Raw genomic sequence first — 62,871 nt, forward strand, 5'->3', positions numbered from 1 at the left:
TGAAATGATGTTTAGTGATTTAGATTCATTAAATCTGCACTGGAATCAGCCAAATTAAATACCCATCATGTGTAATCTTGCAGTTGTAGAATGCAACACACACACACACAAACACACACACACACACGACTACAGTGTCCGAAATAGTAACAACGACCCTGAAAAAAAGAGGGGTGACCACGTGGCCGAGTGGTTAATTGCATGTAATAGCAATATCACCAGCGTGATTCTGGCTGGGACCCCTGTTGCACATCCTGCTGACCAATCGGGTTCAACCTCCTAACTGTGTCACTTCAGTGCAGTAACTTAAAGGGTCATGAAATGAAACATAAAGTGATTTGAGTGATCTGATGCTATTTCTGCTATCTGGTTTTATGTCTGTTAATCTTATCCTTGTGGACTGCAGCAGACAGTACTAGTAACTCACAGTAGAATATAGATACTGCACTCAGAGCTAGTGCACTGATAGTGATGACTATATATGGTCCAAACTAAAAGTAAGGATTGGGACAAAAGGGGCTGTTGAAAGGCGCAATGGCAGACATGGGGTAGCAGCAGGGGTGGTTTTAGTGATTTGGAGGCCCCAGGCAAAGACCATTTTGGCTAACACAACCATAGCTGGTGAATAAAAATAATTTGGAAATAAATCTTGTCAGTTAACAAAGTCACTGCACTGAAGAACAGACTCAAATTAGAATTGAAGGTGTTCCAACTGAAAAACTCCAAATGACCTTCATTAATGAACAGTGGTCAGCTTAAGGACAATTTTATACCTCACACACACCCACTGGTGCAACAAAAAGCAACACCAGACTTGGCTGCTTTCACAGTCCTATAGCAGTTCACACTGCTCTCCGATTAGCGATTTACACAAACATGGGAGCGCTGAACAAGTAAAAACTAGAATCAAAGATTTAGGTCACTGGCAGCAGCTAGTGTCTGTGGGCAGGCATTTAATGAACTTCTTAATTTCTTCCCTGCAGCGTTGTTTGAGGTTTTGGTTTAGGTTGATGACTCTTTGCATGTCACCTAGCTCAACTCACTGACAGGTGTATGAAAAGTATATCATAATAATGATACTCCTCCTCTGCCCGGGTTTCTCGTCAACATCTTCACTGCAGTGCAAACTGTCAAATCATTCAAAATTAGTAGTAATAAGAAGGCCAATAGTCCAAGTATATTTCCAAAACTATGAAGAATTCCAAAACTATGGAGCCTCATCATCTCAGCTGTGCCTTAATTATGTACTTGAAAATATTTCACATACTTCATATATATTTGTTAAGACCAGAAATTCACTCAGTTCATTCAGAACTTTCCAACGAGTGCAGCTCCTTCTTTACTAGAGGTATAAGCATCAGTGTTACACATCCAGCAGTTTGTGCTACATACAGCTGAGCGTTTTCTTTGAGAGGGATTTTAATAGGCTCAGTTTTCAGCAGGCCACTAGTTCTGAACACAGTGCTGACATGCCCCCCTCGCTCCACTTCACCCATTTTACCTGCTTCTGAGAAAACTGCTGCTGTTTCCTTTAATCGCATGCATGGGAAGTGTGTAGTCTTTGACTCTGTAGACAATGTTAGCTCTGAACCAGGACCCAGGCTTTCTTTTCACTTATCACAGTCACATCTGGTCCTGTATCTGTCTTAGAGGTTAGGGGCGCATTTCTAAGATATTCTTCTTCTATTTAACTTCTCCCAGAAACTGTCCCATACTCTCTGTCTGTTTTGGGTGTGAGTATTTCGGAAGGACACACTCATGCCCAACATCATCGCTTAAGGCACATTTTAAATGTCCTCTTCAAAGCCGGGCATTTCTTTTTATAATAGTTGTGGGTGCCACACCTACCACACGTTTCCTTTCCTGTGTTGCTCGCCTCACTGCCTAATTGATCTTATTTATTCAACCTGGTGCTCTTTCTGGATAACATGCTGGAGTCAAGTCTGCAGTGAGTTGGAACTTCTGAGACGACAGTCTGTCTGTAAGCATCTGCATCTTTTCACTGCTTTGAAAATACAGAAAGCAGACTGACTGCCAGCGTCTCACTATTTGATTTGTATTTGCTGATTGCTGCATTTTTCTTCCATTTTAAGTACTAAAATCACTCCATAACTAATTTCACAATTCATGACAATTGTATGGTGAGCAGGATTTTTATATAACTTACTTGTTTAAATTCAACAAAGACTTAAAGTTATGCATAATTATGGGCATGGCCACTTTGAGTGACTGCTAGCTGCTAGGCTTTGACAACCATGAAGCATTCATCTGTCATTATCTGTTACCGTCAGTGGTCATCTGTCAATTGCTCATCATCAGAAATGTTTAAAGTATGCATGAAAGAGAAATGCTCATTTAAAGAGACACTCTCACAGGCAAAGCAGCAGTATATGACAAAACTGACCTTGATAGGCTTAGGGTTAGCTAATGCTATTGGAACTGAATGCTAATAAGCCTCTCGGATGCGACCCAGTCACCAGTGAGCCCTGTGTGTGTGCTACTAGCAAAAAGCATGCGCTGCACACTTTGTAATATCCTCAACAAAGCATCGTGCAGTGCCAGAGTTACAGAGTGTCACCCGATGCAGTCCCACCATGGAGAGGAAGCACTGCGTTGACACGGCCCGGCCTCGTATAGGGTCAAGCTGTTGACGTACAGAAAACGAAAGCGTCTCACATTAAATAAAATTACCATCCAGACACATGACACACAGTAGTTGCCTCGCACTTACTAAAGCCTGACCAAGCCAGCTAAAGGTCGACCTCAAATGCCAATACAGTGGGTACAGAGACAGGGGGCTGGTGGGAGGGGATTGATTTTTCATTTCGCACACACACAGACATAGGCTTTATATATCTTATTGTGTGAAGCACTACAAATGTTTATATGAGAAATATACAAATAGTGACATATATCCACAAAAATGATTTGTTGGATATTCAAAAGGAGTGCTGCTCCCACCACAGGTGTAGAAAAGACCTGCAAAGCATATACCTGTGCATCCTCACTCATTGCCCCTCTGCCATTCCAATTCCATAATCTGATAAACTATCAATTAACAGATTTGAATCAAGCATAGAGGCTGTGCTGTGCTTGTAATTTTCTTGCCAGCCATAGTGCAGACCACGTTCTCAGGCAAGATCTAGCTAGATCTATCAAATAATAATCTTTTAAGAAGTGCAGCCCCCTGTTGTCCACTGAACTTTAGTCTTTTGCTTCTAATGTAGCAATAATGTGAAATAATGCTTTTGGAAACATGGAATCTAAGAAATGAGTCATGATGTTCGTCGGAACAGCAGCGGGTGTGCCTCCTTCTCTGTACTTGGGTTTGTTTAGCTTGAAGATTGAGATTGCATAAGTAGTGTTGTTTTCGTGTCACTTGGAATCTGATCTGCTTTGGCCTAAAGGCAGTGAGGTGTTACTGCTCACACTGCAGTGTCACGCACGCCACATACACTTCCATTAATTTCAGACACATTAAAAAAAAACACACTGGCAAGAGTTGCCACTTAAACACTTAAAGCTGTGGGAACTCCAGTTCTAATGTTCATGCCAATGTGTTTTTAAAGCATCTGTGATCTACTTTATTTCCATCAATGCGTGACAAATGTAGTGTGAGGGCAATTCCCCTGTTAAAGCTGTGACTTTAAATCACAGAATATAACACACAGTCACGCACCTCATCACTAAATCACCTAGATATGACTACATGCAGTCACATAAAGAGAGTCCACTTTCACCTGCACAAATGCATGAACTGCATGAATTAGGCGTCTTATAGGAATCATATTTGCTGAAAGTAAACTGCACAAAATATTACCTTTTTCTTTTGCAGCCTTTCAGTGGCTCATGTCTCTGTGTGTGTTAGCTCTGAAGTTTAACCTGAGTCCATTTCAGTTCCAAGAACAGCTGAGGTTCAGTCAAAACCAGGTCCTTCACCCCTGACCACAACTAGCATCACTGGGTGAAGTCAGTGTGCTCTGTTGAACCTGTAACCACACCAAACAGTGATGTCACAGGGTGAGAGTCCACCTGTACATCTGTGCAGCCAGGCTATCTCCTTATCTCCTTATCACAGAATCTGAAAACCCTTGTTAATATATACAGCACATATATATCATGTTTTTGATCTTTTTATTAATATTTTCAGACTTGGACTCTTTCTTTGAACTGGTTCAGGTATGTGGGTGACACCTGGCTGACAACCAAGAGCCATGAAAGAGCCTCTTTTACGGCTCACATTAACTCAGTGGGTAAAAACGTGAAGTTCACTATAGAGGAGACGAGTGGGAGCCAACTTTCATTTTTGGACTGGGCTCTAAAGGTGTGGAAAGAGAGAAACCTACGAGTGGAAGTACACAGAAAGCCCGCCCACGACCAATATCTCATGTTTGACTTTCATCATCCACTGGAACAGAAACTGCTGATCCATACCTCACAACATCGGGCTGAGACTGTATTCTCATGTTCTGAGGCTAGAGAAGGAACATAATCATATTAAACAAGCATCAATATGTAGTGGTAATCCACAGCGGACTGTTCATCAAAACACACACAAAACACAAGAAGATATCTACCCTGTGTATTTTAAACCTGTGAACGCTCTAAGACAGTGTTTAGGCTGTCCAAAGACCAGACTACCAAACAGTCAAGTGCAGCAGGGAGTGTCAGGACCTACAGTATATGTAGGGGAAGCTGCACAGCTGCTCGTGCGACAGGTCTAAACACAGGTGAGCGATCCCCTCGAGACAGAGCTCAGCGGGTTTCACAAATTTACGACAAAAAGGGCGTTTGGATGTTTAAACACTGAAACGTTTTACCATGAGTTACAGGGAAGACAGGTGGGCTGAAAGAGGAGTAAGGAGGTCATTTATGATAATGTGGAGTGGCCCTCACCAGACAGAGGACGGAGTTTGAGACACCACCTGTCCTCAGCTTATAATGCTGCACTACAATTCAGTGACCCTTTATAACAGCTGACAATGCAAAGGTTTAAAGGCCCAGTTTCTTAAAGGTTTCTTAAAAGTCATGGCAGATTACACTCCTCTGAGGCTGAATTTTACACCTCTGTAAAGTGAATGACAGCAGTAAGACTGTGACTCCATCTGAATACTGCAAGTAAAGTTTGCACAGTATGCCCTGCAAGGTATTCTAGCTGGTATGTACTCTGTAATGTTTGCAGATGACATCTCAGTGCATCGAGGGACACGCAGAGCCAGAACAAACTCTTTCAAACAAATGAGTAAACCCCCCCCCCCCCCCCCAAAAAAAAAAAAAACTGAATCAGTAAACTGATTCTTCCTATCTTATACAAATGGTCCCCAAGGTCACAGTTCATGTAATGTGGGTGATGTAGGAGCCAGTGCACCCAGTTCCTGAGCTTGTTCCACCACCCTCTGGTGGAAGGATTCAAGTACATATGATTGAAAAGCCAAAGCTGTGTCCCATTTACAAACTATATAACAGTGTGCAGCAGTGGTGGAAAGTAAGTTGACTCATGCACTGTGCTTAGGTACAGTTTACTCGAGTATTTCTCTTTTCTGTTACCGTAAATATTATATATATATATAAAGTTTTTTTTATTTTTGAAATTATTGGTCAAAGGATCCAATATTTGATAATACATGGCAGATTAGAAAGCAGTCCAACGACTGGAAACAGATGTCTGCATCAGAACTTAGCTTTTTCCTCTTTACATCAGCCCCTCAGATTTATCTGGCTCAGCCCCTCAGGCCGGGAACCGCTGGACTACAGTAGCTCCACCTCAAGGAGCTACAACAACAAAATGTTGCTTACACACTGACGTATTGGCATTAACAACCCAATAATGTCACATATAATCATCTATCAGTCACAGGGATGAAACCAGAACTTTTACTGCTCGACTTTAAGTGCAGATGTACTTTTACTTCAGTGAGATTTTGAATAAAGGACTTTTACTTCAGTAGTTAGGGTCTGAATACTTCCTCCAGCACTGCTATACAGTATGCACTACACTAATTGTCACAGTATAGTGGGTTTGCGCATAGTATATGAGAAATCAATATACTTTACTATTTAGTAACAGGAAATGATGCAGAAAATAACAATCGGACCATCAGCTTACTGCCAATTACACTCCAAAAAGAAAATGTGAAATGTTTTCAACCAAGCTTAATTAAAAACCAAAGGGACATGGTTTTCTTCAGGATTCAGGATTTCTTCTGGATCATCTTTGACCTTTACCACCATCATTTTATTAACTTATCTGAGCTTTTTGCTAATATGAGCAGTTCCATAACTTCTTTTGTGCACTGCATTGTTGGATAATAGTGTCCTGTGATATCTGAATGGACCCTGTGGATGCTTCTGTCCGGTCAGTAAAATGTCTCTAGTCCAGGTGAGAGGACTGGCTGCTGAAGCATCTATACTGGTGTGGTCCAAAGCTGATTTAGTGCGAGTTACTCATTGTCCAGGTATTGACGTGGTGGTGGTGAGGGGAGGGGCTGGGGGGGACAGCTGATGTTATAAGAGGTCTGAGACTGTGGAGGCCACGTGTGAACACCGGTGAATCAGTCTGTCCATCCATCCGCCGACCATGCTGCTTCAACCACTGCACTGTCTGCTTCTAGCCTCAGCCGTGCTGCTCTGCAACGCCGCCCCCACCCCCACGGTCAGTTCAATAATGCGTCAGTATGAGCTTGTGATTCTAAATTTGTGTTGTTAAGGTACATACTGTATATTTGGTCTGTAGCTACAGGTTTTGAATATTTGTTACCATTTGAAGTCGACAAAATTCTACCAGCACACTTAAAATAACAGAAACTATGATACATGCCAAGTGTGAGGTTCAAGAAAAATGAAATTATTATCCTCCAACAATATGTAAGTAGAACTGAATTCATTTAATCTGAAGTTTTAATCAGATATTCTCAGACCATTTAAATCCTGATTCGACATGAGGGCAGAGGGTCACTGTAAAGCCATGATCCTTTAGGCTTGACCATCATAACTCATGGTCCACTAATACTAGAACTTGATTACAGGTTTTGTTACTATTCAGTGTTTCCCACCAGTATATTTCTCAGCTCTACCTGCTTATTTTAAAGATGAGATTGGACCCAGAGTTTCCCCCCGGATTACTGTGCAACAGATGAATGTTTAGGTAAATGTGATGTGCTGGAACACACCACGGTTAACAAATGACTGCTCTGCACCAACAGCGGCTTCCATGAACACACCGCACAGGCCAATATCCCCATCGATTTGTGCAGCAGAAACCAGTTCAGTGACCTGCCTGGGGCGGTTCACTCTCATTATGTACATACTGCTCTGCTCATGTTATGCCATGCTTCCACTGTGCTGAAAACACAAGAGATAACAGCTCTGTGTAGGTGGCAGCACAAATAATTGAGCTGATTAAGCAACGCTGAATAAATTCAATGGAATTTAAATGTACAACCTGAAGCTGAATGATTGTGGCTTGAGATTGAATGCGAGTATTAATGGACCAAAGAGCTGCTCCTCTAGGCTGGGGGAACATTAAGTGGTCACCTCAGTGCAATGCCTGCTTTGTTGTGTTACTTTGAAGACCAAAACCCAATGCCACCGGAGCTGTCATCCAGTATTACTACTACTACTAATAATAATAATAATGAAGAGCATTGTGTAAAAATGGGTGCTGTATATGTTAGGAACAGGGGATGATGGGTAGCCCTGGCTTGTGTCTGTGCTGCAGGAAAGACATGGCGGCTCAGACACCAAGTGTCCCCTGATGGTGAAGGTTCTGGATGCAGTGAAAGGGACTCCAGCTGGATCAGTGGCACTTAAGGTGTCTCAGAAGACTGCTGATGGGGGGTGGACACATATTGCTAATGGGTATGTCTAACATGAAATATAAGGTCAAGTATGTCATATGTTTCTTCTCACAATCTGTTTAATATGTACAAACCATGCAGACAGATTTCACTGTTCCTCGCTGCAGACTCACAGATGCCGCTGGAGAGATCCATAATCTGATCACAGAGCAGCAGTTCCCAGCAGGAGTGTATCGTGTTGAGTTTGATACCAAAGCTTACTGGAGTAGAGAGGGAAGCACGCCGTTCCATGAAGTAGCTGATGTGAGTATAAACCATACATTACAACTCCATGTCACCATAGTGTGAAGAATCCATGAAAATATTTTGATTTCTTTCGACCCCACACCTCTCACTCAACCTTTCATCTGAGAGTCACCTCCAGCTCCAGCTGTGGAAGGAGTTCAGGAGTTCCAGTATGACCACAGTGCAGGAAACAGAAATACTGTACTGTGCTGGAAACAAGGGTGGAATACCCCATAGGACAAAGACTGTTTCTGAGTTTCTTGCCCATTCACAGTTCCACAGCTGCATGGCAGTCACAGCATCTGACTGAATGTTATTTCTTATACAAAAGATAGCAGTCTCACCTGCCTTTCCTGTACTTTCCTGCTGCATCTTCATCGTCCCTGGAGTCAGAGTCCTGGTCACAGCTGCTGTGAATGACTTCTGTCCCATTTCTGAAAGTATTGCACCTTCCGAAAAGCAGTTCGGATGAAGTGTACTGGTCCCATAAGACACACTATAACAGTCTGTTTAAAGCTTATCTTCTGGTATCAGATCTTACCTTGAAGCTTATCAATAGCAAATCAGGACAGTGTGGTAGTCAGCAACCAGCAGTATTTACATTAGTGTGATCAAGCTACTGTTTGCTATTCAGCTGTTTGTCCTCAGTTTCAGGAAACATTTCCCAGAACGTGGCACTGCTGCTAACCATGTTTACTCTGAAATCTTTGGGATTGCCTTTAGTCTGGACAGACAAAAATGGAGACTGTATTTGAAACTGCCTGCTGTACAAGCAGTATGTCCTGATTTGACCAAAATGTAGCATGCAGTATGCTAAATCTGTATTATGCCAAAAATACCCACGTGTTGAACTGATTGGTAGTATGTGGTAAGCCCTATATCTGATGGTTTTTTTACTGCATTCATGACAATGTTGCACTTTACTGCTGGAGACGTTTAAGATCGAGCGCATTTTAACTACTTTATATGCTGTTAGGTAGTTTGATCGACAGCAATGGATCATATTCCATTCTGATATTTTTGTGGTGTCACTGTCCTGTGAGAACCACGCATCTCTAAAATGTCAACTTTTCATGAACTCTGAAAAAACAGCCTGTTTTTACCTTTGTGATGATGCATTTTCCAGCTAATCCAAGAGGCTTTTTAAAGACTTCATTTAGCTTTAGTAGGAGGAGTAGGATTGCAGATGCATGGTTTTTGCTGGACAGGAAGGGGATATAAATAGTAGTTACTAAAGCCGTCACACAAATGTTACTCTATAGTTCTGTGGTTGTTTATCAGTGACGTGTATTAACTACACTGTAGTCCCACAGACAGTTTGTCTCCTCTATGAAACGTCCTCACTGTGCTTGACGGGGTTCTCCTACTGCCTCGCCAAGGACAAGATACTGACTGGATCAGGGTCAAATTATGATTCTTTGCCTAATTCTTAACTCTTAATAATATCACTTAGTCCAGAAGAGTTGAGTCCAGGGAGCTTTATTCTCTTCACAGATCAAAAAGCCCGGGCAGGTCCTGCCAAACAATGTCCAAATTCTGTTCTGAACATCACCTCTTATACTATTGTCAGGGGGCTTGGCCATACTGTTGGCCACATCCTTTTTATCAAGTTACATCTTTACTCTGATTTTATTGGTGTTTTCATGGTTGGGGGTCTTCCCCTTTAATTCCCTCTGAATAATCTCTTACCTAGTTTCTGCTGCTAATTTTCCACTGTAGCTTTGGGGGATTTTCCACTGAGATCCCTCTGGCCTCAGTATCTATTGGGATCTCAGGAACTTTCCAGATCACTGCTTTGTACTACGTTTAGCAAGTTATCTCTATTCTAGTGTTTTTATTGGTGTCTAGCCAACTCTTAGGACATTTTTTAAAAAGATTTATATAACAGAACATAGGCCAAGCTAAACAGAGAGAGTACTAACTAAACAGACATAGGACTCACTAAGTAAACAGAGATTTCACTAAATAAACATAGATGTGATCTCTTAAGTATACAGAGTTAAGAGTAAGTTTGACTCCACTGGATAACATGTACAGAGATCCTCTTCACGTGCCCGTCTCCCCCATGCCTCTGAGCACAGAGTGAGCACAGAGTGGACAGAGTAGAGTGGCACAGTCTTGTCTTGTAGCCTTCAGTTTGACACTACATGCTGCATTATTATAAACTAGGATGAACTGATCAGGGGTCACATCCATAGCCTGTGTCCAGGCGCTGGCTCTTCCTCTTCACCTCCTTCTCTGTGGCTGTTGTGGCTGCTTTGACATACATCATGTTGGTGTTCAGGTTTGCTGTCTGCTGTAGTGTAAAATGTTCCCAAATTAGTAGAATTGTATGAAAATGAAGTTAAAGCAAAATAAACATAAACTTGGCCTACATATCTAGTACTGTAGGTATCATCACAACATCTGGCTGAAAACATCTCATATCACTTTTTATTAAAAGACAGACTGCGGTATGGTTGATATGCTGAATATGATCTGAATATGAGCCTGTGCATATAATATCTTAAAGGAACACCGAACAACTAAAGTAAAGCTAGTGCTTTGAAGTTGTTCTGGCTGATACAGGCTGTATTTGTGGGACAGTATCTCCTTCCTTTGGAAAAGGATGGTCCAGAGTATCTTTTGCTAAAGGAGATATGAAAGAAAGCACTGAAGCACTTTTCCTCAGCATTTAGAGAAGTCGAACAGCTCTTGTTATGACTGCTCCTTAGACAGAGTGCTAATAGAGACCATTCGACCGCAACCCTGGTTGGATCTCTGGTTGCAGAGAGCCTTCTAACTTTGGTTTCATTTCAACTCAGACTTGATTTTTAGAAGTGGATGACTTTTGAGGTTGGTGGTGCTAAATCCAGCTCTGGTTTTATAGTTCTGCACTTGGAAGGTTAAATGAATGTTGTCAGTTTTTACTTCTTTCTCTCATCAGAATCAGAATTGGCTTTGTTGGCTAAGTATGTGTTCACATAGAGGGGATTTGACTCGGGTTTAAACATTACACTCAATGTTCTTGCAGAGAAAATAAGGACATATAGCTCAAAACGGACAAAAGTAAAAAAAAAAAGACTGAACAATAAGTTAAACAGTGCAAAAAATATAAGAGTGAGTGATGAATGTACTTGTTAAAAACTGCATTATTGAATGATAATGTCCAGTCAGTGAGGTTTTGGTGTCAGAGTGTTAGAGACACTGTATGACTACCTAACTGTTCATCACAGGGCTGGCTTTATGGGGAGAAACTGTTACTGTGTCTGCTTGTTTTTGGGTTTAGTGATCTGTAGCACCTTCCAGAGGGAAGAAGTTGGAGCAGGTTGTGAACAGGATGTGAGGGATCTGCTGCTTCCTGCCCGTTTCCTCAGTCTGTAAGTGTGTAAATTCTGAATGGAGGACAGGTTGGCACCAATGATTCTCTCAGCAGTCCTTGTAGATGGTTGTAGTCTGTTTCTGTTCTCTTTGGTGGCAGACCCAAACCAGATGATGATGGATGTACAGCACAGACTGGATTACACCTGAGTAGAACTGGATCAGCAGTTGTTGACGCAGGTTGAGCTTCCTGAGCTGACACAGGAAGCCTTCTTGATGGTTGAGGCTATGTTTGAAGTCCACCTTAGGTCCTGGGAGAGAGTGGGTCTCCTGAGGTGCAGTCATTGGTGTAGAGGGAGAAGAGCAGGGGGGAGAGCACACATTCCAGTGCTCCAGTGCTGATGGTCTGGGTCCTGGATGTAATTTTCCCCAGCATCACCTTCTGCTTCCTGTCTGTCAGGAAGCTTGTTATCCACTGACAGGCGGAGGCTGGCACAGTGAGCTGGATGACTTTTGAGTGGAGGACTTCTGGGTTGATGGTGCTGAACGCCAACCACAAACAGGATGTCCTCATGTCCTTAACACAGACTTCACCCGCCACTGTGTGGGACACACTGAGTGTAAATGTTTCGTTAACCCTGTGGCATTGTGCATGTGCAGGGTGACCTGAACCACTGTGTGTGTGTGTGTTTGTGCAGGTGGTGTTTGAGGCCCACGCTGAAGGTCATCGTCACTACACCTTGGCCCTGCTGCTCAGTCCATACTCCTACACCACCACAGCCGTGGTCAGTGACGCACACCACTGATACGAATCACACCGTGGATATTTACAGTCGACTGGAGGTATCGGGACAGCGAGCTGCATCTTCTGTGTTCTTCTTTTTGTCAACAACTCTCATGTGCTGATCTAAACCAACAATGAACGCATCCTACAAACAAGTATTGTTTGTGTCCCACAGTGTGATTTATATTCCTCTTTGCCATACAGCTCCATTGTTGTCCAAAAATGATTAAAAGCACATACATGTTGCACTGGATGATGTGTTCCTTCATCACCACAAAAACACACTGTAGCTTATTTTGACTCAACCCCCCCCACACAGCTCTGCTGCCCTAAATACTCACTAGAGCACCAAATGTGGATTCATCTGTGGCTGAAAATGCTAAATTTCCCACTGTTTGAGTAAAGTTGGATAAAAACTGGCGTGCAGCTGTTTTAGTGATTTACTGAATATTTTTAAAAAGTGAAACTATACATCTCTGAGATTTTTTTTTTTTTTTTAAGATTTTTATCTTCTATAGGAAGCAATGGACTTCGAGCTAAGAGCCACAGAGGAACCACTGAGTACTGACACACAAACACATTGTTGGTTTCTTTTTGAAAATAAATAAAATAATGCCAGCCTTCCCCTTGACTTGAGCTTCAAGTGTTCTTACTTATATATAATAAGTAAATAAATCTGTATGTAAGTTTGTTTCTCCAATAACACATAAGGAGCTGTTATTAGAAAAGCTTTAACAGCACATATCCTCCACTTATATGAACTAGGAACACAAAACCAACGTCCGCACACTGACTGTCTCATTCTGTTACATAGAACGCAAACGCTGCTGTCATGCAGGTCAAGGTTTTCAAGAAAAAGGTACAAATGTGATATTTGAGCAAAAACAAAATTAACCATGTACATCTTTTCCAAATAAAGAGGGATTACTAATTCTAATTCAGATAATTACTATATAACATGATCGTGCCTCATCACACAGGCCTCCTTCATATAGTACGAGGTGTTGGTAACATGACACACTGCTGTAATTCAGCTATTAAAAGATGTAACGCCATGTGAAACAGAAGCACAAGAAAAGAAATGAGACAAAAACCAGGTCTGTTTTCCAGGATATGGCAATGAAGTGTTTATTTTGTCTTTTGTTGACAAAGAAAAAAAAACTTGACAAAGTAACGGTTCAACACCAGACTCAAACTGTCTATACTGTCTGTTACCAGCCTGACAATGGAGCTAACTTCACCATGGAAAGAAAAGTTCATTGATGTCTGGGGGGGCTCTAGCACATGCTTCTGAGCCAGTGAGAGGCAGAATGAGACAGAACTGTAGGAACTGAGCATGTGCAGAGTGGGTGCTACATTAACATGTTCACAGGGCTGGCTCAGTGTTCTTCAACATGAACGCATGTGGAAACGAAGAGCTTGGTGATCAGATGATCGTGACATACAGGGGGCCAAAGAGCTACGGAGAAGAAATGTTACAGGACAGGGGGGGGAGGAGGATACCTGGCCAATCTGTTCCGTGTCAGTCCTCATTTTAGCTTTTAAAAAGCTCTCAGGTGTGGCCACACAAAATGTTTACAACACCAACACAGCCTTCTATTTAGTAACAGTGATGGATACTCATCCATAAACAAATCTGATGACAATAATTTTATTATTGTCATCAGATTTATTTAAACATATATTGAGGGTTTGACGAAAACAAAAACTTACTGGAAAGTTTCCAGGGCTTTCAGCCACATCTCATGTTTGGTTCAGTTTTGATGGAGATGGTTCAGGTCTTATTTAGAGCCACACTGATACTGGATGGTTAGAACGTGTCAGCGCTCTCTGGTGGACAAACAATAGAAAGACATCATTGTTTGTAAAGAAATCCAAACATTTTGGGATCGTATGGCTGGATTCAGATGAAGTTTGCTCTGATGTCATTAATTCTAAATGTGCAAGATATTTCACTCATGCTGGCTTAAGAGCTGCAATGGAAAGGTTGCTATACATGATCATTTGATAAAATGTGAAAGCTCCAGAACAGCTACTAATGGCTGTTGTGGTGCAATGTTCCTTCACATATATTCTTTAGCATTTCTGTAAGACAAGGTATTGTTATGAGTTGGCTGTGATATACAGCAATACCAATATATCTGCAATGTCCTAATATCAGCTCCTCTCTTTTTACTACTACTGATCTCATCATCTACTCTCTATGTTCTGCACATCTCCATCTGCAGACAGAGGCCAAAACATGTGGCTGAAAGCTCTGGAACATTTCCAGTGTGTACCTTGTGATAAGACTGTTTCTGTATAGTGATATCTTGTTTAAGAATTGCGACCCTGACATGTTTGGAGCGGAACATTTTGCAGTCGATAAATTAAATTGTCAGCACCCTCTGGTGGACAAATGACACAACAGCAACACTGCTTCTAACTGAGTTCAAACAGATCTTTGGCATTTCTGGATGCACATTGTTCTCTATCTAACAGCTTATACTGCCTATAATGATATACCTGTGATAAGTGGCCAGTATAGATTGATATATCAGTCAAGTCCTAATTAATAACACTTTTGAGAGTCAAAGAAAAATACATTGCCATACAGTGTCAGAAGGGTCTGGTGACCATGGAGAAATTAAGACCACAGTGTTGTTCTAAATGTCCACATACCCAGTCTGAGGAAGAACAATGAAAAACATCGGAGCCCAGATTATTCAGCATAGAGTTGAATGTGTTATAACCGACATCAATGCATCACATCAATATAATGTTCAGTAACTGCTCATCAATGGAAAGCTGCCTGCGGTGCTGTTCACAAAAGCAAAGCCTCTGTGTTCCTGCTCTGCTTCATCATGCACACTGAAACTGGAAGTTAATTACATTATTTTCTCCACATATGTATTTGTGGGCTAGGCCATGCAGATTGAAGGCTATAAAAGAGGTTTTAGGGTGCAGGTCTTGGTGGCTAGGCCGCACAGCTTCAGCAATTTGTGCTTGAAGTTGTTTTATGATAGGACATGTGTTTGCATTCAGTGTTTTGGAGGATACTGAAGTTTGGTTTCTATGAATTTCTCAGCAAACTTGAAACCTCAACCACAAGTGACATGCATAAAATGAGAAGACTGCCTTCGTATCCCTGTCTCAATGCATGTGGGCAAAGCTTTGGTTGAACACGACCCCACAGGCAGTCACACTGGATTATTGCACATGATGACGAGGCAGCCATCAACTCTGGAGTGGACAGACTGAGCTAAATATTTCAGAACTTTTTGGATTCTTATCATGAGCATATTTCACACCCAGTCTGACCTGACTGTATGATTAATATGGAGAGGACAAAACATTGACAATTCTGGAAAACAAAACCATTTTTAATCTCTTCAGCTCGAATGTAAAGTGAAAAAGAAAGCAAAAGAACTCAAGGCACAAATAAATACTGGTAAATGGAGTACAATTGTCTAATGGTGACCACATCACCTAAACAGTCTCAGATACTTTTAGATTTCAGATAAAGAGGGCTGGCTGGAGTCATCCCAGCTGATACCGGGACACCCCGACACCTATCAGAGCCAGGGATGAACACGAGCAATTTAGAAAAATGACGCAAAACAATTCATTTCCCAGGTTTAACACTTGGCATCTGGACCAGAGTTTTGGCTTTGGCCATGCAAACTAGACACTATGCAGAGCCATGAGAACAATGGAATACAGCCTGATGTAAGGCGCTACATGCTGACTGCCAGGTGGCATCAACTCCTAACACCTCTCAGCCATTCTGATACTACTCTCTAATTCAACAGAGAGAATATTCAAGCACAACAATGTGTGACTGAAACCTGTTAGATTCAGTCAGTTTGTGATCATCGACCCTTTGGCTGGTCGTCTCTGGCCTCAACCGTCTGAGGAGACACCTAAACTAGTTGTTCGCTGATGAATGTTTTAAATTCGGAAACATTTTCTGCAGTCAAACTGCTCTGTAAATACTGCTAAAAGACATGTGGGCTGCTGTAGAAGAGAATAAGAAAAGATAGAAATGCAATGTACAACCTCAACAGTAACTCCCATTTTTTCAAGAGCATTACTGAGTTTTGTTTGCTTTAAACTGAAGATATGTGGGAAAGAACAGGTGGTGACAGAGGTGGAGAACTGGGGAGGGGAGGTGGATTCATGGCAGGTGATGCTAATCGAACAAGCACTTCAACCAAACTGGAGAAACCAAGACAATGTGATGAAGCCTGTCCTCGAGTTCACTGTCAATGTTTTTGTGTCTCAAAACTGTCAGCAACACTTTTTCATTCAGGAGGTTTCATGGCATTAAGCCTTTCTGCTTTCAAAGCAGGGGCTGGGGGGTGTGACGGTGGACGTTTGAGAGCCACTGACGAGTCAGTCTCGTCCCTCAGGGGAGTGGCTTTAGATCTGAATACTGCTTCTCAGATATTTGATACTTCACTATCAACAGTAATTAATCATTAAGGCATTACTGCTGCATTAAACACTACAGCAACACATCAGGGGGCAGAGTGCATGTGTAATGTTGATTGTTGGGGGGGAATGGGGGGTCTGTAACTATATGGTACTGTATATGCACTGACCAGCTGATCACCAAGAGTCGTGAATATAATGCTGTGCAGTGAGCAGCCAGGCTACGTGAACTACTTCTCAACAACACTCCATATTACTGCTACAGTCCGATCACAGCCAGGAACCTAAAAACAGCAAAGATTTCTTCTCTTATGCAAAACTGTGGTACTAAGCTAAGAAAGGCATAGCAAAAGAGAATCATCTGCTAAACCAACACTGTTCAAAGCCTGGAGAAGGAAAGACCACGGAGAAAAGACGTGGGCCTCAGCACATGAGACTGACTGGTGACTCTGCTCCTCTCTTGCTTTGAATGTTAAAGCTTCGTGGCTGAACACAAGCCACACTGTGTTATAATGTGAAGTTCAGCCACATCTGCTTCTGAGGGGAAAGAAACTCTGTAAACATATACAGGCTGCTCCTATGACCACTGCTGCAAGGGCTTTTGGGCCTTTTTAAAGATGGCCTTTCCCAGAAGTCCTTGCAGTGTTTGTGTAGAAAATAAAGTAGAAACGTCACTCTGGCCATTTCATACCTGAACCCCATTTTCCTCCGCCCTGCGTATCCATCTATCATCAAGAAAACCTCATCAGCTGCTTTACTGAGTGTGTGCCTTTCCAAATATTACCAGCACACAAACACTTGCTGTGACTGATTTGTCATTAAAGTTAAAAACCAAAAATACCAGGGAAGCACCTCTATGAAACGAGGTACAATCGAACCGGAACACTTGCACGTGTCTTATCAGACAGTGAGCGCCACCAATTTGAAACCAGCTTTTATAAGCCTGCTTGCACTGACAGAGAAACACGCCGAGAAAAAGCACGACTGGGGACCCTGCACACTCTGTGACAGCAGCTTTCTTCCAGGTTCACTGCATGACTGTAGGTCTAACACAGAGTCACCATTAGTGTGCCTGCATCATGTTGAGGCACATCAGAATGCTGAGTCAGTCTAAGCCCTAAGACATAAACAGAAGACTAAATCCAGGCTGCAACTCCAGATTTTTGTTATAATAATAATCTGCTGATTATGTTTTTCATACATCGTTGTGTTGTCTAACCAACAGCCCAGAACCAAATCAGAAACACATATATTCACATTAGAGTATTTCTGTTTAGACAATGACTGAAGGTCCAGTGTGGAAGATGTGTCTATGAGCAGAATATGGTAGAAACACAATCCGTTCATTCATCATATCATCATGTGAAAATCAGACCTCTTCAGATCTACAGAGGGATCAGGTCCCTCTGACGCCATGTTTCTACAGGAAGCCAAAGGGGACAAACTAAACACTGGCTCTAGAGGGGGCCTCTGGGTTTTTCTGAGTTTCTCCTACATGTTTGGAAAAGGAGAAGTGAGGCAAGTTGGTTGCAATCAGCAACCTCACAGCTAGATGCCACTACAGCCGACACACTGGACCTTTAAACAGCTCATTATGAAAATAACTGCAGACAGACGTCCTTCTCTTTCGCCTCTAAAAAGAACAATGTAAATATGCAGAAACATGAAAAAAGCATCTCACCACATGGTCAATTTAGCACCTACTCTGGAGCCTTCTTCATCAGCAGAGATTTTGCCCAGTCGTGTTTGTGCAACTATCCATTCACATTTTCAGCACAAAAGGGCAAACGCCATCTGCCGATGAAGTTCAGGTGATGTGATCAAAAGCCCCAGAATATGCATTAAATGGATCTTGCAGTAAGGTGTTTCTCAACATTTTTACTACATTAAAAATGCCCCTTGTGACACAATAGATATATACAGTACACAGCTGATGAGATTGTACACATCTGACGGGTTAGACGGCGCGTTTCATGTCTTATCTCGGTCGGTTTGCAGATGGGTCTCAGCAGCATTTACATACAAACCATTTGGTTCGTAAGTTTTGAAACGTCTTTGGTCACCAAAGCTCCAAACGGGACACCACAGTCTGGACTGATGACCAAAGACCAACCTCACACAGTGTATCAGGGCCTCCAGAGACTCATCACGAAGCAACTGACAAGACCAAAAGTGAGCGGACAGGAAAATAAGGCCCAGGTGACAAACGGCCAGAGCTCTAATGTAACATCTCAGGACGTACAATCAAAGAAAATGTCCAAACATACAATTCATGGTCAAATTCAAAACCTAGAGATCTAGAGCAGAATCTTAACAGTGAACATCTGGTCAAAAATAATCTACACGTTTCTCTCCATCTTTAGTGCTCAAAGCTTTAAGTAATGAAACTTTTCACAGCGTGTGCCATTCAAGAACAGCAGTAGCCTCAGCCGCGGGCGCTGACACTAAGGTTCTCTCATTCTGGCCCTTCTGACTGCCTCACGAGCTTAGATAATGATAACACCACAGTCCAGACACACAGCATCCAGCCCAAATCCCCATGCTTCAGCACACGGTACAGTACAATGAAGGGCTTTATCACATGGTCCAGCACTAAATCATTAGAGTAAAAATCATAAAAAATAAAAATACATCTGTGACCAAAAATATACACTCACATGAGACCTGTACTAAAGCATGTTGTGTGGACACACTCCTCTGCTCCCTGTACAATGTGACGGAGGAGAGACTCAGTCTGTCTCCCTCCTTCTGAGGAGCAGCTCTACTCTTTGCACTCAGTGCACCTCAAAGAAAAAACAGCACAACAAAAGGCAAAGTTTAAAATATACACATCTCCAACTGATGAAATAATTTATGCTTGAAAAGAACAAAATCTGGTAAACAAAATAAATTAAGGCATGCAAAAGATGATGTCAAATCTTGAGATTTGGATACTGGTAAGTCTTTTTTTCTTTTCTTTTTTTTTAAAGCCAAACAGCATTGTTAGATCTTCCTGTTAGGAAGAAACCACTCACTCTTATTAAATCCTCAGAACGTAGGTAGCTGCCAAAATAAAATTCAAATCCACTGGAATATCACTGTAATATGCCCGAGCGTTTAAAGGCCCATATTTACATATTTGTGTTCTGTGTTCGAGCTTTAAGAAGCCGATATTTACATACATGTTCATGCGGATTCAGCAGCAGTGCAGCGAAACAAACAGCAAACACTTGAATGACACAGACAGGAGTGCTTCTTCAAACATCCCGAATCAGAGAAAATAAATATCACATATGAAAATAAAAAAAATGTACATCACGAACATTAATGGCGACCTCGCTCAGATCCCTCCTTTTCAAGGAATACTGTGGCCCAACAGAATGATATGTATAAAACAAATGATAGTAGAAAGTGAGACAAGATCTCGTCTGTTGGCTTGTAAGGTGACGGTGATACATCAGAAGTGAAGCAGTGCGGAGCCGAGCGGAGGGAGCTGTGGTTCTGCCACAGTAAGGCTTTGCAGTAAACATCAGAGCTGAGATGCTGCTGCTCCCTCCAACCTAAACCAGGACTCATGTCAACTTGTAGTAGATAAGCCGGCACGGACAAAAAGACATGCAGCAACTGACCCATATCTCTCTCTCTCACACACCCACGCGCGCACACGCACGCACACACACACACACACGCACGCGCGCACACACACACACACACACACACACACACACAGCACAGTTCGCTTTCAGAGACTTGCCACTGCCTCTTCATTTTTTCCTCTTTTTTTGTCGGTTTGGATTTTCTTTGATTTTTTTTTTTCCTCACGATAATTTCTTGGCAGCATTACACGGTGCGCCTCTCCACCCCTCGCGGCCTGTGCCCCCCTCCTCTCCTCCGGCGCACCGCCGCTCTGCCTCTGAACGGCTGAGCGGGGCGCTGGGAGGCCAGGCCGGAGGGGAGCTGGGCGAGCTGGGGGTGTGGACCAGGGGTTGGGCGGCGGTTGGTGGGGGCAGTTCAGTAGTCTGCGATAGGAGCGAGCTCAGGGTACATGTCCACCGTGATGTTCTTGTAGAGGCTGCTGAGGGAGATGAGGGGGCTGTAATGGAGGTTGTTGAGGCCGTCCAAGTGTTGCCGCTCTTTGGAATACCTCAGCAGTTTATACCTGCAAACACACAGGGACACAGTTCTCAGTACTTCACACCCCCTCTGCCCTGCCTCTCCACAGGACATACACCTGTGGCTGCCTCAAAGCTCCAGATACATTTCTGTACCCACAGCACAGCAGGACGAGCCAAAATCTGTGCACACCTGTACACCTGCACAGGCACACCTGTATTCATATCTGTCCAAAAAAAGCCTCTATAACACATGTTATCACTCTACTAAATATTTATTTTATTTACTAATGCCAAATGCAACAACAACACAAAAACACTGTACTACTCATGAAATATTCAGTAACAAAATAAGTCGAGAATTAATTTAAAAATTAAAATTAATTAAAATTAAAATGAGACCAAAGCAGCAACACATGCAACAAAACAAAATTAAAAAGGAGCCAATTGGTTCATTGGTTGCTACTAAAATGTAAATCTTTAAAAACAGCTCACAAATATATAGTTTCATTTTTAAAAAGCCTCAGTAATTCACTTAAACAGCTGGCTACAGTAGATTTTGTCAAACTTTACTCAAACATCAGGCTTCAGATAGGAAAAAATGTAGTGTTGGTTTGGGTTATCTCATTGATCTCGTGACAAAAGGATTCATTTTAAAAAATGGGTAATACCAGCACAGCACTGGGACACTCTGACACATCTCCAATGTCTGGGAAACAAGGGGAAAATCCCAAGTCTCTTAAATTGCATCCACGTTTCCCTCACTTGCGTTTTAGTCCCTTAGTCTGATCACAGCTGGATCAGCTGTCAGTCGGCTTTAACAGCTGTAGACTCTGCACATGTGCTCTGTGCTCATACTAATGAAGGCAGCAGCAGTGTTTCCTCTCTGTGGTCTGTTACCTGTTTAACAAACACCTGTACATGAACAACAACCTGCATTCTGTGGTTATACTGTGTCCTGCTCAGAGGCACAGGAACCATTTCTACTGGCAGAATGTGTTTTTATTATTCATCCATTATTTGCATCTGGATTTATTGATATTCTGAGTGTATGATTCAATCACTCAGAATATGATTATGGTGTCTTTTGAACACTGGAAATAATTTATTAGGATAAATGTTTCATGGTAAATTGAAATTATTTAACGATATCAAACACAAGGCTCAGGAATTATCAGCCTCACATGTGACTGAATGACAGACTCTCCTACTCTCTCTGACTTTAACTGTATCCATAATAAAAGGTAATGAGGGAAATAAAAATGGAATCGGGTATCTGTCTTCACTTTGGTATGAATATCAGTGATGTGATGTATCAGATCAGTCCAATCAGCTGCAACGTCGAATCAATAAGGGGATGTTTCAGCCAGTCAAAGACCTCTCTGAAGGCTCTTGTATAGTCTCGCTGATGGCTACTCAGAGATTATTCCTTGCTCCTCGGAGCAGATATAAGAGTTTTGAGACATTTTTTAAGATAGCAGACCAGAGCGACCTCTGGTTCAAGCAAGACTCAGGATGTACCCAGAGCCTTTCATGGCACTGGTGATAAAATAGTGTTCAGATGATAACATCAGAGGCAATTCACTCTGTTTTGTCACAGAATGTCAGGTTGCAAAGGACAATTTCAGAAATGCGTACAAAATAAATACATACATAAAAAATGTCTAAATACTCCTTAAAGCTCCTCTGTGGAGTTTTCTGGTAAACAAATAAAACACAATTCAGCATTAAGTGTTTCTTTCCAAAACAGATGTCCAGATACAAGTACAGGTACCATGAGTATTACTCGTACTTGTAATCGTAAAACTTCTTAACTACTTTACGGCAACATGGTGTTAACTGGTCAGTTGAGCAGGAAGACCGGAGAGGAGCAATGTCAGCAGTTTGGAGGTATTTTAAGATAAGCAATATGACAAAAATAGAGCAGACTGTAAACTATGCTCCACTAAATGTTCAAGGGGAGCCGTGACGAGCAGCGCCTTCAACAAGCAATTTGATGAAACATCTGAAGAATCAACACAATGCAGAGTTCGAGGAGTTTGCTAATGCTAGCAGCAGGAAACAGCAACAAGCAACTTTGCAGCAAGTTAAGATCAAAAGCTGTCTTACCTCCCGAGGAACTGCACCTCTCCTCTGTGGTGGTGAGGAATTGACTTGTACTTGCCGATCTCGCCCTCTGGTCGCGTGACATTCAGGCCGGCATAGTGAACCCTGAGGAGAAACCAGTTTGCATTACTATTTAAACCAATATGAACATACAGCCAACCTCGACCCGTTTGTTCCTGTGCTTCAGCTGACCTGAAACTTAATAGTTTCACAACAACAAATGCATTCATAGTAGTATGATGGTATTGGTTGTGTTTCAGATGTGCTACTGTTCCTGCCATCTCAGCTAGTAGGAACTAGTAGGAAGAAGCTGCCAAATTTTAATATATCTGTCAAACTAGCTAAACAGATTGGCTACATACAGACAGCTTTCATTTCAGCTTGTTCATAACAATTGTGAACAAGTTAGACTAATGAGCGTACCGTGGTTGTAACGTACTTGCAGTGGATGGGAGACTGTTGTCAACTCAAGTGAAAAGTTAGCTTTCATGTCACCTGGTTCACTGCGTCCACTGAAGTCATTACCTGCCAAATTCTGCCTCTGCTAGTACTTGGTGGTTGGTGGTTGGTTAGCTTGGCTTAGACACGAGGAGTGAGACTGGTTAGCGTCAGGGTGAAAATATCAAGGTAAGCCAGTCAGAGGCAGAGTAAGGCAGGTCGTACCTTGGCCGTGCATATGATGACCTATTTTGAGGTAAAAACCACAACCTACGCTCAAAGTTGTCTGCACTCTTGGGGGAGAATGTGAAATCAGTTGTATCACATGAGTTGTACTTAGCACCTTTCCCAGCACAGGAAGTCACTTCATGACAGTGACCTTTGAGCCCTCCGGCGGCACCGCACTAAAAACTGAAATGATCATATTAACCAGGGGTTCTTGAACTTATTACTCAAAGGTCTGCATCTGACTTTAATTCAGGGGTCAGAGGTCCAGAACGATTAACATTTATTCAGTGAAGTAACATCACATCTCTGTGACTGGGCCAACATGAAACGAGGCAGACCAGGTTTAGACTGTTAGTCCATTCTGACTCAGATATATTCAGACTGCTACGTTTACACTAGATGTAGAAACTGTGTCAGAGAGAAAATGAGACACATTCTGTATGTGTGATTTCAGAGCTGATGGAAATCACAGATACAGATTAATGATCGCGACGTGACGTTAATGTGCAAACGCTGCACACAGACAACACTCTGTCCAACAGTTAACGTCACCATGACAACAATGTCAACAATCCCAACCCTGAAACTGTATACACAGTACGACAGTATGTACAACCCTAATTCCATAAAAGTTAGGATGCTGTGTTTAACAACAACGGATTTAGAAAGTCTTGCTGAGCCCATGTCATCATACTGACATTCTGTGAGTTACTGAATTTATCTATGAGACTAAAAAAAGCAAAGACAGCTTGTGAAATCGTTTGCATGGATCTCCCAGCTGAAACTACAACAGCTTGAGGTAAAAAGTGATGTTATGAGAGAGGACAGGCCGCAGCTAACACGCTAAGTTCAGTAGAACTCTGCAAAACAATACATGGATGTCTTTGACAAAACGTCATAACTGCTACACCTTCATGCTCTGTGGACAACGTTAGTTCATTTTTTGAATGCTTTGAACTAAAATTCTGGCCATATCTTACACATTGTACCTGTAAGGCTTCACACAACTTTTTTCACGCATGCAGCAGTGCTCCCTAGAACCTGCAAACACACTGATGTGGAAAATTTTCTGAAACCTTCCAAAAGCTCAGCTACACTATGGTGTTAATGATGCTTGAGCTCATCGTCTTGGCTGCCACAATCTTTCTTTTTGTGTGTTAGAGCATGCTTCAAGCCCATCTTCAGTTATTTGTTTGTCATCAAGTGTGGACACAAAGCTGCTGCTGCCTGCACCGGTTCATGAGGTGGAAGCCCTCCCTTTCTCCATGGCTTCCCAAGCAAAAACACAACCAAAAGAGGGGTCCTGAATACTTGAATCCACCGTATACCCCCCTTCAGTAGACCTACCTGTTCCACAAGTCGTCATCCTCTCCTCCCCAGCCCCAGAAAGCATTGGGAAAGCCATTAATCTTGCGAAACTGTTCCACAGTCAGTCCACTCACACCACCAAAGAACTCGCTGTATGGAAGACTGCAAACAACAACAGACAGTTAAACATAAACCTGCGTGATCTGCATTGTTCACTGCATTCACATCTACTCTCAGGTCAACTTGTGATAGCCAAAGAAGTGCTGCGGGACAAAACAGCTGTACTTGTTTCAGTATTACATCTGGAATTAATTTTGCTTTAAGCATTTCCATTTGATATCTTCTCAAGGAATCCACACATTTGGACGGCACACTCACATGTACATGTATTTGTCCAGCTTGGCAGCAAAGTGGCGTGGCATCTGACCACAGCCGTAGTAGTTTCGGTCGTTCTCTGGGATGTGGTCAACATCATGGAAGATCAAGCAGTCCCAGTCCAAGTCCTTCATGGCCTCCAGGAATCCCACGTTAAACAGCATGGCTCTGTTGAAGGGCTGGCTCCCACTCTGAACACACGTACACACACACACACACACGTGTACACACACACACACACACACACACACACACACACACACACACACACACACACACACACACACACACACACACACACACACACACACACACACACACACAAATTCAATGACACTGCTGCTATTTTTTTCACAGTGCACAGGGCATGAATTTTACTCAGCTGATTGTTACAAAATGGACAAAATACACCAACAGACTGTACCTGTTCGATGACATAAAAGGCAAACTGCAGCCGTTGTCTCTGCAGGATGGGGATGAGGTGTTGGAAGAGGATGGGGAGATGTTCATGGCGGTTTCTAAATGGAATCAGGATGGCCACCTAAAACACAAATATTAGAGTAATAAATCAACCCATACCTAGTAAATCCATTTGTTTGTTTCTTTTTTTTCTCAGAAGAATCCATTCTGCATGAATGACATATTTATAGGATACTTAATCACTAGACTGGTAAAATACATTAACCCACCTTCCAGCGAGGTCTGCAGTCCTTTGGTTTCCAATGGCCTCCAAACTCAATGCCAAAAAACTTGGTGAACTTAAGCTCTATCTCCTCCATGGGGATTTCTGTCATGTTCACTTCCATAAGGCCCTCTGTGGGGAGTTTGTTTTCAGGCGGAGGTTATTCAATGACACATCAGCATGACAAAACAACAATAAAACAAATAATAATCTCTTAATCTCTGAGGTCACCGACCTCCTGAAACAACATTTTCCTGGTGCTAGGTACGAGTCTACTCACTCATAGAAGGTAATCGCTCTGGGCAGGGGAGGTTCTGGGCGTAGGTGAAGTTCTCAGGGAGGTACGTGGTTGGCTGGACCAGGTACTCACTGGAGTTACTGCCATCAGGATAGTCTGCAGCAAAAACAACCAACATCAGGCAAAACATTGGAATACTCCAAACCACATCATCCAGACCGAATGAAATCAGACTCAACAGCTTATTGGTTACGTGGTTGACGATGTCATGTACGGAACGCTGCAGACCTTTTCCCCGCAGGACACTAATGTGCTGTTCCAGTGAGGGTTACAATGTACTCGTACTCCTTTCAGAGGCTTTGTAATTCAGCCTTGAACCACAGTGTCTTTTTGGAGACTTTGTAAAATAGATCCATGATGATAAATCCATCACTGGCTGTTTTTTGGGATCATTTATCCATTTTCCATGTTGAAATCAGTTACTGTTGTTGTTGATAGCATGGTTGATTACCATCCAGTGGCAATCACGTTCTTACTGATGTATATTTGTTTCTACATTGATGTTAAGCTGTAGAAGTACAGTTAAGCTGAATGGCTGTTCTGAGAAACAAAAACAACATGTGTTACTCAGTTGTCCTGAATGTAGTTCCACTACACTCTCATTCATGGCTCTTATTATGGTCCACTTGGGAGCAGCTGAGTCACATTATCTAGTCGTACACTTTGGTATTACTGGTCAACCCTACTTCAAACTTATAATGTCTGTGATTTTGGTTATTCCATCATGATATGGCATAAATGTTCTGTGGCTGCTCTTGAATTCATGTCATTTTGTGCTGGTGCTACAGCTCCATCAACCTGGCCCTCACATTTTGCGTCCCCATGATGCCTTTGTGCTGCCATGGCACCTTCGGACGCTCTGTTGGCCACTTAGTGCAGGCGCAGTGTGACAAATAGCCACTGACCTGACCTGACTCATGGCTCTGCTTCAACTGTGTGAGAGCCTGATGACAGCCCACCAAAATTTCTGCCACGTCGGCTGGGAGCAGTTGATTGGGCTATAATTGAGAGGGGTCTAGATCAGGCATGTTCAAACTATTCCATAAAGGGCCGTGTGGCTGCAGGTTTTCGCTCCAACCAAGGAGGAGCACGCCAGGCCAACCAAATAGTTTAGGAATAGTTTGGACATCTGGTCTAGATGCAGTCTCGCAGACTGCACGACACAATACATCCCCCTGAGATCTTTCCCTAAGCCTAACCAAGCAGATTTGCTGCCAAAATCTAACCTTTCGAGGGTGTATCATAGCAGTAGTAGGCGTGTCCTGGGGTTAATACGTGTAAGCAGATACATCTACTTGCTGTGACTGGTCCAAGCTCCCCCCATACACCGCAGGGCAAACAACACCTGACAAAACTGAAATCTGGCTGTAAAATGAGTGTGTTGTTTTTTTCAGTTAGGAATGTACAGTCACTTTATCACACTACCTATTGATCCTGGTCCCATTTTTAGACCATTTATTGGAACAAGTTCAGGATATTTGGTCCTGAGACTGCTGCAGGTTTTTGTTCCAACCAAGGAGGAGCACACCAGGCTGGAATCAATTAATCAGCTGATCTCAGTCTTCAGCTGATAACTCAGTGATCCCCTCCTCCTTGGTTGGAATGAAAACCTGCAGCCACACGGCCCTTTATGGAATCAGTTTGACATATGTGCTCTAGACCCACAAAAATCATCAAATCCACCCCCCTGTCAGAAAACAGCTGTCAGCAGTGAAGCCAGTGTGGCCAGATCATGTAACTAAGAGTAGCAGAAATACTACTATCAAGCGACGACGACGACTACTACTACTACTACTACTACTACTACTACTACTACTACTACTACTACTACTACTACTACTACTACTACTACTACTATTAGTTTACTACTACTACTATCAGTTTTACCATGTTTGGAGTGAATCTACGTCTTCCATTCTTCCACATCCTCTGTCCTGACACTCTTCTCTGCTAAAGAACCTCTAAGCTTGGCTACACTAAAAGTTCAGACAGCTTTGTTTTCAGGGGTTGCACGCACATTTTGAATTAGAGAAGGGTCGGGCTGCAACTCACAATTATTTTCATAAGCAGTTACTCCAACGATTATTGCCAAAGCAACAGTCCGAAACCCAAAGACTCATCATAAATGATGAAGAAAGGCAGCAAAATCTCTAAAATTAAAGGTTGAAATCCGAGCGTCTCTCTCTTTGTTTTGATGGGCCGCTAGCTGTGCATGCCTGGTAGTGCATGTGAGTCCCTCCCTGTGAAAGTTTTGGTCTGCCCTGTGTTTATAAAGGGACAAAGAGAGTGACCTCCCACAAGTGAGACGGTAGAGCTGTTTGACTTGATCATCTGAAGGCGACCTTCCAGAATAAAGCCAATTTTCATAGCCTGTGTCTGAGGGATGGTTTCCTAACAAGGTAACAAGTATACTACATGGATTTAGGTCACTCTGCAGATCGAAGAAATAGATCCTTACCAAGCTGAACATGTCCTAATTCAGGCTGAACAACATGCAAAAAAAGAAAAAAAAAAAGAAAGGAAGAAAACGTCTAGATTATTTTGACAGATAGTGTGAGATGAGTCACAATGTCAGTGGGAATGGTAAAGATTGCATTTCATTTTTACTGAAATGTGAACAACAATGTGAACATGTCAACAATGTGAATTTTGCTGGTGTCTGCACCAAACAAGTGTGGACCTGTACATCTGGAGAATATGGTTTGTAGGCCGGGGCGTCTCTGAAGCACGAAAAAGCTGCATTTATCACAGCAAGTTAAAACAGGTATGTGACACATCTGACCTTTATCAAAAAACTGAAGCTCCTGCAGTTATGATATAGGGCTTGGCTATATTGCACTAATATTACTAAAGCAATTCTATACTGTAAAAATCCATGTTCCAACCAACAACATATTATACATCCTTGTCACTTGACTTATTCTGTTGAATAACATGTGCTCAGAGGCCAGCGGCCTTTTACAAATGAAGTGATAAGGAGTTGAAGGCGACTTGCCAAGTTGGCTCTGAGTGGTGGCTGAAGGAGAAGGCATATTTCACTCAGGTGGATACAGACACCATGATCATGGTGCCTTTCGTGCTGCATGCTTAATGAAATCATGATTGGAAAAAAAAATCAGCATGGCACAAATTTCTATAAATGCAACCTACAAGTAGCTGGCGGGTTAGTTTAGCTTTTTAGATGTCTGCACAGCAGCTAACAACAGGAGCTTTAGCCTAGCTAGCTCCAGAGTGCAAAAAAGGAGCATTTTGCTTCAGGCACACTTACACAACGGCTCTGGTGTTTGGTGGTTTCTGGCTGCAATAACTAAAAGGGTCACTTTCAGTCACATGACTGGCCAGTCAAAGTTTTACGGGGGGGTTCTCTTGTAATGTGCTTTAACATTCAGAGCAAGAGAGCTTTTCATGTCGAGTCCAGCCGTACTGGTTCATGAAGTTTTACTGCCACCAACTGGAAAGGGGGGCGCACAATGACAGACTTTTTGCAGAATGTAGAGAAAAAAGTCTGTTAAAATAATCATCCGATGATCGCGATCACTGAAAGCTATTTCCAGTGTGTCTATTAATTAATGACACATTAATAAAGCTGCTTTTAATTATGATTTGTTTTTGATAATCATTGAGTTATTGAAGAATGTGATAAATGCTTTTTTCCAAACAATGTTCAACCTTACAGATCAAATTGTGCTCAATTTTGACTGTTTTCTGAGTGTTTTCTTAGTTTTACATGAGTCAGCTAGTATAAATTTAAACTTCTGTTTCAACGTCAGTGAAATGAGTCGTTAGGAAAACTGATCTAGACATCCACGTACTATAACTGGCAGTTTCCTTTAACTTCATATAACATCTGTAGAATGTTTGTATTTAGCCGAGGAAGACTGTGAGGTAATTACCCGTACAGTAAAAAGTGCACGTGTGTATCACTCACCCGTCCCGTTGAGTGTACTGTTCTTGTTGGTGTACAATCGGATCATCTGGCCAATGGTCCTCACATTGTCCCTCAACATGATGCCCTGAGCCTGCACCATGAAGAAGTATGTGTTGGCTGACAGAAAGACAGGAGAAACATTGTTCAATTTACTTGAATTATTGCAGTACATCTGTTCAATTGCATTTGCTCCACGAAGCGATAGCAACTGACATGCCCCCAAACACTGTACAACACAAAATAAATTTCAGTCACAACAGCAGATGTTATCCTCAAGCTGCAGCTAGAAACACTGGAAACAGTGAATGAGTGAACAATTTATTACAACTACAGCAGAAACACAACAGAAGTGGACACTAGAACAGTCAACACTACAGAGAAATGAACATTTACTGCTACAGACAGGTGAGTTTCAAGTTTGAAATACTGGCAGGACAGTAAAACTGTAGGTTCTCAGCTGTTAATGACTCAGAGGAGGGAAACATAACATCACTGCGCAGCTACAGAATCTGTTTCCCATGGTTTTTTTTTTGCTTACCTATTTTGTGAAATGAATAACTAAACTGACTCAGTGAATTATGATCAGCATCCACAGTTAAAATATAGGTTTTCTATAATCTGTTTACATTTTATATATATTACAGATATAGATATTTTAATAGTCCTGTAGTAACCACTATGTTCAGTTTACAAGACCTCTATTTTACATTTAATTTACATTCTTTCAGAACTTATCTAGTGAATGGGAGCAATGCAGTGGAACAGGAATAGGTAGCACTGCTTGAGTTATCTGTCTGTTAAAGTGATGTCTTTCTGTCATTCAGAAAGCGCTGTTTGTTTTGGCTTTGTGACAGGAGACTTAGGAAAGAGCCACATGATCCACTGACTCTGATTCTGACTTTACTTTCAAACTATTCTATGACTGAAGAATTAGCTGAGGGCCATCATGGGCTCGAGGAACACTTAGCCCTTCTTCTCACTGGTGGTAATGAATCTGCAAAAATGCATTTTCTCATTGTTTCATCATTCATTAGTTAATGAAATCTGCTGCCTGTTTGAAGCATAGAAAGACAAGGTGTTGAGTTCAGCTTTTTGCTGACACTCTTTTGCCCCGTGCTGTGTTTTTTTAATTTCCTCATTTAGAGCGTTTTGTTATTAAGCCGATTTTATTTTCTTTGACCAAATGAGGTGATAGTTCTGCTCTTTGTGGTCTTAGTAAGACAGATGCTTCCTCTCTGCTGTTTTACTTTACTTTGTGTGGTGTGTACATTAATCTGACTGATGGCATTTAGTTCATACAGGTTGTGTTGAAAATGCTAGAGATTTACATTTTAGGTCCAGCCTAGTAACTTTGAGTTAAATGAATCAGGATGCTTATTCAGACATGAGAGTGACGTGTTCAGGAACTGAAGCAAACATGCTACAGGTACAAAACAATACCTAGGATCTTGTCAACAGGACACAGTTGTTATGACAGGACAATTAAACATGCTTGGGTGGGGGTGGGGGGGTGACTCAGACCAACTGTAAACAAGGTTCATGTTTTCAAGGCTGCTAGCAGACATGTCCTGTTCCCCGACCAGCCTCAGCAAAGAGGCAAGAGGCAACAAAATGAAACTTCTGACAGTTCTGAAAAAAAATGTTTCTTCATACGAGTGTTAGTTAGGTTCTCCAAACTCTCTTAACTTCCATTTCTCTTTATTTCTTTCATAAAACCGTTACCCAGGAGTAAAAAAAAAAATACCTAGCTGTCAGAAATGAGCAGACAGAAACATAGTAAATGCATCAGGGTCAGAGGCTGCCGTCCTGCATGAGGCCCAAATAAAGCAGAGAGCACAAAGCTTTGGTCAGCTCAGGATATCTGTCCGGAGGTTGAGAAGGATTACATTTGGATATACACGACTAATAAATTGAAAATATTTCCATGTCATTTGGGGGACCGTGGTAGTTACACACGTAATCACATTAATTTCTAATTTATTAAATGTGATGTTATGATACTGTAAGCGTTCTGGAAAAATCAATAGAGAAACTTGAGAAGTTGTTTATGGCTAACACAAAAATATATATAACGCAACCCTAGTGTCAGTCATCCTATTGGCCAGTCCACCACTTTGAGTATGCGTGTGAATGTGTAATCAGACAGTGTTTGTGGATGATAAGAGTCCCATCACAGAGCAGCCAGGCAGCCGTGGTTGGTGATTAGGGGACAGGTTTGAGACGGCAGACAGGTCAAAGCAGGCTGGACAGTAGATGATGCTGCTCCATTCTGACAAGGACCAAAACTATACTAAAAACTAAATATGTGCTGCTGTCTCTGAAACCAGTGTAATACTGTCAGCATCAGTTCAGGATCAAAGAACGAAGTTCTTCATCTGCTGCCACACTTATCAACACGTACTCCAGTTCCCAACTGCACAAGTGCTGGAAAAGTCTAATTTGTTATAGGAAAGGCAAAACAAGCAAAGCATGAAATGACGCCAATGAAATCGTCAGCTGGATGTTGAATTGAGCCTGAAACACTCTGTACAGTAGTCCACTGTACAGAAAACCCAGGAATAAATGAAGAAAATATGTCAGCAACACACAGTAAGATACAACACGCTTCGACAAGCTAACACTAATTGAGTAGGAGACCCCCACCCACAGATACATTCACACCACCTGCTGATTCACACACAGCTCAGGGAAAAGGATTTGAAAAATGACTGGCACATTCTACCTGCACCATAACTAGCCATCGTCATGAACTGTCTGCAGTGTAGAGCTGGGCAGCAAAAAGAACAACACAGTCTTAGTAAGGTGTTGCACAAGCCTCCAGAACAGCTTCAGCAACACATTTGTCTGAGGGAGAAAAACGCTGGAAAAAATCGGATACCTGACTTCTGGACGCTGTGTTTTTCTGACTTAAAAGATATGGCTTGTGGCCTCGAAGGCAGGAGCCACAGATAATATGTCAAACCATTAAAAACCGTACTGTGACGGTACATGTGCACAAGTTCACACACAAAATAAGGGATAACTGTGCCTTTGTGAGCTCTTTGCTTCAGCCATCTTGATTAGTTTTCCAAATATCTGCAATTCACAGTGACTACAAATGTATCAGGCCAAATCTTAACTTTTGAAAGGGATCATCTATTCCCTTGGTCAACTCCCACTAAAACAGTGCAGCTAACCAATGGATGTTGATAGAGAGTTGAGGCGACAAAATCTAGATCTGTTAAATTAGTACAAAATGCACTTTATCTTTATGGATTATACTGATGCTGAATTTACAAGAAGTCTGTCAACACATGACACCTTTTATCTTGAATTTCTAAAATAATGTGTTTTTGATGCGTAAGGAATTGTTAATATATCGTATATCTTAAAGGGACTTTGCTGTAAGATTTTCCCTGGAGAGCACAGGGAGCTTCAGTTTAGTTCAAATACTGGACATTTATTTTTTAACGTTCTAGCACAACCACAGAAACACCACTATAAAGTGCTAAAATATGATGGCTGCCGTTAGTTATTGATTTGATTGATGGTTTGCACTCTCATAGCTTGAGTTAGCATTGATTTCTGACAGTGGCTGATCAGGCTAATTATCAGCTAATTGTGCTGAGTTTCTAACAGCAGTATGCAGTAAATGGTTGCCCTCTGTGTGTGCTTTTTAAACTGCTGTCCGACAAACGATGTGCTTAATGGTGTAAATGACTCCTGATGAAACTTGAAAGCTCAGCATTCTTCTCTTTTATAAAATTAACAACTATTTACCCATATTTCTCTGTATTATATGACCTTCCCTTTCTGTAAGCTGCTGTGTGTCTGCAGTGCATCCAGTGACTAGAAGAGGCTAGTAGTTTCGCCTTGAGAAGATTCTCACCAGTGTGTTTAATGTTAAACATGTAAAAAAGTGATATGAATACAATCCGTTAACCTTTACTTCATAATTCCTCTTCACAATGTAATTATCACTTTTTATTACACATTGGTTTTTGAGTCGGTGCCCTACTTTTTGGTGCAATGCAATTGACAAAGGCTAAAGTGACCTTGAACTAAAAATGACCTAATTCCAGGCCTGATGTATATCACCTGTGATCATGGGTTTGAAACCTTTTCCCATAATGCACCAGCTGCCTCAAAAACTGGTACTCTTACACGTCATTACATTATAGTAAGTAGGCTGCATATAGTGCTCTTCTAGTCTTACTGACCACTCAGAGTATTAACAACACAAACCAGCCTTCAACCATTCACCCACACATCCATGCAAGGTGCCACCTGCTGATCGGGAGCGATGACCATTGACGTGCACAGTCACACACCGATGGCACAGCTATCAGGAGCAAGGTTAGATGTGTTTTTCTGCTTCCACTGTTGGTAGTAAACACTGCTACAATACTGGATAAATCCCCTTCATATATGGAGGACTAAAACATTTGACCACCTTATATTCACTTCATATAAGGCAGTTAAGTACAACAAAACAAGTAAAAACACAATACGGCACACCAACTAACCCAGAAGAAGCCTAGAACACAAAAGCACCTCGACTTGATCATCCTATCTCTTTTCAGCTACAATCACGCTGCCAGACGTCGGGACATCAAAAATCTGAAGTGAATTTTCCCAGAAGTGCCTCTCCTCCCAAGCATGACTATCACCGATTGCCAGTAAAAGCCTGCACTGAGCAAGAATTCCTGTTCACACACAACCACTTCCCGCCAGCATGGAGTACCACAGAAACGACTCTGTAAAACATTGACCCAACGAAAGCCAAAGAGGTTGTAAACATTCAGGAATGGGGTCTAGTCAACTATCATATCATCTGTGTCACATTATGGAGCATGCTTCCATAAATCTAGTGTATATTGTAGACATGATAAGACACACTGAGACAATTAGACCACAGCTCACTATCTAATAATTAGCATAATATCATTCTAGTCACTTTTTCACCAACAAGACACAACTCTGGGGTACACAATGACCAATTTTAACAGGAAAGCAGAAAAAGTGGACACGTTTAGAAATGATGAATACTGACACATTTTGGCCCACTGACCAGCACAGGACTATGTCATGGACTATGCCATGGACTGGCTCAACTGTCCATGACTGTCTGTGTTGCTGACTGTGTGGATACCCTGAAATTAACCTCAGCAGTGATAGTTCATTCATTCACCAGTCTGCTGCACGAAGCCACAGCGCATATCATCCATAAATCCAACACAAACTGACAACATTTCTGTAATATTTCAATCCGCTTGCTGCAGTGAGACGCATTTTGCTCTTCAACATCGCAGGGTTGGATGGACATCATGCTTGGGGTGGACCTTTTAGCTATGGGCTAGTTCGCCTGCTAGCTAACTGTTTTAGCATTAGGAAGGACTGTGACAGCAGCCGGATCTTGTTGCTGCAGAAGATAATCCAGACATAAGCACATTAACTGTTACCTTGAAAGGCGTTTAGGGTAAATCTCTGTTAACTAACCTATTCCAGGAGCCACATAAATGAAGTAGAGACAGGTGGTGGACATGGAGAAGAAGAATATGAAGGCCAGAAACGATCGGTTGGACATTCGCAGCAGCCGCCTCCAGTTCACCATTTTGGCTTAGGCCCGCTTCTCTTTCGCCGATATGAATCCCATAAAATACTTTTTGGAGTTAAAAGGTCCTCGAATTGATAGACAGCAGTGTCAATGGTGAGGTCATGGAAAAACCTGCACCGTCAAAGCCCAGAGGTGCAGCGCGGAAAAGGCTAGCGCTAACGTTAGCGGTGCTAGCTGGCCTGCTTTCCCCTGCCAAGAAATTTCCAGATGGAAAAAGCAGGCCTGGAACGTTAATATCAGGCAACTGGGAGCCTCATGGAGGACCACCGGTCGGGCATACTGAAACCTTTACACCACGGGCCAAGCGCTCAGTAATAATGCTAGTTAAGGATACTCGTGGTAGCCTTCCATGGTTGCGGTGTCGCCAGCGAGACTTTTATCGCTAGCACTGATGGTTGGTCATTGAAGGGGGCAGGACCGCTCTGTCTTCTCCCACACAGTCTACTCTCAGCCGGCGCGATGTTTCCAAAACAGTCGGTGCACTACTTCGTCAAACCGCGCGCACAGGAGTCCAGTCATGCCCCCGGGTGTCTCCGCACAGTTTTCGCACGATTGTGGCATTCAACACACACATAGGTGCAGGATGATATGTGAGAAATACACTCAGTAGCGATATCAGGTCTGCCTCCTTTTCATTTTCTGCTGGCACTGCAGAGACCGTTTCCGGTGGGTGTAACGCTACCCCTCCCCCGCGTCGCCATGGAAACCTGTGCGCGCGCGGTGCGGCGGCGTGTCTTTCAGTAGCGCCTTTTTTTTATTTCGCAAGCAATGAAAGACAGAAGAGGTAAAGTTTAAGTCAAAAGATCAAATGTAAATTTGAAATAATTTGCTGCTAAAACTTAAAAATGGACAAGTCAAACTGAATTAAACACAAGAATTTAAAAGAAATACTAATACTACTACTACTAATAATAATAATAATAATAATAATGATAGAAATCAGAACCTTTTCTTTGTCTCTCTGTTGATGCAGCATAAAGCCTCAAACACTCAGTAGACTGACAGTGTAGTCTGGACAGACAACAGGTTCCTGCAAGGCCAGTGGGCAGGGCAGCCTTAAGCCACTCATCAGTGATTGGGCACACACCTGACTTAAATTGATTGGTAAAAATTGGTTTCAATTGCTCTTTAAGTCTCCTAAGGCAGAGGGTTCAGTTACTTATTCCTCCCCCTTCTGTCATTGTTTGCATGCTATCCTCATTAAAATATGAAAACCTATAAATGTTTGGGTGGTTGTAGTTAAAGTAGACACTGTTTTTTCATCTGTGTGATTTTGACAAAGATCAGATCACATTTGATGGTGATTTTATGCGGAAATGTGAGAAATTCCAAAAGGTTCAGATACTTTTTCATACCACTGTAAACTAAGGCTGTCACATTCTGAAAATCTTGCTCCCGGCGCTTGTGACATAGGACACCCAGGAATTTGTTGCTGCCTGGCTTGTAAATTCTCAACACAAGAACCCCCTGCAGGCCCCCAGAGTGCTTCTCCAACCACTGCCTGATCCTCATCTGCCTGTCTTACAATTACCTGGGCATTGACTGGTCAATCAGTCCTCTGTCAATGCCACACACTGCCAAAGAGAATGCTCAACTTATGCTTTAACATGTCTTTGGCCCCCCCAGAGACATTGTCTCTCAGTTCGCCTCTTGTTTCTGGGAAGAGTTTTGCTGTCTCCAAGGAGTCTCTCTGGGGGGGGTCTCTCTGTTTTTGTTTGCAGCATTCCAGCAGAGGGTGGAATAATGGATGATACGCAGCGAGAAAAGAAAAAAGCCCATACACCAAGAGTACTTATTCCAAAAATCACTGAGACAGTTTAGCTACCTTTTCCTGATATTTAAAATGCAAGTCAGCGGTGAGTATTATATTTGTTTGTGGACTGAACAATGCACTTGTGATCACCATAAAATAATCAAATTGTCTAGTTTTTATTTGGAAATCATGAAACTCATTTTTCACTCTCTATAGCTGCGGAGCTCATGAGTTAAGACTTAAAAGTGTGGTCATTGACTTGTAAGGAGGCTCTTCCTGTGAACTTTCTAATCATGAGCAATGATTTGAAGAAAATGACACTGAAAAGATACAAAAAATTATTTATTATCTTTACGATTGCAAAAAGTACACAAAGATCTGGTAAGTAGTTACAGGACTGACAGGGAATAAAGAGACACCTGATGGGTGATCTGACAGTAACAGATTGTGTGTTATTTATTGAAGTGATCATCCCATAGTGGAGGGAGACGGCTTCTGATTAAACACAGAAAGAAACACCTTGACGGCTCTGATCTCTGAACACCGCTATCACCTGGGATCCACTGGTCCACGTCCCAAACTAAGTTCGAACAAACTCTGTTGTATCTGAGTGAAGTGCTGATGTGTCAGGAAGCAGATGGCAGCACCCGTACCGGGGAGGAGACGCTGCTTGATGGAATTTTAGTTGTTCTGGGAGGCCTGCTGCATGATGACCGAACACAGACTCAACATCTGCAGGTATTCATCTGCACCGTCTGACAGGCACTTACTCACAACCTGAATCAGAGAGAAAACAAACTGCTGATATTTTCTGAAGGACATTAACTCAGACATGACCTGTCAAAGTGCAGTATGATAAAATACAATCAGCGAAATGATCGACTAGTATGTAGGATTAACTTTTCAAAATCCCAGATACTGCTCATCAAATGTTGTCTCTTAGTGTGTTTCTTTGGAAGAAATGAGTGGGACTGCTGCCTTTTCCTGTCACAGCCTCTAAAAAGTCAACTTCAGGAAAGACTTAATGTTAAACTGTAGCCTAAACTCAGCTGCTGTGTCTAACACAAATCCACTGTCACTACAAGATCCCAGACTGTTCTATTGCTTTATGTTTAATCAATTGAATAATTACAAATATATCTTAACATGCGTCATTTCTGCTTCCACACTAAAAGCCACACAGCAGTTTATTGCTAATCTGGCAAACAGTTCAATTTGTTTAAACTCTTCCATCCATTTGTGTCGTTCGTTTTGAAGACGTCACTAAACCATGTGTGAATCCAATCATAGAAACACAGTAGTTAGGAAAGACAAAACTCAAGCAAGGGGGGATACTACAATGGTTTTTCTAATGCCAGTTCCAATTGTGGTTATACTGAAATAACATATCTCACAGCTGTAATGTATTATAAGCTTTTAACATAAACTAAACTGTGAACTGGCTAAAGTGAAACATGAGCCAGTAGATATGATCTGACAGGGCCCATTCAGGAATATTTTAATGGACTGATATTGGCTAAAATAAACCTGATCAAATGCAGATCTTTTTTTTTTTGTGTACTTAAATGTGTTTATTGTCCACCTCAGTCTGCTAGTGTTAAAAAAACAGTCCTTTACAACAGCTGGTCTCTGTAGACGTGAACATTTCTTTTGTACAAGCCAGTGAAAATTATTCAGGTGCACCAGTGTGAGTGGCTCTGAACAAACAACTCTGTATTTCTCATGAGCAAAAAGCAGAGTATAAAACATTCCTGGGGCTGCTTCTCATCTTTAGCTGGTTTCATTAAACTCTGCCGTTGTCGGGGTTGTGTGCTGGTGTCAGTACTCAGCCAAAGATTGTTTGTGAAGTGAAAATCAATCTCAAGGAGTCCCATTCCCCCAGTAACACTTTCATTTATAGCTATAATTTAACTTTACCAACTTAATGGCTTTGAGCCAGGACTTCTAGTATTTGAATCAAAAAATGAAATGTACCAAGTTTAGTCGCTCCACCTATTATTTCAAGCTGTTTAGTCAACACTACGGTAAATAGAAGTAAAAAAGTCAGATTTTGTATCGGCAGATACTCATTATGAAAAGGACTTGGACTTGAATCAAAACTGGATCGTACACCCCTCTGAGCCGGTCTTCCATGTTCCCATTTGCTAAGAGTGATGAAAATAAATTTACAGCATTCCATTAGATCAGCTGTGCAGCTTCTATCCTCAGATCATCGGATGTCTGATTCAGCTGCAGTTCAGCTGAACCTGAGCTTGATCTGATACAACACTACATAATATCTATTTTATTACGTCAGGCAAACAACGTCCTTTTTCCTCGTGAATCCTAGTTACTGTAGTGCAACTTGACTCTGAGTGACCACAGAACCTTACACACTGATATATCTCCCCCCAAAAAACATGTTTTTCACTTAGATAAGCACTTTATCTATTAGCTCACAGCATGCTAACACAAGTCTACTTCTCTCTAGGGTAAAATGTGTCCAGCTGGTGAGTATCAAACTAATTTCAGCCTTGAGACCAGCAGCGCTGCACTCGCTGCTCTTCTGCAGAGAGCTTTTCTTCTCACATCCCCATTCAAATAGAACTGATTTCCAATTCGCTTGTACTTCTCCCGCCATGTAAAAGCTCAGAGGATCAGATCTGTTGCTGACATTGAAACATACTGCTCTGATCACTTACTTAAAGTGAGCGTAAAACATGATCCATCCATCAATCATTGCAGCTGCGTTTGTTTTTGATCGACAGTCTGAATAAAGTTATTACAAACAATGCCGTTATTGTGTGAATTTTCTCCTGAAGCTTGATAATCATATTTAATAAAAGTGTGATAATTTGTCATCACTGCACTTTTGACTATTAGAATATGAATTTACAAAGAAAACAGAAAGTTAAACAGAAGACAAGAGCACTGGAGCTCCATCAGTATCACTTACCGCCATCTTTTCTGTGATGGCTGACTTCTGCTTGTCACTTAGCTCCTGCTCTATAATAGACTCATGGAGCTGACCCAGGATCTGTGTGGCTGCGTAGCCTTCATCCACCATGTTCTGACACAGGACACATTCAGTATGTGAGATTGTGACATTACAGAGAGTGCAATACACATTCGCAGCATGTGAACATCAGGGACACGTCACAGATGAAAAATGTCTTTGATTTGAAACTTTCAATCTCAAATATTATAATAGCAATAAAACTAATGCATGTCACACAAAACAAAGTGGTGCACAAACACAGGAACAGAGCACTGACGTGTCAGAACACCTACCTTGACTGCAACCTCCAGTTTCTCAAATGTTCCTTTAAAGCAGATCTGGAGCAAGTTGTCAATCATCTTGGGCGGGACGACCTAGATGGGAGCCCAACAGAGTGACATGACTGGAACACAGTAAAACAGGATGTTTTAACTACAGTTGATAAATAGTCTCCTCCATGACACAGAGAAATGCGTCTCACCCCAGCGATCTCAGTGATGGCTTTCTCTGTGATCTCCTTGTCGACGTTTAGGCGTGCAGCGCTCTGTAGGAAGGTGATGGCTTTCCGCAGGTCTCCCTCAGACACCCTCACCAAAGCTGTTATACTCTAAATGAACAGAAAACAGTCATCACACCTTGACTTTATCAGTTCTCTGCCGGACCTGAAGCCAAAAAAGATTCTTCTGGTTGCAGCTGTGTGCATGAAATGTGCATTGTTGTAGTGTCGACAGCAGCAGTATTTAAAATAGAAGTTTATCTGTTCCATCAGACATATGGTGAACAACATGGCTGGAATGCATTCTGTGTTGCAGAATGCATTCCTGCTGGCATCCTGCTGGTGTTAGCTGTGGCAAAACACCTTCCCCAACACTGTTTCATTGGACTAAAAGATGAAATCACAACCTGAACCACACAGGATGCCCATCATCATCATTTTAAACATTTTACAGGCAGGCTTAGATCTTTTTTTTTTTTTTTTTTTTTAAAGAAACATTATGCAACCATTTTACCTAAGAGTAACAGCATCAAAATCATTTTGATGGTACACTGACTTGTAATAGCACCCTGAATGCCTGTTCTTGCACTATATAACCACCACTGATGGACCACCAACTATTTGACAGCTCTCACAAACGAAAGCTACATCATCTACCTGTTATCAGTGCTGACTTGGAGTTGTCTGGTAATTACTGCTTTTTACCAGGAAAATCTGTTGAGGTCTGACATATTTAAGTCTCTCCAGTCATAATTCTCAAGTTAGATGTCAAAATATTCTGGTCATACATTCTTTTCCTTCTCTGATGTCTGCCCTCTTTCTCGCTGCTCTCCCGATTGGATTAATTAAGAGATTATTTCAACCAAACTAGACTTGGTGCTGAGTGCTGGAACAGTGTAAGGATGAACCAGCATGGCTTGGGTGAGTTGTATTTTGTTTGCTGAGTTTGAATGAAGTGTGTTTTACAATGATAAAACTGCTGTTTGGTGCCTTTAACAAGAGAAATCTACCTTGTGTTTCTGGTTAAACAGCAAGGATCTTACTCTTCCACAAAAAGGTCTATCTCTGTAGGGATCCTTTCCATAATGTTGTCAGACACTTAAAATAATAATCTGAGCCTCCAGAGCCTCCAGAGTCCAGAGTGATTACAATGCAGCCCGTTTTGGGGATGGCTAATTACTGGACCAAAAATTGTTGTCCCCATTAGTCACTTAGACACAGAGACGTCGGACAATATGGTCAATAAACACAGATAATATTTGACCAGAATTTCATCCATTTGTCCAGGACATTGAAATCATCATTGAAACAACTGACTGAGAGATCCATGCATGCTTCTCAGTGCAAAATTAACAAGTTAGTTACTGGTTAAAGGTTGTCGGGCTATCAAACGCAAAAATGACCGATATCCCTAACTTGCACCAAATGTATGGCAGCTTAAACATTTCTTACAAGTATACACTACAGCCACACTGTCATCTTCTTTCTCTTTTACCTCTGTGGTGTACTTGAGGTTCTCCTTCTCACATATCTCCAGCAGGCGCTCTTGTTGGATCTGATTGGCTAGAGGTTTGAATCGAAACTTGGAACATCTGGAGGTCAGAGGCTCAATAATCCTAGAGGCCACACAGACACACAGCAGGGTCAGCATCAGTCACACACAGAGATGTTTATGTGTTGATGACTGCGATAACTCAGCTGACCTGCTGATGTAGTTACAGATGAGGCAGAAGCGGGTGGTGCGGGACTCCTTCTCCATGGTCCGCCTGAGAGCAGCCTGAGCCGGTGCGGTCATGGAGTCCGCCTCATCCAGGATGATGATCTTAAAAGGAGGACACGACTTCCCACTACAAACACAGCCAAACACAGTGACTGTGAGGTTTAGCATTAGTTTGGATTTTCCTGACTGAGAGATGCATCTGAAACTATTCACCCCAACACTAATGGTTTTTCAGGTTCACATGGTTGTTCCAGAACAACTTTCAGGAAACTTCATTTCAGCATACACGTGATGTAATCAGTGCTGACTCACTCTGGGCGAGTTCCAGCCACGGTGAGCTGAGCAAAGGTCTTGACCTTCTCTCTGATGACCTGGATGCCTCGTTCATCAGAGGCATTGAGCTCCAGAACCCTCTGCCTGTACAGCTCTGGACTGGAGGGGGTGCAGTGGAGGAGGATGGGATACAAGAGGGGAATCCATGAACAGAAAACAGGTAACTGATTAAGTAAAGAAAAAAAAAAGGTATATGACAGAAATTTCTGCTTCTTACCAACCAATATCAATATTCACTCACCCATAAAGTTCTCTGGCAGCAGCTAAGATGGTGGAGGTCTTTCCTGTTCCAGGAGGGCCATAGAACAGCAAGTTGGGAAGCTGCAATCAAAATACAACTGGATTTATAGCCTTGGTGTTAAGTCAGCAGCTGAGGTCACAGTGACCTTGAACTTTGACCACCAAAATGTAATTAGTTCAGCCTCGAGTCCCAGTGAACGTTTGTACCAGATTTGAAGAAATTCCCTCTATGCATTCCTGAGACACTGCATTCACAAGAATGGGACGGACGGAGAGACAACCCGAAAACATAATGCTTCTGACCACGTCTGTCGGCAGCAAAGAGGCATAACAACTAGTGAGACTATACATTCCTTGCTTTGTTTGGACAACACAGAAAGACCGCATGATTTAGCTGATTTAGCTCTGTGTTTCTGTACTGCTTTTGTGAGAACTGATTTTATTTATATTATTTACTTACTGCCATTATATTGTTGCAACAGTTTTTCCATGAAGGAAAAGCAGAAAGGAAGAACCGTAGATATACAACTTGAGACAATAAAAACAACCAGATATTAAATCTATTGTATGTCTACAGAGGAAACAATGCTCAAAACTACTTCAATTTATTATGTATGGACATTGGGATTGGGAAATTTGGGGTTCCTTTTATACTCAAAGACTCCACATGTGGAGACAGAATGAGTCACATATGTTCTGCATCAGTATATTTACTGCATGTTTAACTACATGTCGATTATTTAGAGTCTATAAAGTCAGCTTTACAAAAGATGCTACATAAATTAGCTTTCTGGCTACAGACATTTCCGAACCACAAAATATGTGCATACAAAACTAAAATCATCTGCATGACTTACAGATGTTTTGTGTGATTTGGATGAACTACCTTTAAATTTTAAAGAATTCATTTAGAAGTATGGGCTGCCTACTCTGATCTGATACTTACATCTGCTCCTTCCAGAGACTTCTTCAGCACTGCTACCACCTCCTCCTGAAAGGCCACCTCATCGACACACTTTGGCCTGCTGCAAAAACAAAGCATGTTAATATCTATTTAGCCTGCTGGCTCACTAATTAATTACACATTTGATGTAGCCTTACAAAGTTATTCATTATCAGCACAGATTATATACACTTAGTGGCCACTTTATTAGGTTTACTGGTACAATCGAATAAAATCCACTACAACGGCGCTCACATAACATCTATTGTCAGGGAGCTCATACTGTTTTGGTGACATTGTTGGAAATGTTACACACATGAGGGGGCAGAATATTAGAAACACCTCTCAGTGTAATGTAGTCCAGCTCAACATCACCACCAACTATGACTTGAGTGCCAAAACATGAATCAACACCTCTCAGACAGTGTCCACACAACTGCAAACTGAACATTATAGGTATCACAAAAGTAGGATTTATGGCAGAACAGTTCAAATGCATTGGATTGTAGTAGACTGTATAGGTGTACCTAATAAAGTGGACAATGACTGTATACTATTAGCCTCTGGTACTTAGAGTAGAAGTAAGGCTGAGCGATATATTAAATGAATTTTTGCCGCCTTTTGCCAGGTTTGTTTGTTGTCAGGGGATCACCTCTTGTCATGACAGGTGAAAAGCTGAGAGGTAACAGGGCAGCGTTTCCACCTGCCACATGTCTTAAACTAATAGCCAGCAATCTGCAGATAACAAAATGGTGTCTCGTCAAAATACAAAGGAGCAGGAGCAGATGTATTAGTGTATGGACTTTTCTACTCTGACTGTGATGAAACTGATAATTAACGTATGCTGGTTGTTCTCCTTCGAATCACATTGAATCCTCTAACACTGACAACCCTTAACTGTAGGGGAAGGAAAATATTTGATTCAAACTGTGAAACGTCACTGGTTGAAAAAAGGGTGGAAGTTTGCTATATAAGATGATTCTGGTAGATTCAGAGTACAGAGGCAGAAAAAGACATGTACAGGTCACCTTTGTGGTTCACACTTACTATTTTTCTACCCAAGGAATGGCCTTGGCTTTCTTCTCTGTGCTGGGCCCTGCTGCTGCCTTGTCTTTCTGAGGTCTGCTGGTATGAACAGTCGCTCCTTTCAAAAAGGCCTGCATCACGTCTCCTGTTTTGGTGAAAGCAACAGAAACACAACCAAAACTAAATATGCAGAAACAGTCACACACGTTAGATAAATATTATTAAAAAACAAAGTTGCAGCACAAAGCTTCCCTTGAATATTACAACACAAAGCGCTAATATTGGACAGTTAGTCAGCGGTGCAAAACAACTGGACCACTAGGGACTGTACAACACCCCTGCTGCACTCACAAGGCTCATGTGAGAGCTCTGCAGTATTCTGATAATTACCTCATTTGTCAGTGATTAAACTAACACGAGAAGTTGAGAATACAGACAAAGTGCTGTTAGAAGCACAACACCACTACATTACATATAATGTCAATATGAGACCTGGCATGCTTCAGTCGCAAACTCCATGCAGAGAGTCTCAGAGAGTAATGTTAGTGGTTGATACCGAAAAGTACGTTGAAATGAATAAGTTCAAAAACGTTAATAGATCACTTTCTCCGAAGTGTGTAACTTAGCCATGTTAGATTAGATGTAAGCTCCTGAACGACGTTTGGCAGTCACTAAGCTACTAGCTATCAACACAGAGATTCAATGTTGTTGTGGTTAAGCATCGGTTTATATGCTAAAATGTTTCAATTTAGCATTAAAATTACAATTATTGACATAAGATATCTTGCAATAGAATCAACTATAGCTACAGCTAGATATACTAACATGCTGACACAAAACGACAAATAGCCATCTTCAACAACCAGTGCTGGCCTGTTTACCATCAGCTAATAGCATTAACGTTAGCTAGTTGTTAGCTGTTGCTTCTGCAATTAGACGTGACGCACTTACTTTATATATAAGCCGCTGTTAAAACAACCGTAAATATCCCACAGTTGGAGTTACTGCGTGGCAAAAACTAACAAAGATATTTCTTTTGATAAGTTGTTGTCAGCGTCAGATAGAGCCCGGTTGTTGTCATGTGGAACAGCAGCAGTATCTTCCCGCTCTGCCGGAGAAAATAACTTCCGGTGACGACAATTCATGGTATCCAATCAGATGCTGCGCATGCTGGAGGTGGTCCTGTCCCCCCTTCTCCTCCCTCACGTCTCCTCCCATCCTGCTCTTCTCTTTTTTTCTCCTCTCCTCTCTTGTTTCCTCCTCTACTCTCGTACAGTCTCTCCACATGTTCTCATCTCATATTACGATGCTTTGGTAATGCTGAATAATTTGTTATATTCCAGACTTTTGAATTGTATGATAATGCTTAAAAAGAAACATTCGCATTTGGACCCGTTATTTATGAATTTGGAATTTCAAAGAAAAAAAAAAAGTCCACTATGAACCTGCTAGATGCACCATACATTTTCCGGGATTATGCTCTGCTTTGTCTGCCAGCTGCCTCTGTTATTTGAAAGCCTTCAGTCGGGCCTGTAATTGGCTGGCAGGGTGAGGCTGAGTGCAGATGTCTCTGGCTAATGGTCGTCTCCCAGGCAATCTTCACAGTCCCAGGACCCACAGGCTCGTGGAGGGATGCTAATGTCCCTGTCTGGCATTGTTTGCTTCAGACAAAATGTGGAACAGGATCAGCGGAGTGGCCTCTGGTAGCGCTGAATGAACCCAGGCAGCAAAGGCATGAATGACGAATGATGGGTGGAGGCTATTGATTTGTTTTGTTTGAGCTCTCCTGAGATAGTGATGGTGAAATCAGAGATTCTTAGCAACTATATTGTCTGTTAGTTACTCAAAACAAAACACATCAATGTTGATTTAAAACAATAATTCAGTTATTTTCCCTGAAATCTAATGAAAATCAGGGAATATTACAGTTTGACGATCAGTCAGTGTTACACTAGCTCCAGTCCATGTGCAGCACAGCTCCAGGCACCAGGATTTCTCTCTTGGACCTATTAACCCCCACCCCATCCATCCGCCCTCCCCTGTGTTTCTGTGTCTCTCCCCCCGCCCTGAAGGCAGGTATAACAGTCCTCTGATTCGTTTTCTCTCTTTGTGACTCAGCTTCTTTATTAGAGCAAACAGAGCATCATCAAAGCAGCAGCAGCAGCAGCAGCAGCAGCAGCACAGTGCTTTCCTACCCAGAGCCTGAAGAGTGCCTTCAGTGGACTCACACAAAATGTATATTCTCATTTTTTTCCTTTTTTCCTCGCTGCTTTAGGAGCATCCTTTCTTTTTTTAGGTTTGGCTTTTTGTCATTGTCTTTTTTTACTTGAAGGCTTATTCTTACTTTGTGGATCTGTTTGGCAGCCTCATGAAAAGGACTGAATAACTATCTGTGTGGCTGATGTTTTGTTGTTATATAGCTTATAGATTTACAGAAAAACTGACTCTTATCTGTAATGATCTTCTTGCTGTTTTTTTGCTAACTGCCTATAGTTTGCTGACTGACAGGCTGACAAACTGTCTCTTTTGTTTACGGACTGGCTGTCTATGGTGTTTATTGTCTGGTTGACTGGCAAATTAACTTGCTATTTTGTTCACTAAACACAGGGTGACTGCTTATTTCATTCACTGACTGGCTGAGTGAGCTACTTGCTTCTTTATTCGCAGACTGGCTGTCTTTGTCATTTCACATGTGCCCGGCTAAAAGCCTGATTATTTTATTCCCGGGCTTACTATTTTGCTGACTGGCTGGGAGTGGCATCAGCATTGTCATCCTCAGGCTTTGTGATTGTTTGTATTTTGAGCAGCTGTGATGAAGGAGAGGAGAGGCTCGACTAAAGAAAAAATAAATAACTAGAAACAAGAGGCAGGAGAGAGAGCAGAGGAGAAAACAAACCTCAGAGGAGAAAATTGGATTACGGAGCAAAAGGACGGAAGATTGTCGTGGAAGGAAGGGTGACGAGAGGAGGCGTGGCAGCGGAAAGAGAGAGAGGGAGAGCCGTGAGAGAGAAGGGGAGGAGAGTGGATACGACCTACACCCTGAGATGCTGTGCTGGCTGAGAGAAGACGAGATGTCGGTCCAGGAGCTTCTACAGAGGGTGCAGTGTGTCATCACTCATGTCGGTGAGTTGTCACATTCGTCTCCTTTTGTCCTCGTTATCCTCTTCATATTTCACGCGTTCAGATGATTAAAGTAGGAAGAGCTTTTGCTTTCAAGAGGGTCTCCTCTGGGGAACATGTAAGACAGAGCCGTATCTCCTTGCTGTTAGCTGTTATGTATGGTGGAAGATGTGTTAAAAGGTTGTATCTTTTCCTTGAAATCCTTGAATTGGTTGAAAATGTGAAGAGAAGCAGAGCAGATGAAAGACAGGCAGGGAATTTCCATCCTCTCATCAGGACCGCTGAGTGCAGACGGATGCAGAGGGATGCTCTGCACATGGGCAGAAGAGAAACTATGCCGTCAGGATACAACAGGGGAGTCATTGAGCTTGACCAGTGCTGTTTTTCTGGGGTCATCAGCATAAAGATATATTAACTGGGCTCATTTCACTGTTCAGGCTATCGGGTATTTGTCTGTTTTGCAGGATACATTAATTGTTCATGAGAGTTGTGCTGATATTTGATTCACGTGAGTGAGTATTTGCTGAAACAAGGATCAGATTTTCTGTTTTATTTTGAATGATTTACAAGAATGGAATTACAGTAAACATCCTGCAGACACAGTACCTTTAATATGATTAGGACTTTTATTACTAATAGTGTAATTATGTTTCACAGTCTATGCTTGGAAATGAGTAGCCATCTCACCAGAACCTAGGGACCCCATCTTTTATTTACAAGATCAATATACTACATATTTACAACCTCACGTGAATATTAGCTACTTCATTTTTCCATGTTCCCTCTATCAGCTTTTCTCTACCTTTTTTGCTCTCCCTCCATCTATTATTTGCTCTTTTTTTCTTGTCCTTGTCACTGTTCTCCTTTGCTCATTTTTTCCCTTTCCCTCCTTTGCATCCCCTCTGCATCTCCACCATTCCTCCATCCCTTTCTTTCTGCCTCCCTGTCATCTCCCTTCCCACCCTTCTCCTCTGCTTCCTCTCCTCCTTCCATATTTTTTCTTCCTCCTCTTCTCCCGTTCTGCATCCGGGTTATTTTCCCGGCTGGTGGGGAAGTAGGTTAATGTGCCACGCTGGAGACTAGCACACAGCATCCTCCATCACTGCACTTCCTGCAGTAGCACTGGTGTGGTAGGGGGGCGGAGGAGGGCTTGTGCAGAGTGTTACCATAGAAACTGAGCGAGCTTGTGCGAAGCAAGGGGTCCTGAATTGACATACTGGGACCCAGGCTCACACAGGATAAAAGTGTTGAGTGCATTTGTGATTTCTTTTTCCAAATCCTTATTTTCCACACAAGTCTTTTTATATAGTGTGGATGAGTATGCACACTGCATTTCACTACACATAATGCTTGTGTGAGTGGTAGTTAAATCTGGTCAATCTTGAATGCAGTTGTTTTGATCATAACATATAAGCTTCATCAGCAGATGGAATTTGTCCAGTTATCATGGAATTGTAGATGTAGAAATTTCCTTTCCTTTCCCATATATATTTTTATTGTTATTATTTTTGATGTTTTTGACCTGGAAGGAGGACAGAGGACACAACATAAAAGAAGTAGTGCAGCATTCACACAGATAGAGGAGACAGACAAACAGACAGAAGCAGAGAGAGACATGACAGCATGCAAACTAGGGAGAGAGAAGAGAAAGCAGGAGGATCTCCTATGGGGACGATGATCCAGATCCAAACACCTGGATGAGGCACTGACAGCAGAGAGAGAGAGAGGTTTCCAGATAGTCCCTTAGAGGTGGCAAAAGAGGAGAAAACTGGAGAGAGAGAGAGAGAGAGAGAGAGAGAGAGAGAGAGAGAGAGAGAGAGAGAGACAGCTGGGGTAGAGAAACGCAGTGTTTATCAGAAGTTTCCACTTCGATGTCTCGTCAGCAGGACAACATGGACTATAAGGCCTGGAGTTCAGAGATTCATTGAGACTGACTGACCCACTGACAAGAGAATGTTAACAGCTGTGAGGTCTGGACGAATCAAACAATATGATCTAATTGAAAGTATAAGTAAAGAAATGAGTTTGGAGTTTGGATTTTAAAGCCTAAATTGAACCGTATTGTCAAGAGTTAGGTTATTCCAGAGGAAGGGGGCACGCACAGGAAAAGGCCTTGAAGCCAACTAACTTCTTTTAACTCTGGGGACAGACAGTAGCCCTGTATTTTGACAGCATAATGCACGAGATGAGATGTAAGGTTTAATTAGGTCAGACAGATATGAAAGGGCAAGCCCATTTACAATCATGGAAAAGATTATTAGACCACCCTTGTTTTCTTCAATTTCTTGTTCATTCTAATATCTGGTACCACTAAACATATAATACAATAAACACAACAAAAAATGCAGCTGGTCACATAATACTTTATGTCCTATTTGACATTCTTAAGCTTAATTGATTCCCAGGGTATATAAGAGGCCATTTCATGTCACAAGCAGCACTGCACATGCAAAGGCCTAGAGTGGTTTCCTGCTTACATTCAAGCCATAGCACAACTCAGAAGTTGTCAGCTCTCACATTATGCCTAAAACAAAAGAATTATGTGAAGCCACAAAGGCAGCCATCTTGGCACTGCTGGAAATTGGCATGAGTGAGAGACAGGTAGCGAAAAAACTGAAGATCTCCAAGACAGCCGTTCATTACAACAAAAAAAAAAAACAAGCTGAACATGGCACTACCAAATTGCTACCTGGCCGTGGCAGGAACGTCTTTCTACCCCACGAGATGACACTCATCCGTTCCTGTGTCAGGAATCGTTGTCAGACCTCCAGGGACCTTAAAAATGAGTGGGCACTGTCGAGAAATGTGACTTGTTCGGCAAGGACAGTTCGAAACCGACTTGTTGAAGCTGGTTTGAAGTCACAAAGAGCACGCAAGAAGCCCTTCATCAATGAAAGGCAGAGGAAGGCCCGGTTACTCTTTGCTCGAGACCACAAGGATTGGACTGTTGATGATTGGGCTAAGGTTCTCTTCAGTGATGAATCCAATTTTGAATTGATGCCCACTCCAGCCAACTTACTGGTTAGGAGGAAGCCTGGAGAAGCTTACAACCCAGACTGTCTTGCCCCTACAGTAAAACATGGGGGTGGATCAGTCATGATCTGGGGTTGTTTCAGTCTGAGTGGAACAGGGCAAATGCAATTGTGTGAAGGCCAAATGAACCAGGTCAAGTTCAGGACTACCCTTGAAAACAGTCTTCAACAAATGTACCTTTAGTTGAGCCAGGCATTAAAATTAACAAGAAATTGAAGAAAACAGGGGTGATCTAATAATTTTTTCCATGACTGTACAATTGTGTAAGTCATCAGAAGCAGGATTCTAGCTGCAGCATTTTGCACCATTTGAAGACTTAGTGCTAGCATTCAGGCACCCCAGACAACAAAACATTGAAATAATCAAGTGCTGATGAAAAAACATGAATTAAGATTTCAAGTGCAGCCATGGACAGGAAAGACCCCATTTTAGTTTTGTTGTGTCAGAACAAAAATGCAGTCATGGTGATTTCTTACATGTGCTGATCAAGAGAGAGGGTAGGATCAAACACCTGCAACACCAAGATGCCTGTTTGCGCATTTGACCAATCACACAGTTGTTGAGAGTCACTCTTACTTGAACAAAGTGGTATGTCGAGTGGGACTAATGACAACAGTTTTCACGACACTTGAGCAGGCCTCCAAATTTTGTAATTTGTGAATTACCTTATGTTATTACCCTTAATTGCCTTTACAGGTGTATACAGCTGAGTATTGTCAGCGTAGCAGTGGTAATGTATTCCATAACTGTGTTTAGTTTGGCCAAGGGGTGAAATATAGAGAGAGAAGCAAAGGGCCAAGACCAGAGCCCTGAGGTACTCCACCACGGTTATTGAGTAGGGGTGAGATTCTTTGGGGATCTCATGAATTAATTCTGATTCTTGGCAGCCGGAGTTGATTTTGATTGATTGTTGATTTTTTTTGAAAAATGTGGGAACTTTTCAATCTCATGCTCAAGTGTACTGTACCCCAAGCCATTCCCCGGTGTCCTTAGTCCACTGAAATACAATATGAAACATTACTGGCAATGAAGACAAGTGATCAACAGCCTGTTGATTAAAAAAAAAGTTTACAACTTTAATTAATGAATTTTGAGTGAAAGCAACTTGCAGTCTCTTGTCTGTATGTGCCTTTGTTTTACAAGACGTGTGGGGTTTTTGAGGTATAACAGACTGAGCACTGAGAAATGCTGATAGTGCTGATTGCGGCTCTGCTCCGCATGCTAAAACATGCTTGAAACCACTTCCTTTTTTTTAAGATGAATTACAAGATAACTCTCATATGTAACTGCCCACAGTTGGGAGGAGTGAGTGTGGACCAGGCCACGCTACTGGTGGCTAGTTCTGGGAGGGACAAGCTACTGTGAGCAAGCCTGCTATTTAGTCTGTGACATCGAACATAGTGTGAACAGAGACCGTGCTCTAAATCATGGACATGTCTCCGTGGAAGAGGCACCCTACCTGCAGCAGAGCAGTCGGCAGCATCGTATCACTGGTTATTGCAGTAATATTGACTGAGGTGGAAACTGGTTGGCTGGGCTAGGTTCAGGCAGCAGCAGGATACCCATCGAACACCAGGAATGTATCAAGTATCAAGTAAGACTAAGCAGCTTAAAGTTCCATGGGTAGGCTACCCATGGAACCGTGAAAGACCAAGAAATCAAAGAATGAACACATTAAAGAAGACGAAGGAGGTGGGAAACATAGTAAATAGCAGCTATCGATCTGATGGAAATCACGGTTGGTGGCACAGGAAGCGAAGTCACAGTCCCTTACCATGCTGGGGTTTTTCTTTCTTCTGATGGATTTGTGGCAGACTACACAGCAAAGGGGTATTGCTGCCCTCCACAGATATTCTGCTGAGTTTTATGCCATTCGACTGCAGAAACATCTGAGAGGAGCTCCCTCGTATGGCCTTACATACTCCAGGTACACTCTCTCCAGCAACTACCCTTCGAAAGTCAAGCACACTGACTTACTCTCCTATTTTCCCCTCTCTGTCCTCTTTCTCTCTCTTTCTTTCTCGAAGCTGTTCTCGCTTCACACACACCTGCACTTTCCCGAAGTTTTTCTACTGACCTCTATTGACAGGGGCATGCCACTTACTGCTCCCTTCTTCCTTGCTTCTGATCTAAGTGGGAAGCAAGTGACCTAGGTATAATCTCCAAATGCACTAATCTTCAGGGTTCTATCGCTTTGATGCCTTGATACACATTCAATGATAACCATCCCACTTCTTGTAATCCAAATGTACATCTCCAAGTTCTTCTCCTACAAACCGTCCAACCACTTGTGAATCCTTGAAAATCCCTTCTCTTTGTGTCTCTGCTATCATCCTGACAAGACAAGGCTCCTCTTTCCTCACTTTCTGACTGGATCCGCTTGAATGACCACTTCTCTTTCTTTGACTTTAAGATCATCCAGTGTTCGATCTCTGATCACAGCTCCGACACCATTTTACCTCATTCTGTCCGTGCTGTTTTCTCTTCTTTAAGTTCGGAATAATGTGTCTTATTTTTAAATGTACGACAAGGTCAGTTTGTTGCAATCCTGCATTAGGGCTATATGATGTTTCCACTTGAAATATTCACAATCAAGAATGTTTTGTTTTATTTTAAAACTGCAACAAATGGAATGAAAATATTCTGTCTGGTGCATCATTTTAAACAAATATCCCCCAAATTCATATGTGCAAGAAAGATATATTTGGTATCTATGTAATCTATAATTAAAAGTACACAGAATATCTTTGAATGTTTATATCTAAACTCTGTGGGAGACACATAAATGATGCCGTGCAGATCAGGATACGCTTGTCTGTGTTGTTTTGGAGGGCAAAGGTGGGAAATATATCTTACCGCTTGTTTTGGAAGACTTGGTGGCCGGAAACGGGCTGGATCTGAAGGAGTTAAATACTTGTCTGGGTCAACACAGATGATCAGAAACCAGGATAATATGATAATCATGTGTAGAGGGAGCTTACTCTGTGCACATTACCATTGTTGGTTATGTGTTTCCTCTTTATTACCCGTGTTTTTATTTTTCCTTCGCACCAGCAGTGCTGGTCACTCTCCAGCAGGGAGCTCACTCGTTCCTGCTTGAACCACACAGCTGGCTGCAGGACCACAGCACAGCTTCAGGCAGTGGTTATATGATTACATCAGATGACCATATGCTGTAAATGCATGCCTTGATAATGGAATTCCTCCTCAACATTCTGATTTTTTTTTTTTTTTAAATGACAGCTGATCCTCTTCTCTCTTAGTTCTTTGTCCAGCCCTTTTGAAGAAAGTCATAAGCAGCCTGTTGTCTGATTGTCATGCTGACCCGTCATTAGTAGAAAAGAGCAAGAGGAGCAAAAGGCTCAAATGATGGGACATTATTGATCAAAGCTGACCTCAGCTCTCCTCGCTGTGTGTTAAATCACTGGAGCATGATCATGAGAAGCGCTCTCTATGTGGTGTGACTGTCACATCACTTAGTCATCTGATGCTCCTTTACAACCACTGCATTTAGCTAGTCATCAGTTTCGCTCATTTGTGGCTTCCTTACAGAAAACATAAAAAACCCCAACCCAGAATAGATAGATAGATAGATAGATAGATAGATAGATAGATAGATAGATAGATAGATGTTGGTATGAAAGAAATACAATTAAAACACCATGATAATGGACTAATGTAAAATGAAATAAAGTCTAAGAATAGAAAATTAACTTATACTAAACACAAGGATCATACGCCGACATTACTATGTAGCAAATAAGCACTGTCCAATGGGTGCTCATGTAATATATTTTATATTTGTATTGCAAGTTGCAACTTTTGTTGTTGCTTTTATTAGGAAACTCTGTAAAGTGGTGTGTGGGAGTGTATGATTTACCTGTTGGGCGATCAGGTCAGTGCTTGCACTTTGGTGGCTGGCTAAAATATCAGCAGTGTACCATTTTCTCCGCATATTTTTCATTCACCTATCTGCCATTCTATCATTGTGTTTGAGTCAGTGATTCTGTCAGACAAGGGGTTCTTGAGACCCTGCGTTGTATATGAATGCGCCTTGCTTAAACATGCTCATATTTTTAAGGAACTAATGAACATGGATGTGAGTGTTGTTAGCTCTTCTGAGAGTTAACAACCTAATAAATGCCAGGAAACGCACTGTGTTTTATCCAGTGAGTGAAGGCTAGCCAATCAGAGGCAGAGTGGCCAGGCCATGACTTCACCATCCTGGGAAAAAAAAAAAAAAAAAATTGGCATGCCAGCATGGCGAGTGCAACTGGCAATTCAGACGCAGAGTGAATAATTGAAGGAGTTTTATATAGAAACACAAGAAATCTGCTCCTCCTTTAACATTACTATAATGCCATCAATACTCATACTACACCACCTCCACACATTCACACCTACAGCACACACAAACGTCACCTCTTTGTCATTGCTCATGGACCATGTAACAACATGACTCACAGCGAAACCCCCTATTGGTGGCTGATGACTTCACAGCAGCGCTGAGATGTGTAATTTACCATAAAGCCTGTCCTCCCCTCATGCATAATTCATGATCACACATGGTGCTTTCTGGATGCCCGATATAAAATGGCTACTCCTGTCTCACTGAGGCATGCCGTCAGGACGATTATTGCTGCGGCCGGCAGATAAGAGCTCGCTGCTCAGACAGACAATCATATTCTTGTTCAATTTAAAGCTCTCTTCAACCAAGCGCCCTTCCCCCGCTCGGCCTGTAAGCGCCTCCTAAACTGGTGGTTTATCAAAGGAGGGTGTGTTACAGGGACCTCACGAGTGACCTTCAGAGTTTCCAGTGAGAAAGGTCAGGCTGTACAGAGGGATGATGCTGAATGTCGCTGTGTTTTGTTGCTCGGGGCAACCAAGAGAGCAGAAAGCTGGACAATATTTCTTTGAGTATGCAGGGAAATTCCTGTCCTCAGACACTGAAAGTATTAATATGGATCCTTTTAGATTCTTGGGGACAGCCACAAGGTAGAGTGAGTCTGTAACATAGTTGGGGGAGGGGACTAGAATTAGAACCAGATTTAGGGTATGTTGATTGAAAAACTAATTGAGATTAATATATTAGCTAGATTTTAATTGGTTTTCTGTGTGGATTAAGAAATAATTAAATGGTAAAAACATATAAATTACATACAAACCACAGAAAACCCAAAAATGATAAAATAGTAGGAATCATCATTTGACCTGTAATTTGAAGAGCACCTGTCTCCTAACGTTGCAGTGTGCATGGAGTAACCCTGTTTCTTTTTTACTTTGGGTGTATTGTTTACAGACTGGTTGGCTGAATGAAACAACCAAATACAGAAATGGCAACTTTGGAGTCATCACACGTCTGTTGGTAATGGGGCTTAGTGATACTGGGGTGGAAAAAAGCAAAAAGTTTAAGTGTGACTTGATATTTTGAAATGTTTGCATATTTCACCAAAGTCATTAATTACAGTTACTTTCCCTAACATATCTAAGAACATAGATGGGAGAACACATGTAGCATCTGTCAGAAAGAGTCAGAGTGGGGGCACAAAGGGAGAAGGGACAAAAGAGCCGGATTAAACATGAACATGTCTGGGTAATGGCTACAATGTGTTGGCCTTAAACGTGTCAAGTACCAAACATGTTTGTCACAGATGTGCTGAAGCTGTGGTTGACAGGACGGAGCAACCCTGTCTGTACTGTACTATACTGGATGATGGGAGTTCTCTGCTCTGACACATTATTGGCAGGATCAGACGACATCTTAATGTTGCTGGTGACAAAGAGCCTTCTAGAAAAGGTACAGTGAATGGGCAGCCGTTTTTTTGAGCCCAATCTGTTGCTCTTTGTCTGTGATCTATAATCAGTTAAGTTTTATTTGCTCCTTTATAACATGAGCAATCGTCATGAGTGTAGGGCCAATACAACCCCTTACGGAACCATTAGAAATGTGTCCTTTCTAGCTGTCAAAGCAAGGGATAATTTCTTTTTCTTGTTTTATAAAATACTAGAAAATTTAAGGTAAACGTGAAAAAAATGTGTCAATTCATGTGCTGCTCATAAAATAGCAGAATAAATAAGTGCTACCTACACATTGAAATATACTGTACATATTCCAGACATTTCCATAATTCAAAGGACATTTCCTTGCTATCATCATTTACTTGAACTACATGGCTACACAAGTTTAACCACACAGACTAATAAATTATTGCTCTCATGTAGCAAAATCAGAACCAGTTCTACAGTAATTTCAAGAAAAATCAAGAGCAACCGGACATTAATATGTAGCATTTCCTGTGTTTGTTAAGGTGGCTTGGCCGTTTGTTGTCTGGAGTCCAGGACACATCACACTCTCTTTGAATGAAATGTGAAAACCACACACAAAGAAATTAAGTCTGTTTATTCCATCAAAATAGCCAGAGAAATTTTCCCAGGTGCACAGTTAAACTGCATGGACCTGTGCACTGAGAGTAGTTGCACAAAGAAATAAAAGAAATCGTGTCACAGACCAAAATACTGCAGCTCCAGCTGTGACAATGCAGAAGCTAAGGCCAGATGCCCGGTCCATGGAAGGAAACATTATGACTCAAAATAGCAAAAGACACTGAAGAGCTAAATGTTGAATCCACGTTGAGTCTCAGTCACACAGAGGTGAAGCTGTTGTGGTCTGGAACAAAGAAAGGTGAAGAACTTGTTCCTCCGCACAGCGAGGTTAAAAATTAGAAGGTCAGAGGTCACAGCTGGGACAGATTGTTTCCCTTTTTTAGATGGTTTCCTTCCTGCACACTTCCTGGTTCACCGCTTACATCATGCTGAAGGAAATTTTGGGCTTTAACAGTAGCAGCTGAAGTGCAAATAGAAAATATTCACACCTAATGAAGACATCAACACGTATTGTATTGTATTGTATTATGAAGCATAATGTGTGTAAAGTTGGGTCTTTGGAAAGGGTCCACCCTCTGGGGAGCATTAATGTGCACAAGGAATTTCAAAGATGCCTTGCCATACTTTTGTTTAAAGCTGCAAAAGTTGTGTAGTAACAAAGGATCAACTGACTATTTGTGAGGGGTGTCGCTCGTTGTGACAAATCCAAAGAGGATTATCTTTAAATCTGCTCCTCCAAAAAGGTTAATAGTGAGGTGTTTTAGGGTCTTTCAGCTAATTGTTTTGGTTTTGCAGCCTAATTTTTGGTTCAGTCTTCTTATTTGCCTAATTGCCACCAGGAGGCACACTCTAAAGTTTTTCAGGTGATTGACTGATCTGGATGATCTGACATGATCTGGGGGAATTATGGCCAGCCCCATCCATCATGTAAAACCTCTTTTTACCATTAGCTTGTAGGTCATTGCTGGCATAGCACTGGGTCAGAGGTGAGAGTTCTGATCTTGCTTTAAGATAAAGACACTGTAGCTTTTGCGTCACTGTGACTATAGAGTAAATCTTGAACTGTTTGATGAAAGTCAGGGATTCACCAAAATAACTAGACGAACAGCAGTTTATCCGTCAGTCCAGCATTGGCTGCAGCGTGGGTTGCCAGACACAGTCGGTGAGCACTGCTTTTGGTTTTGGTCTCTGTACAGACACAGTGGGACTAAAGCTGGCAACTCCACTGCGATGACAAGACTTTGAGAAATTGTTCTCCAAGACATTGTTTCAGGACTTGACTCCCACGGAAAGCGCAAACTGTTCTCTTTACATTTCATTTTTGTGTAAGGATACAGGGTGTGTTCATAATGAGCTTTAGAGACGGTGGCAACTGTAATACGCTTTCTAAAAGTTGGACAAACCCTGGCTAGCTGTTTCCCACTTAGACGTGGGACTGAATGAAGGAATTTTCTCTTCTCAGTCTCAGAAATAAAGCAAATAAACTTAATTCCACAAAATGTTAAACTACTCTATTAAGGATTAGATTTCCAAAAATGACTGCCAACATTTTATTTGGGGGATGTAGATGAGATGATGATGATGTTTACCTTAGACGACACAGTACATCATAAGCTCTCAGAACTGACTATACAATTGGCCTGTTCATGGATAACAAACAAGATTTAGATGTTAAGAATTTTTGAGGAGGATTTTCTCACCATCAGCAGCTACTGTAATCTCAAGTGCAACCCTCTGATAGCTCCTCAGGTTTGTGGTATTACCCAGACGCCCCCCCCACCAGCCCCCAGCCTTTTTGTCAAGACGTCAGAGCTGCATTCTCTCCTCTTCCTCTTCCTGTCTCTTATAGGGGGGTGGAGGGGAGCGGGCCACCATATCCTTTGGAAAAGCGTTTGTCTTTCTGTCCGTCAGCTGGACTGAGGCCAGCTGACCAGCTCCACACACAACAATACAGCCGAACAATGGAACTGATCCACCCAGCCACCAGAGAACTTTGATTTCACAGTCTGGCCTAATTTTCTCACCGCGCAGTTTTCTAATCGGGTCGATCCTGAGCAGATCAAGTGAGCCGGTGGCCGAGTTTGTGATGATGAATGAATGACTGACAAGGATGGGGATCAGGCTCGCTGATGGACGCAGGGAAAAAAAATGGACAAAAGGCGTGCACTGGTGTCTGTTTTTACTACACTGTCTGCATGGGAAGACCTGTTGACACAATGACCCTTCTTGGGATGATAGCACAGGATCTTACTGCTGCCACTCTTTGTATATGCCACTATTGTATTGTAAGAACACATTGTGACAAGCAGCTTTTAGTAACACACCCATGATGTGTTTCCCCTTGAAAGAACTGTCTCAGTAATTTGCTGTACCGATGATGAGATTTTTTTCAGCAGGAATTAGTAATGTATAAATCCCTTAATAGTCACCAAATAGCATGAAGCCATTCCTTCATTTAAACCCTTAAAATGCTTCCATTTTTCAGTCAAGGTGAACTCTTAGGGATGACTTTCAAGATGCTTTAAGGGGTTTACTGCAACAGTGAAGATAAGTTGTTTCCAGTCGTTTTTCTTCAGGGTCTGGCATGTAAACCTCTTACTGCTTTCACTTTTTGTTTAGATTTTTATCATAATCTAATCAATCAAAAAACATGCACATGATATGAATTTAGTGATTTTTAAAAATCTGATTTAGCGTGTGTGTCTCATTCCCACTCTGTCATGTACAGACGCATGGCCACAACCCGCTGCATGTCATACAGACGCACAAGGTGCCTTTTAGCATCTGTTGGAGAGGCACCAGGCTTCAATGCAAACCCATCCACAACGATGAGACACCAGAGCAGCTGCTTTGGTGTCTTCAGGGCTTTCTTGACTTCCTGCGAGAAAGCCTTTCTTAAAACGTGGTTAATGTTGTAGAAAGTATTGAGAGACACAGCAACATGTTGTAGGTTTTCATGTTTTCAGCGACAATAAGGAAAATAGAAAATAATCTCAGCCTTATTCTTTCTGCAGTGTAATGGATTAGGAATATTATTAGTGGCACAAGGCAATGCACGAGCCACTCGCCTCTATAGCACTTTGAGCTATAGAGGTGAGCATAGCTCGAGCCACTATTGTAATCTCTCGCGTTTTTAGTGGCACTATTGTTTTTGTGTATTGTTTTTTCTTCTTATTTTTCATATTCCGCAGCTCCCGCAGCTTTGAGAAAACCCTCGCAAACATGCGGCTCGATCAGGAATGGTGTGCTATAGCTTTTATAGCTCTTTCGTCAATAATTCGCAAAGTTATTCGCAAAAAACTGTGAAGAATTTCCCATAAGAAATGAATGGGAAATTTCCTCAAATTTCAGCCTTTTTCAATTGTCCGCTGCTTCGCCATACTTCTAGAGACTTCATTCAAACTTTAAACGTGGATAATTTTGTCGGCTCAAAATGAACCTCGGCACATTTTTTGATATCTCTTACGGTTTTTGAGCTATGACAATTTGAAGACCATAAAGTTTCACAAAAAATGCTCAGAATTTCTCCCCCTAGAGTGGATGACATCATCAGTTAGAGTGAAAGAGCCAGTGAGAAATCGCCTGAATTTTTTTTCTAAAATTGCCGTAAAATCCAAACGGTGAATAGGAGACACATAATTTTTGGATCTTTTTGTAGACAAACCTTTCTTCTCTCGTCAAACTTCAATTTTAAAGGGTTAGCCCCCACCAAATTTAAATAAAGAGGGATCTTGCACCAGCTGCCCTGCTCTGCTGCTCCATTTAAACGCATACAATCTCCTCTTTTCTGAGTGGCAGCCGGAGTGTGTCTATGTAAATCGTCCATTTAGTCATTTTTAGAATATCTGGACATGAAACACACGTACATCCGGCCCAGACTTGTCCGCATCTCACAGTCTAATCGGTTTTGTGGGCTCAAAATGAACCTAGGCTCGCTTTTTGATATCTCTTACAGTTTTCAATCACTAACCATCTGAAGACCATAAAGTTTCTCAAAAAATGCTCAGAACTTCTGCCCCTAGAGTGGATGATGTCATCAGCTAGAGTGCGAGAGGCAGTGAGAAATCGCCTGAATTTTTTTTTTTTTTAAATTGCCATAAATGGTGAATAGGAGACACATATTTTTTGGATCCTTTTGTAGAAAAACATCTCTTCTCGCCTCTGATTTCAATTTTAAAGGGTTAGCCCCCACCAAATTTAAATAAAGAGGGATCTTGCACCAGCTGCCCTGCTCTGCTGCTCCATGTAAGGTGTGCTCCAACATACCTGATTCAAATGCTCAGCTCGTTACTGGGCTCTGCTGAGGCCTGATAACGAGCCATTCATTTGAATCAGGTGTGCTGGAGCAGGGATACATCTAAAACATGCAGGGCAGTGGTACTCCAGGACCAGGCTTGAGAAACAGTGGTATAGATAACACCAGCAGCCCCCTCGTGCCACTGTCAAAATTTCAGCGGCACTGGAATTGTCTAGTTATTAGTTTCAACCCTTGTTCCAAAATTAATTATATACAGTAACCCTGAAAATGCATTACCTAATAGACTAAACTCTTGACAGTATGCATTAAAACACAATAATAAGTGGCCAAAAAGTAATGTGCTGGAAGCAGCCAAAATGTCCCTCTACTGACCACGAAATTGCTGCTGGAAAATATAAACATCCAATAAAAATAACTCTTTCAAAGATTTATGGTCCTGGGGTCGTATTTATAAACCTTCCCAGTGCAAAGAGCTACCCAAACCGATGAAATTCTAAAAAATTCTGGCGTTTTAAAAATGTCCCCTCACTGTTCAGACTAGATCCTGGTAAAGATAAAGGCTACTCACTCACATCTCAGCCTCTAAGAGAGCGCCTCAGGTGAAAAACTGTACGTTCTCCAAACGCTGAATGACAGTGAGTTAATGAGATGCAGATTAGATCGTGCAGGGATAACGTTTGTTATCTCAGCAGAGATCTCCTCATCTCCCACCCAGCACAATAACACTGTAACGGCAGCAATCACGGAAAATGTTAAAAGCTGAGCCATTTTTCGCCTGTTAATTGGTCTAACAAATACATTAAGAAGTACAGTTACTATCACGGTAAAGAAACACAGCATGTGAATAAGTTACAGCACGACTTTTGACTTGTGGCTTAGAGTTTATGTGACAGAGATGTTCATTACATAAAATAATATTCATCAGACCATGTCTTAACAGAGACTTCTATGATTAGGCCG

General features: G+C 41.9%; 3 protein-coding genes across 3 annotated transcripts; 1 reads left to right on the forward strand and 2 right to left on the reverse strand.

Moving 5' to 3' along the window:
- The first annotated feature begins 6,329 nt into the window (after positions 1-6,329).
- On the forward strand, positions 6,330-12,187 carry ttr (transthyretin (prealbumin, amyloidosis type I)). Its single transcript, XM_041935199.1, has 5 exons — positions 6,330-6,355; positions 6,556-6,652; positions 7,718-7,857; positions 7,964-8,099; positions 12,080-12,187. The coding sequence occupies exons 1-5, from the start codon at positions 6,330-6,332 to the stop codon at positions 12,185-12,187; spliced, it is 507 nt and encodes a 168-aa protein (XP_041791133.1).
- Positions 12,188-13,263: 1,076 nt separating this feature from the next.
- b4galt6 (UDP-Gal:betaGlcNAc beta 1,4- galactosyltransferase, polypeptide 6) lies at positions 13,264-36,264 on the reverse strand. The gene is made up of 9 exons (XM_041935331.1): positions 35,511-36,264; positions 30,033-30,149; positions 26,087-26,200; positions 25,814-25,938; positions 25,549-25,665; positions 25,128-25,315; positions 24,789-24,911; positions 22,779-22,880; positions 13,264-20,716 (listed from the first exon to the last, which is right to left on the reverse strand). The coding sequence occupies exons 1-9, from the start codon at positions 35,623-35,625 to the stop codon at positions 20,569-20,571; spliced, it is 1,149 nt and encodes a 382-aa protein (XP_041791265.1). The 5' UTR covers positions 35,626-36,264; the 3' UTR covers positions 13,264-20,568.
- Positions 36,265-37,706: 1,442 nt separating this feature from the next.
- On the reverse strand, positions 37,707-46,217 carry rfc4 (replication factor C (activator 1) 4). The gene is made up of 11 exons (XM_041935743.1): positions 46,068-46,217; positions 45,138-45,261; positions 44,094-44,172; positions 43,149-43,228; positions 42,887-43,006; positions 42,558-42,701; positions 42,350-42,470; positions 40,840-40,965; positions 40,652-40,732; positions 40,317-40,430; positions 37,707-38,158 (listed from the first exon to the last, which is right to left on the reverse strand). Exons 2-11 carry the CDS (start codon positions 45,251-45,253, stop codon positions 38,063-38,065), a joined length of 1,077 nt encoding a protein of 358 aa, XP_041791677.1. The 5' UTR covers positions 45,254-45,261; positions 46,068-46,217; the 3' UTR covers positions 37,707-38,062.
- Between the last annotated feature and the right edge of the window lie 16,654 nt (positions 46,218-62,871).

This window comes from Chelmon rostratus, chromosome 4 (assembly GCF_017976325.1).
Source record: "Chelmon rostratus isolate fCheRos1 chromosome 4, fCheRos1.pri, whole genome shotgun sequence".
NCBI classification, from domain to species: Eukaryota; Metazoa; Chordata; class Actinopteri; order Chaetodontiformes; family Chaetodontidae; genus Chelmon; species Chelmon rostratus.

Bases quoted from the DNA above. Each gene is read 5' to 3' on its own strand.
- ttr (XM_041935199.1), top strand. From the start codon at position 6,330: ATGGACCCTGTGGATGCTTCTGTCCG. The intron at 7,858-7,963 runs GTATGTCTAACA...TCCTCGCTGCAG, and splicing joins TGGACACATATTGCTAATGG to ACTCACAGATGCCGCTGGAG. The intron at 8,100-12,079 runs GTGAGTATAAAC...GTGTTTGTGCAG, and splicing joins CGTTCCATGAAGTAGCTGAT to GTGGTGTTTGAGGCCCACGC.
- b4galt6 (XM_041935331.1), bottom strand. From the start codon at position 35,625: ATGGTGAACTGGAGGCGGCTGCTGCGAATGTCCAACCGATCGTTTCTG. The intron at 30,150-35,510 runs GTTAGTTAACAG...TCTTTCTGTCAG, and splicing joins TTATGTGGCTCCTGGAATAG to CCAACACATACTTCTTCATG. The intron at 26,201-30,032 runs GTGAGTGATACA...TTTTTGCTGCAG, and splicing joins CAGTACACTCAACGGGACGG to ACTATCCTGATGGCAGTAAC.
- rfc4 (XM_041935743.1), bottom strand. From the start codon at position 45,253: ATGCAGGCCTTTTTGAAAGGAGCGACTGTTCATACCAGCAGACCTCAG. The intron at 44,173-45,137 runs GTAAGTGTGAAC...TTGTTTTTGCAG, and splicing joins ATTCCTTGGGTAGAAAAATA to CAGGCCAAAGTGTGTCGATG. The intron at 40,733-40,839 runs GTGAGACGCATT...GCTCCCATCTAG, and splicing joins CCATCACTGAGATCGCTGGG to GTCGTCCCGCCCAAGATGAT.